This window comes from Solea solea, chromosome 21 (assembly GCF_958295425.1).
Source record: "Solea solea chromosome 21, fSolSol10.1, whole genome shotgun sequence".
NCBI lineage: Eukaryota > Metazoa > Chordata > Actinopteri > Pleuronectiformes > Soleidae > Solea > Solea solea.
The window spans coordinates 20,486,877-20,558,965 of NC_081154.1; the positions used below are offsets into that span (position 1 = coordinate 20,486,877).

The following is a 72,089-nucleotide window of genomic DNA, read 5'->3' on the forward strand; positions in this document are numbered from 1 at the left end:
TCGCAGTCTCGCGAGACTACATGGCCGTGTGTGACGTGTCCTCGTGTCTGTGATCTGATTGGTTGTCCGTCGTCAGTTTAAAAAGTAGCCCGCAGACCGAGAAGGGTCCAGCTGCAGACCCGCAGACCGAGAAGAGTCCAGCTGCAGACCCGCAGACCGAGAAGGGTCCAGCTGCAGACCCGCAGACCGAGAAGGGTCCAGCTGCAGACCCGCAGGCCGAGAAGGGTCCAGCTGCAGACCCGCAGACCGAGAAGGGTCCAGCTGCAGACCCGCAGACCACTCGACGACACACACACACACACCCCCACTCCACGACACACCCCCTCACACTACACGACACTCTGATTGGGTCGCAGAAGAGACTGCGTCTGAAACTTGATGACGTTTACTAACGTGATGACGTTACTTTTATTGAAACTTTATTTACACACGCGTATTTCACAGACACTTGTTACCCCGGTGTGTGACAGGAATAGAGAAGAATAAACACTCGTGTTGACTTTTATGAACACAGAAATGTACTTTCTGTGAAATTTGTGAATAATTAATGTCACTTTGTAAACTATGAAATGTTATAGCCAAACTGCTAAAATATATAAATGCCGATTGGAAACAGGCACGCAGTTCTTTCAACATTTAATTATCACGTTTACACAATATAGTATTACATTTATATGATATAATTATCACGTTTATACAACATAGTATCACATTTATATGACATAATTATCACGTTTATACAATATAGTATCACGTTTATATAATTATCACGTTGATACAATATAGTATCACGTTTATATAATTATCACGTTATACAATATAGTATCACGTTTATATAATTATCACGTTATACAATATAGTATCACGTTTATATAATTATCACGTTATACAACATAGTATCACATTTATATGACATAATTATCACGTTGATACAATATAGTATCACGTTTATATAATTATCACGTTGATACAATATAGTATCACGTTTATATAATTATCACGTTTATATAATTATCACGTTGATACAATATAGTATCACGTTTATATAATTATCACGTTGATACAATATAGTATCACGTTTATATAATTATCACGTTATACAATATAGTATCACGTTTATATAATTATCACGTTATACAATATAGTATCACGTTTATATAATTATCACTTTGATACAATATAGTATCACGTTTATATAATTATCACTTTGATACAATATGTATCACGTTTATATAATTATCACTTTGATACAATATAGTATCACGTTTATATAATTATCACGTTGATACAATATAGTATCACGTTTATATAATTATCACTTTGATACAATATAGTATCACGTTTATATAATTATCACGTTATACAATATGTATCACGTTTATATAATTATCACGTTTATACAATATAGTATCACGTTTATATAATTATCACGTTGATACAATATAGTATCATGTGTATATAATTATCACTTTGATACAATATAGTATCACGTGTATATAATTATCACTTTGATACAATATAGTATCACGTGTATATAATTATCACTTTGATACAATATGTATCACGTTTATATAATTATCACTTTGATACAATATAGTATCACGTTTATATAATTATCACGTTGATACAATATAGTATCACGTTTATATAATTATCACTTTGATACAATATAGTATCACGTTTATATAATTATCACGTTATACAATATGTATCACGTTTATATAATTATCACGTTTATACAATATAGTATCACGTTTATATAATTATCACGTTGACACAATATAGTATCATGTGTATATAATTATCACTTTGATACAATATAGTATCACGTGTATATAATTATCACTTTGATACAATATAGTATCACGTTTATATAATTATCACGTTATAGATGTGACCTATTTCCAGGAAGATATATGAAACATTGGTATCTGAATCAAACCCAGCCAGTTGGACATCAGTAGGTATTTAGATGAAAGTAAAACAAATGCACTGAAACCCTTGATTCTGCACAGGAAGTTGTTTAACTTTTAAATCCATGTAATGAATACAAGTAATGAATGATATATGGTTTTTATTTGTATGCATAGCAGACAATTAACTATTTACATGTTTCTAAAAGTTGTCAGGGATTACAGGCGCCTAACAACAAAGTCCTCACTCTCTAAGGCTTTCCAGTTTGAGCCTTGATTCCTTAGACATGTGGCTCTGAAGCTGAGTTATCTCTGATGACACAAAATGATATAACAAAATAATGAAGTCATTAATGACACTCACATACATTATGGGATATAAACTGTTGTGGAAACTGGATTAACAGTTTCCTAAATGATCAGTTTACCTGGAGTCAAACTAAATAGATAGATAGATAGATAGATAGATAGATAGATAGATAGATAGATAGATAGATAGATAGATAGATAGATAGATAGATACTTTATTGATCCCGAAGGAAATTGAAGACATTCAGTCTTTGTCTTTGTCCAGGGAGATGGAGAGTACAGCAGCAGGGACATCAATCAATGATTAAGATTTCAGATAGTGTTGGACAGTGAGCGTGTGTTAAAAGGAGACATATGCAGTCATATAAAACATGTAGTCTACAAATCAGTGTCAGTGTCTGATATCTCACCTCTGTATGTAACACAGATGTGTGTTTGAAGCTTATACCCTGATAGGTGTAACACAGATGTGTGTTTGAAGCTTATACCCTGATAGGTGTAACACAGATGTGTGTTTGAAGCTTATACCCTGATAGGTGTAACACAGATGTGTGTTTGAAGCTCATACCCTGATAGGTGTAACACAGATGTGTGTTTGAAGCTCATACCCTGATAGGTGTAACACAGATGTGTGTTTGAAGCTCATACCCTGATAGGTGTAACACAGATGTGTGTTTGAAGCTCATACCCTGATAGGTGTAACACAGATGTGTGTTTGAAGCTCATACCCTGATAGGTGTAACACAGATGTGTGTTTGAAGCTTATACCCTGATAGGTGTAACACAGATGTGTGTTTGAAGCTCATACCCTGATAGGTGTAACACAGATGTGTGTTTGAAGCTCATACCCTGATAGGTGTAACACAGATGTGTGTTTGAAGCTCATACCCTGATAGGTGTAACACAGATGTGTGTTTGAAGCTCATACCCTGATAGGTGTAACACAGATGTGTGTTTGAAGCTCATACCCTGATAGGTGTAACACAGATGTGTGTTTGAAGCTCATACCCTGATAGGTGTAACACAGATGTGTGTTTGAAGCTCATACCCTGATAGGTGTAACACAGATGTGTGTTTGAAGCTCATACCCTGATAGGTGTAACACAGATGTGTGTTTGAAGCTCATACCCTGATAGGTGTAACACAGATGTGTGTTTGAAGCTCATACCCTGATAGGTGTAACACAGATGTGTGTTTGAAGCTTATACCCTGATAGGTGTAACACAGATGTGTGTTTGAAGCTCATACCCTGATAGGTGTAACACAGATGTGTGTTTGAAGCTCATACCCTGATAGGTGTAACACAGATGTGTGTTTGAAGCTCATACCCTGATAGGTGTAACACAGATGTGTGTTTGAAGCTCATACCCTGATAGGTGTAACACAGATGTGTGTTTGAAGCTCATACCCTGATAGGTGTAACACAGATGTGTGTTTGAAGCTCATACCCTGATAGGTGTAACACAGATGTGTGTTTGAAGCTCATACCCTGATAGGTGTAACACAGATGTGTGTTTGAAGCTTATACCCTGATAGGTGTAACACAGATGTGTGTTTGAAGCTCATACCCTGATAGGTGTAACACAGATGTGTGTTTGAAGCTCATACCCTGATAGGTGTAACACAGATGTGTGTTTGAAGCTCATACCCTGATAGGTGTAACACAGATGTGTGTTTGAAGCTCATACCCTGATAGGTGTAACACAGATGTGTGTTTGAAGCTCATACCCTGATAGGTGTAACACAGATGTGTGTTTGAAGCTCATACCCTGATAGGTGTAACACAGATGTGTGTTTGAAGCTCATACCCTGATAGGTGTAACACAGATGTGTGTTTGAAGCTCATACCCTGATAGGTGTAACACAGATGTGTGTTTGAAGCTCATACCCTGATAGGTGTAACACAGATGTGTGTTTGAAGCTCATACCCTGATAGGTGTAACACAGATGTGTGTTTGAAGCTCATACCCTGATAGGTGTAACACAGATGTGTGTTTGAAGCTTATACCCTGATAGGTGTAACACAGATGTGTGTTTGAAGCTCATACCCTGATAGGTGTAACACAGATGTGTGTTTGAAGCTCATACCCTGATAGGTGTAACACAGATGTGTGTTTGAAGCTCATACCCTGATAGGTGTAACACAGATGTGTGTTTGAAGCTCATACCCTGATAGGTGTAACACAGATGTGTGTTTGAAGCTCATACCCTGATAGGTGTAACACAGATGTGTGTTTGAAGCTCATACCCTGATAGGTGTAACACAGATGTGTGTTTGAAGCTCATACCCTGATAGGTGTAACACAGATGTGTGTTTGAAGCTCATACCCTGATAGGTGTAACACAGATGTGTGTTTGAAGCTTATACCCTGATAGGTGTAACACAGATGTGTGTTTGAAGCTCATACCCTGATAGGTGTAACACAGATGTGTGTTTGAAGCTCATACCCTGATAGGTGTAACACAGATGTGTGTTTGAAGCTCATACCCTGATAGGTGTAACACAGATGTGTGTTTGAAGCTCATACCCTGATAGGTGTAACACAGATGTGTGTTTGAAGCTCATACCCTGATAGGTGTAACACAGATGTGTGTTTGAAGCTCATACCCTGATAGGTGTAACACAGATGTGTGTTTGAAGCTCATACCCTGATAGGTGTAACACAGATGTGTGTTTGAAGCTTATACCCTGATAGGTGTAACACAGATGTGTGTTTGAAGCTCATACCCTGATAGGTGTAACACAGATGTGTGTTTGAAGCTCATACCCTGATAGGTGTAACACAGATGTGTGTTTGAAGCTCATACCCTGATAGGTGTAACACAGATGTGTGTTTGAAGCTCATACCCTGATAGGTGTAACACAGATGTGTGTTTGAAGCTTATACCCTGATAGGTGTAACACAGATGTGTGTTTGAAGCTCATACCCTGATAGGTGTAACACAGATGTGTGTTTGAAGCTTATACCCTGATAGGTGTAACACAGATGTGTGTTTGAAGCTCATACCCTGATAGGTGTAACACAGATGTGTGTTTGAAGCTCATACCCTGATAGGTGTAACACAGATGTGTGTTTGAAGCTCATACCCTGATAGGTGTAACACAGATGTGTGTTTGAAGCTCATACCCTGATAGGTGTAACACAGATGTGTGTTTGAAGCTCATACCCTGATAGGTGTAACACAGATGTGTGTTTGAAGCTTATACCCTGATAGGTGTAACACAGATGTGTGTTTGAAGCTCATACCCTGATAGGTGTAACACAGATGTGTGTTTGAAGCTCATACCCTGATAGGTGTAACACAGATGTGTGTTTGAAGCTCATACCCTGATAGGTGTAACACAGATGTGTGTTTGAAGCTCATACCCTGATAGGTGTAACACAGATGTGTGTTTGAAGCTCATACCCTGATAGGTGTAACACAGATGTGTGTTTGAAGCTCATACCCTGATAGGTGTAACACAGATGTGTGTTTGAAGCTCATACCCTGATAGGTGTAACACAGATGTGTGTTTGAAGCTCATACCCTGATAGGTGTAACACAGATGTGTGTTTGAAGCTCATACCCTGATAGGTGTAACACAGATGTGTGTTTGAAGCTCATACCCTGATAGGTGTAACACAGATGTGTGTTTGAAGCTTATACCCTGATAGGTGTAACACAGATGTGTGGTTGAAGTGTATACCCTTATAGGTGTAACACAGATGTGTGTTTGAAGCTCATACCCAGATAGGTGTAACACAGATGTGTGTTTGAAGCTCATACCCTGATAGGTGTAACACAGATGTGTGTTTGAAGCTTATACCCTGATAGGTGTAACACAGATGTGTGTTTGAAGCTTATACCCTGATAGGTGTAACACAGATGTGTGTTTGAAGCTTATACCCTGATAGGTGTAACACAGATGTGTGTTTGAAGCTCATACCCTGATAGGTGTAACACAGATGTGTGTTTGAAGCTTATACCCTTGATGGGATGTAGAAAATGCACGTGGACATTTGTATCGCTCATCCACAGAAGACTTTTTGCCAGAAGGAGCTTGATCTGTCCCTCTGCTCTATTCTCTTCTTGAAGATAATCTTATTTGTTATGGAGATTATTGCTAAACAATTGTCTAAAACACCATGTGATTTATTTCTTGCAAGAAAGAGAGAACAGAGAGCAGTCTGTGAGGTTCTCTGAGGAAGTGAAGGTATCAGGAGAGAACCCAGCATGACACAGTGGAACAACGTTAGAACACTTGTACACATTTTCTCATGGTAACAGAAAGAACAGACATTTCCTTTATTGGAAACAGGTTGCCTGTATGTAGCATGTACATGCTACAAACAAATGTCTTCTGCTAAATGTTGAGGACACAAAGTACACACACATTCATGAATGTATGTGTACTTACATTATGTCTATAATCATACAAGAGGGAATATTGACATACGTACACTATAATAATTGTACGCACTGCTGCACTTTGCAACTCACCTTGAACGCGCCTCTCATTCACTGGCAGCGTGTTCTAACGTGCACTAAGCATTCATCAACTGCCACTGAAAGAGGGCGCTGTTGAGCCACTAAACTCCCAAAAATACATTTCCAATACACAGCAAGTGGAATCTCATATTATTATTACATTATTACATGTCATTTAGCAGACGCTTTTATCCAAAGCGACTTACAATAAGTGCATTTAAACATTTGGGTACAAATAATAATATATATATATAATTGGTTACACAGTGGCCATGTCCAAGGCTGACAAGGACCCCCTGGAGGTCGTCTGACCACTCTCGTCTCATGTTTGGTATAAAGCTGAAAGCTTAAAACTACAGAAGAGTGAGCGCCTCACATAATGATGACAGAGCTTCCTGGTACATGGTCTCTGTGTCCTGGTTGTGAATCATGTCGTCTGTCAGTGGATTGATTTACATCTGTGACATCATGTGTTTCCTTCACTGGGCGTGGAGACTCTAATTGTGTTTGCATCAAGTAAATGATGAGATTGAGGAAGACTAATAATGATATTCATTTTATTAATATAACGCTTTTCAAGCGTAAGCACAGATCAAACTAAATAAGAGGAAATATTAGAAATGTATACCAACCATTAAGCAGCAAGGAGCTCATACCTAAAGTGATTGTTCTTCTTCTTCTTCTTATTATAATAGTATTATAGTTGCATGAGCTGCACTGAGAGCCAGACTGACACACTCACTCTCAAGACTCTAAAGTCCATGACGACTTGAATCTGTGGTATTTTAACAATATATTCACCACTTCACGTTGTAAAGCGCTCCCTCACACACGGATCAGGGTGCAGTCATATGTCACTGTGGACGCTGGGTCTCGTTAACATGCTTCAACCATGGAGGTTCTGAATATATATAATACTCTATATCCATTACTATGCAAATCACCACTGACACTAACACGTGTTATAATGAAAACAGCATTTGTTAAGTGGCTCACATGGCACAGCTGTCAGTGAGGTGATAATAACAGTGATCATTATGATCACATTACTACATGAATGACATTCAACATGAAATCATTTATTTTGCATCATAAATATGTTTTTATTGTGAAGTGTACATCATTCCAAACGAAAGCTTTTACTTTGAAAATCTGTGAAATATGATCATGAATATCTTTTACTGTGTTTTTACAATGGAATATTGTGTTAGAAGTTTAAGCTGACATTGTTACCTCGCAGTTGTTTTTTTCTTTCCTCTGTAGTTCCCTGACGTTTCACCATTTCATCTCATTCATTCTTACACTCGGATTTCTGTGACATGGCCTCAGTGAACAAATACACACGCATTTCAAACTATTTAGCAGCTACATGTTACACACACACACACACACACACACACACACACTGCTGCAGACACACCTGTTAGTCCGTAAAAACATTAAGACATGTCACACACACTCTGTTGCTGTCATTAAGGTAATGAGCTTTCTCTCAGTGTGGTGGTTCACACCTCCACTTCCCCTCAGTCCTCACACACTCACACACACTCACTCACACACACACGCACACACACACACACACACACAAATGGAGAAGGAAAACAACAACTAGAAAAACATTCGGACTTTTCTCCTGTGAAGTTAAAATCCAGCTTACGTAGTGTTTTCAATAATAATAATAATAATAATGATAGTAATGTTATTATTATCATGATTATTATCATGCCTTTCAGAACATTACAGGCAGAGTTTAAAGATGAACAACAGTATTCTAGAAGAACGTTACTTTTATATATTACTATAATGTATATTCCAGAATTAAAATTGCTAGCATTGACAAAGCTTTACAAAATCATTCTTTTATTCAAGTCAATGTATTACACATTACATTTTTCTATGTTGATGTCCTATCTACTCCAAATTCAGCCTGCACACAGGGGCTACATTCATTATTCATTCATTCATTCACTCATTCACTCATTCATTCATTCATTCATTCATTCATTCTCAACTGACTTATCGTCCACATGAGGGTCGTGTCGTGGGTTGAGCTGGAGCCAAACAGACAAACAACCAATCACACTCACAGCAACTCCATACTGACACACACAGATAGAAAGAACACAAGCACTTATTACCGTACAACAACTTTGTTTGTGCAAACAATGATCACGTGTTTGCGTCTCAGGGTTAAGACCATGTTAAAACACAGTTAAATATTAGGTGATATATATATATAATATCTGTGCTGGCCACAGTCCTCAGGGCTGAAGCATTTCTAAATAACTGCTGTTAACATTTTATTCATGAAGAACGCTACACTGTAAACACACTCTAAACTCAAATATCAGCCACTGTTTATGGTCTGTATTACCTTTAAAATCACCTTTCATTTCACCTTTATTTCTGAGGCTCTTTAATGTTGAATGTGTGTCAGACTATGAATATGAAACCGTTCTGCTATAACACAAACAATTTATAAAGTGTTAAGAGCCATTTTTTTTACATATCATTTTGTTGATTCCATTTTTTTGAATCAATAATTATAATATTTAGTGTATGTAAGCAATACAATACATTTGATGAAAAGTCATCACAGATACTTTTACACGCTATGAATATATCCAAAATCGAACACCAGATAGAAATAATATCCATACATTGGGAGGGTGTTTGTCCCTGTGCTGAGAACCAACACCAGACAGGTGGCTGACTCATTAGACTGACTTTTAACCAACGTTTGTAAACTGCTTACTCTCTGCACCAAAGTCCAGACAAGAAATCAGCAATTTTACAGCTCACGTGGATACGAGAGCTGCTCATCTACTGCTGCCACTCAGGCGAAAAACAGATATATATATATGTATATGTATGTATATATATATATATATATATACATACATATATATGTCACATTCATGCAGTGCATCTATGTGCTGCACAGTTTCTATCACTCATACACAATCACACGTGCCGTCAGGAGCAGCACGGAGTTAAATGCAGAGCCAGGAATTGAACACACCACAACCTTTGAGATGAAAGACGACTCACTCTACCACTGAGCTACTGTCTTTATACTGACATATACTGACCTATGATGACCTATGATGACTTACAGACTTAGACTTCCTTTCCCTTGGACAAATTTCAGTATAGATTTACCTACTATACACAGGTGTGTGTGTGTGGTCGACATCAACTGACTTCTACTTGAAATCATTTGGGAAAAGCTTGTCCAGTCTCTCACACACACACACACACACACACGCACACACACGCACACGCACACACACACGCACACACATACACACACACACACACACACACACAGGCGCGCACACACACACACACACACACACACACACACAGCAGTGTTTGTGAAGAGGCCAAATTGCAGCTGTGAGGCCAAGTGTCTTCCTCCTCCACGACTCCCTGCAGAGACGCAGCAACAACACACTGTTGAGAGGAAGAGGCAGAGGCCATCAAGTAATGGAGCAGCCACAGGGGAGCTGCCTGTAAAACATCAGTGACATCCACAACAGCCAGACTCCTGCAACAGACCCCTGCAACAGACCCCTGCAACAGACCACTGCAACAGACCCCTGCAACAGACCACTGCAACAGACCCCTGCAACAGACCACTGCAACAGACCAGTGCAACAGACCCCTGCAACAGACCCCTGCAACAGACCAGTGCAACAGACCCCTGCAACAGACCCCTGCAACAGACTACTGCAACAGACTCTTGCTACAGACCCCTGCAACAGACTCTTGCTACAGACCCCTGCAACAGACTCTTGCTACAGACTCCTGCAACAGACTCTTGCTACAGACCCCTGTAGCAAGAGCCTTATTACAACTCTAATCAGTATATATGTACTGTATATATATATATATATATATATATATATATATATATATATATATATATATATATACATACAGTATATGTGTATGTATATATATACATATATGTATATATATGTATATAAACACACAAATATACATATATGTATATGTATATATGTATCTACATATATACACACGTATATATGTGTATATATACGTGTGTATATATGTACACATATATACATACATATACATATACATATATGTATGTATATGTGTACATATATGTGTATACACGCATACGTGTGTGTGTGTGCGTGCGTGCGTGTGTGTGTGTGTGCGTGTGTGTGTATGCGTGTGCGTGCGTGCGTGTGTGTGTGTGTATGTGTGTGTGTGTGTGTGCGTGTGTGTGTGTGTGTGTATGTGTGTGTGTGTGTGTGCGTGTGTGTGTGTATGCGTGTGTGTGTGTGCGTGTGTGTGTGTGTGTGCGTGTGTGTGTGTGCGTGTGTGTGTGTGTGTGTGTGTGTATGCATGTGTATGTGTGTGTGTGTGTGCGTGTGTGTATGCGTGTGTATGTGTGTGTGTGTGTGTGTGTATGCGTGTGTGTGTGTGTGTGTGTGTGCGTGCGTGTGTGTGCGTGTGTGTGTGTGTGTATGCGTGTGTGTGTGTGTGTGCGTGTGTGTGTGTGTGTGTGTGCGTGTGTGTGTGTGTGTGTGTGCGTGCGTGCGTGCGTGTGTGTGTGTGCGTGTGTGTGTGCGTGTGTGTGTGTGTGTGTGCGTGCGTGCGTGCGTGTGTGTGTGTGTGTGCGTGCGTGTGTGTGTGTGTGTGTGTGCGTGTGTGTGTGTGTGAAACCTTCAGATCCTTGGCCAAATCAAAAGACAAATGCAGATGGTGTAGATGCAGTGAGTGTAGAATCATGTGGAGAATCAGTTTTTACTTTTTATATTTGATCATTCATGATTGATGACTAATGATTAGCTTCTCATTACTGGTCACGTTAATATTATCCTCCTCCATCCTTCATCCACAGATTGTCCTGAGAGTCTCATGATGATGGAGTGATGATGATAACTGTCTCTCTCTCTTGTGATGTGATGTGTGATGAACTTATTTCTGTACATGAGACACCGACTGTTCAGCTGACACAGGGTGAAGAGTGGGGGACATGGTGGACACCAGTCCATCACAGATCATCTCATTAAATATGAGATGATATCAGACACATGAAGTCATTGTTATGACCTAAGTGGCAGAAACAGATTTAAAAGCACACCTGACTGGTGTCCTGATAGTGGCCTCACTGTCCAGTGATCCTGCTGATGATGTGTCTGGAAATGTAGATAATAAATAACTTCATTTATTAATAATAACTAACAAAATGTGATGAAACTGGCAATTAAATGAGCTTAAGTAAGCAATTTTATTTAAATAATGAAAATGTGTCACAGTGTCACAGTAACATAGACCTTTACAATATGAGACACTAATACCACACTAATGCTTTTTTCAAAACAATACATCACGTCTGTAACACAGTTAATAATGAAATGAGCCGAAACAGCTGACTATTCATTTGATTCGTCTACAGACTGATGAATCCGGGCTAAAGTCACAGGTCAGGCGTAATCAGAGGACGATAATAATAATAATAATAATAATACTAACTCCAAACAGCACAAATCACATCAAACTGCAGCTCAGCTGTGTTTGTGTTGTAGAGGAGGAGGAGGAGGAGGAGGAGGAGGAGGAGGAGGAGGAGGATGTTGAGACCAGGAGGCAAATGAAGAGCTTTGTGAAAATAAGGCGCCATTTGGCCGTAAGTGTGAAGCCCCACACACACACACCTATTTAACAGAGCGAGACGCCACCGTGGACATTTGTAGCCGAGGACGTCAGAGGGACGAGAACCGAGAGAAGAACAAGGAAGAAGAATTCAAACCTTCACCATCAAATTAATCTGAAGAAGAGGTGAAGATCTGACATGGGAGTTTGATGAAGAAGAGGACGAACGCTGACGAGGAAAATGCTGAGTGTGGAGATGTTTCCCAGTTTGACTCTGGGACCACAGAGGATAGGAGACTGCTTTTATAGAGGTGTGTGTCTGTGTGTGTCTGTGTGTGTGAGAGTGTGTGTGTGTCTGTGTCTGAGAGTGTGTGTGTGTGAGTGTGTCTGTGTGAGAGTGTGTGTGTCTGTGTGTGTGTGTGTGTCTGTGTGTGTGTGTGTGTGTGAGTGTGTGTGTGTGTGTGTGTCTGTGTGTGTCTGTGTCTGTGTGTCTGTGTGTGTGTGTGTGTGTCTGTGTGTGTCTGTGTCTGTGTCTGTGTGTGAGTGTGTCTGTGTGTGTGTGTGAGTGTGTGTGTCTGTGTGTGTCTGTGTGTGTGTGAGTGTGTGTGAGAGTGTGTGTGTGAGTGTGTGTGAGAGTGTGTGTGTGTGTGAGTGAGTGTGTGTGTGAGTGTGTGTGTGTGTGTGTCTGTGTCTGTGTGTGAGTGTGTGTGTGTCTGTGTGTGTCTGTGTGTGTGTGTCTGTGTGTGTCTGTGTCTGTGTGTCTGTGTCTGTGTGTGAGTGTGTCTGTGTCTGTGTGTGTGTGTGAGTGTGTGTGTCTGTGTGTGTCTGTGTGTGTGTGTCTGTGTCTGAGAGTGTGTGTGTGTGTGTCTGTGTGTGTGTGTGTGTGTGTGTGTGAGTGTGTGTGTGTATTGATGCATGTATTGATGATTGGCCTGAGCACTCATGATATACAGCCATACAAGTCCAATACTGTGCATCCCTAGCTTTTATAAGAAAAGAAAGTTACTACATTAAAAGATAGATTTACAATTATTATTTAACCATTTCAACACATATTTTAGCTTCTGTGGTGACAAAATCACGCTGTCGGATGTTTAATTATTCATAAAATGACAGTAAGAAGGTAATTCCTCACACATCTGAAAATAAGGCTAACACGTTACAATAAGGTACACAAAAAATAATTATTATCATTATTATTATCATTATTATTATTATTAATAATAATCCCATTTGTCTTTTATTAAATATCCTCTCAGAGCGTGAGGCTTCTGGCCATATGTCGCTGTTCCCTCCCACATGTGACGCTGCAGCCAAAGCCCTGCCCCCGAGGCTGTTGGCTCCGCCCCCTGTCCTGACCGAACCCACTGCCAAAGCCCAAAAGGACGAGGTGAAGATGGAGCTGGAGAACACGTCGCTATGGAAACAGTTCAGCTCAGTGGGCACAGAGATGATCATCACGAAGAAGGGCAGGTGAGATCAACCTCAACCTTTGACCTCTGGTGTAATGACAACATACGTGTTTTGTGACTTTGGTGCAACAGAGTGAGCTTCAGATAAAGCAGTGAACATGTTCTATAACATGTGTTAACATGTAGATTTTGTTGGATTGGCCTTTCAAAAAGAATGAAATATAGAAAGATGTGATGTGATGAATTTTAGAAGGCGAAGGTCAAACAGGTGAAGAACAGGCGAAGAACGGGTGAAGAGCGGGTGAAGAACAGGCGAAGAACAGGCGAAGAACGGGTGAAGAACAGGCGAAGAACAGGTGAAGAACAGGTGAAGAACGGGTGAAGAACAGGCGAAGAACGGGTGAAGAGCGGGTGAAGAACAGGTGAAGAACGGGCGAAGAACGGGTGAAGAACAGGCGAAGAACGGGTGAAGAGCGGGTGAAGAACAGGTGAAGAACGGGCGAAGAACGGGTGAAGAACAGGCGAAGAACGGGTGAAGAACGGGTGAAGAACAGGCGAAGAACAGGTGAAGAACGGGTGAAGAACAGGCGAAGAACAGGTGAAGAACAGGTGAAGAACGGGTGAAGAACAGGCGAAGAACGGGTGAAGAGCGGGTGAAGAACAGGTGAAGAACGGGCGAAGAACGGGTGAAGAACAGGCGAAGAACGGGTGAAGAGCGGGTGAAGAACAGGTGAAGAACGGGCGAAGAACGGGTGAAGAACAGGCGAAGAACGGGTGAAGAACGGGTGAAGAACAGGCGAAGAACAGGTGAAGAACAGGTGAAGAACGGGTGAAGAACAGGCGAAGAACGGGTGAAGAGCGGGTGAAGAACAGGTGAAGAACGGGCGAAGAACGGGTGAAGAACAGGCGAAGAACGGGTGAAGAACGGGTGAAGAACAGGCGAAGAACAGGTGAAGAACAGGTGAAGAACAGGTGAGAGGTGAAGTGAGATTCTGTCGGCAGTCGTTCAGAAAATGCTGAGTCACCTGAAGGGCGGAACACCTGAGGAGTAGTGACCCGCCTCTTTTTGCTGGTGTTAATGCAGTTAACGATGAACGCGTGAACCCTCAGGAGAAAGTCTTCTCGGCCTGAGACTTTAATGTGTCCTTTCCTTGGACAGACGCATGTTTCCCGGGCTGAGGCTGAAGCTCTCCAGCCTGAATCCATCTCTGCGTTACATCCTCCTGCTGGACATCGTCCCCGTGGACAACTCCCGCTATCGCTTCCAGGGCGGCGGCTGGCAGGCCGTCGGAAAGGCAGAGGCTCGTCTCCCCGACCGCGTGTTCATCCACCCAGACTCCCCCGCCACAGGTGCTCACTGGCAGAGTCGCACCATCTCCTTCCACCACGCGAAGCTCACCAACAACACACTGGACTCACAGGGACACGTAGGTGCACACGCGCACACACACACACACACGCACACACACTGTGTCACCGTGTCTGTGTGTGTGTGTGTGTGTGAAACTTCTTCTTCTTCTGCTTCCAGATCATCCTGCACTCGCTGCATCGCTACCAGCCCAGAATACATGTGATTGAAGCCAGAGACGTGCTGCGGTGGGGAGGAGGCCAGCAGCGCTCCTTTGTTTTCCCTGAGACTCAGTTCATCACAGTCACCGCCTACCAGAACAACAAGGTATTGTTGTTATTTGTTGTTATTTGTTGTTATTTGTTGTTATTGTAAAGGCCGTGACCTCACTGCAGTGGTGCGTGCTACTCTGATGCTTCGACACAATGACACCAAACCAGGCAGCAGCAGCTCCTTTAACACACTTCATGGATTTTCTCTGCAAACGTCAGTTTCCAGTGTTTAATAATGACAGTAAAGTGGTCAGTGCTGCTGACAGTTATTCACTCTAAAACACATGTGTCAAACTGGTGGCCCGGGGGCCACATGTGGCCCTCCAATCGATTACATGTGGTCCGCCCACCACTGTGCGAGGTGATGGAATAGAGACAGAATATAAGACGAAATGTATTTTTATAATAGTAATAAGACATTGGGTTGTAATCATTGCTTTATTAAAAGTATTACACTCAACTTGAAATGACTTATATTTAAACTGTTTTAATCACAATTATCCTCGTCATTATTTGCTAAATGTTCTATTTAATTCTCTGTTTTTGTGCATCATAAATATGTTTTTATTGTGAGTCAATTTATATCAAAACAAACACTTTTACTTTGCAATTCTGTCTTAATATCATAAATCATCATAAATCATATTTATGTTGTGTCCAGATCACAGAGCTGAAGATCAGTGCTAACCCCTTTGCAAAAGGCTTCAGAGAGGACGGCATGAACAGCAAAAAGTACACACACACACACACACACACACACACAGACACACACAGACACACACACACACAGACACACAGACACACACACACACAGACACACACACACAGACACACAGACACACACACACACAGACACATACACACAGACACACAGATACATACACACACACACACACAGACACACACAGACACACAGACACACACACACACACACAGACACACACAGACACACACGCACACACACACAGACACACACAGACACACACACACACAGACACACACGCACACACACACACACACACACACACACACAGACACATACACACAGACACACACACAGACACACACAGACAGACAGACACACACACACACAGATAGACACACAGACACACACAGACACAGACACACACACACACACACACACAGACACACACAGACACACACAGACACAGACACACACACCCACACAGAGACACACACACACACACAGACACACACACCCACACAGAGACACACACACACACACAGACACAGACACACTAAACTGTTATTGTTTGTCTCTGCAGACAAAGGGACGTGAGACAGAAGCGCAAAATGTCCGTCCTGACAGAGACACTGGACATTGGTAAGTGTTATATATCTATATATAGATTATATAGATTATATAGATTATTTGATTGTATTTAGTTTCATTTTCTAAAAAAAGAATTATAAAATAAATACAATATAGTAAAAAAAGCAGCAATACAGGGTCTTTTGATCACTTTTAATCCTTATCTTGTGAAGACAGTGACTTCATTCAGTGTCCTCATCCACACATTTACAAACCTGAATGAATATTTAATAATATCAGTAATTATTATTATTATTATTTCTATTAGAATGACTTTGCTATTGTCTCATAGCTCAAACCTGATCTCTTTCAGTGAACTGTGACCCCTGTGACACGGCCGAGCTCTTGTCCCAGTCCACTGAGGACAGCACAGACCTGCAGGCCCTGGCTCTGTCCTCCCTGCCTGACCCCTCCTGTGGCTACAGGGCCGGGGACGCCTCGTACGCGGACGCGCTGGTGCCGGAGCCGCCGCTGGACCTCGGTCAGGCTTTCATGGCCTCACAGATGTCGGACATCTCTGGCATCTCCATGGTGGACGCAGCAGGGAGGGACATGGCAAACAGTGTCATGGAGAGGTGAGTGTTTGATGCATGAATCACCAGAGACACCACGATACAATAGTATCAGGATATTTGAATACGATACTTTCATAATATTGGGCCACACGGTGGTGTAGTGGTTAGCACTCTCGCCTTGCCTCCGGGTACTCCGGCTTCCTCCCACAGTCCAAAAACATGCAATGTGGGGATAGGTAAATTGGACACTCCAAATTGACCATAGGAGTGAGTGTGAGTGTGAATGGTTGTTTGTCTCTATCTGTGTGTGGCCCTGTGATGGACTGGCGAACTGTCCAGGGTGTACCCCGCCTATCGCCCGATGTAGCTGAGATTGGCACAGCACCCCCCACGACCCTCTGGTTGAGGATAAAGCGGTAGATGATGACTGACTGACTTTCATAATATTGCAAAGATATTGAGTATCTGTGGATACCTGGCCTGTGTCAGCTGACATCAGCACAGCTGGACTCAGCCAGTGCTGATGCTGATCCACAGACATGTGATAAATATAATATGCTATAAAAAAATGATACTTCACCACATGAAAACAGTCTGTTATTTGTGAGGTTGATTTAAAGTTAGTGTGAGACACTGAGACACTGAGACACTGAGACACTGAAGCAGGCGAGAAAAGACACGGCATTTTAGACACTTGTCTCATTGTTAGATAACAGAGGTCAGTGTCCACACCTACGTCCATTTAGAGAAATAGCTTACACAGGGTCTGTTTTCAGCCTCTGTGTCCCTGTGTCTCTGTGTCCCTGTGTAACTTTCATGATTGTCTGTCCCTGTGTCTCTATGTCTCTGTGTCTCTGTGTCCCTGTGTAACTTTCATGATTGTCTGTCCCTGTGTCTCTATGTCTCTGTGTCCCTGTGTAACTTTCATGATTGTCTGTCCCTGTGTCTCTATGTCTCTGTGTCTCTGTGTCCCTGTGTAACTTTCATGATTGTCTGTCCCTGTGTCTCTATGTCTCTGTGTCCCTGTGTAACTTTCATGATTGTCTGTCCCTGTGTCTCTATGTAACTTTCATGATTGTCTGTCCCTGTGTCCCTGTGTCTCTGTGTCCCTGTGTAACTTTCATGATTGTCTGTCCCTGTGTCTCTATGTAAATTTCATGATTGTCTGTCTCTGTGTCTCTGTGTCCCTGTGTAACTTTCATGATTGTCTGTCCCTGTGTCTCTGTGTCCCTGTGTAACTTTCATGATTGTCTGTCCCTGTGTCTCTATGTCCCTGTGTAACTTTCATGATTGTCTGTCCCTGTGTCTCTGTGTCCCTGTGTAACTTTCATGATTGTCTGTCCCTGTGTCTCTGTGTCTCTGTGTCCCTGTGTAACTTTCATGATTGTCTGTCCCTGTGTCTCTATGTCTCTGTGTCCCTGTGTAACTTTCATGATTGTCTGTCTCTGTGTCTCTATGTCTCTGTGTCCCTGTGTAACTTTCATGATTGTCTGTCCCTGTGTCTCTGTGTCTCTGTGTCCCTGTGTAACTTTCATGATTGTCTGTCCCTGTGTAACTTTCATGATTGTCTGTCCCTGTGTCTCTATGTCTCTGTGTCCCTGTGTAACTTTCATGATTGTCTGTCCCTGTGTCTCTATGTCTCTGTGTCCCTGTGTAACTTTCATGATTGTCTGTCCCTGTGTCTCTATGTAACTTTCATGATTGTCTGTCCCTGTGTCCCTGTGTCTCTGTGTCCCTGTGTAACTTTCATGATTGTCTGTCCCTGTGTCTCTATGTAACTTTCATGATTGTCTGTCTCTGTGTCTCTGTGTCCCTGTGTAACTTTCATGATTGTCTGTCCCTGTGTCTCTGTGTCCCTGTGTAACTTTCATGATTGTCTGTCCCTGTGTCTCTATGTCCCTGTGTAACTTTCATGATTGTCTGTCCCTGTGTCTCTGTGTCTCTGTGTCCCTGTGTAACTTTCATGATTGTCTGTCCCTGTGTCTCTGTGTCCCTGTGTAACTTTCATGATTGTCTGTCCCTGTGTCTCTATGTCTCTGTGTCCCTGTGTAACTTTCATGATTGTCTGTCTCTGTGTCTCTATGTCTCTGTGTCCCTGTGTAACTTTCATGATTGTCTGTCCCTGTGTCTCTGTGTCTCTGTGTCCCTGTGTAACTTTCATGATTGTCTGTCCCTGTGTAACTTTCATGATTGTCTGTCCCTGTGTCTCTGTGTCTCTGTGTCCCTGTGTAACTTTCATGATTGTCTGTCTCTGTGTCTCTGTGTCCCTGTGTCTCTATGTCTCTGTGTCCCTGAGTAACTTTCATGATTGTCTGTCTCTGTGTCTCTGTGTCCCTGTGTAACTTTCATGATTGTCTGTCCCTGTGTCTCTTTGTCTCTGTGTCCCTGTGTCTCTGTGTCCCTGTGTAACTTTCATGATTGTCTGTCCCTGTGTCTCTGTGTCTCTGTGTCCCTGTGTAACTTTCATGATTGTCTGTCCCTGTGTCCCTGTGTCTCTGTGTCCCTGTGTAACTTTCATGATTGTCTGTCCCTGTGTCTCTATGTCTCTGTGTCCCTGTGTCTCTATGTCTCTGTGTCCCTGTGTAACTTTCATGATTGTCTGTCTCTGTGTCTCTCTGTCCCTGTGTCTCTATGTCTCTGTGTCCCTGTGTAACTTTCATGATTGTCTGTCTCTGTGTCTCTGTGTCCCTGTGTGACTTTCATGATTGTCTGTCCCTGTGTCTCTTTGTCTCTGTGTCCCTGTGTCTCTGTGTCCCTGTGTAACTTTCATGATTGTCTGTCCCTGTGTCCCTGTGTCTCTGTGTCCCTGTGTAACTTTCATGATTGTCTGTCCCTGTGTCTCTATGTCTCTGTGTCCCTGTGTCTCTGTGTCTCTGTGTCCCTGTGTAACTTTCATGATTGTCTGTCCCTGTGTCTCTGTGTCCCTGTGTAACTTTCATGATTGTCTGTCCCTGTGTCTCTGTGTCCCTGTGTAACTTTCATGATTGTCTGTCTCTGTGTCTCTATGTCTCTGTGTCCCTGTGTAACTTTCATGATTGTCTGTCTCTGTGTCTCTATGTCCCTGTGTTACTTTCATGATTGTCTGTCCCTGTGTCTCTGTGTCCCTGTGTAACTTTCATGATTGTCTGTCCCTGTGTCTCTGTGTCTCTATGTCCCTGTGTAACTTTCATGATTGTCTGTCTCTGTGTCTCTATGTCCCTGTGTTACTTTCATGATTGTCTGTCTCTATGTCTCTATGTCCCTGTGTAACTTTCATGATTGTCTGTCCCTGTGTCTCTATGTCCCTGTGTCCCTGTGTCCCTTTCATGATTGTCTGTCCTCCACAGATCAAACACTATGGATGGACGCGCATACACCTCTAATTTCCCCGCTGCTCAGGTGGACTCCTCCTCTTTCCCCTTAGCCCCTCCTCCTCAGTCATCCTCCTCCTTCAACCCCACAGACACATCTGATCCTCAGACGTCCATCCCCACTCTTGATTATCCCTCTGTCCTCTCTTCGTCACCCGCCCTCTCCTCCTCCTCCTCCATCACTCCCTCCCTGCAGCAGACGACCTTCACCTTCCCCACTCCACCGCCTTCCAACTCCTCGTCACCACAGCCACTCCTGTCCTCCTCCTCCTCCTCCTCGTCTCCCTCTGCCAACAGCTATCACGCGCTTGCAGACATGATCGCGCCCACAGACGCCTCCTTTCCTCCAGCGAGTGGGAGTTGTGCGGCGTTCATTTATCCAAACATGGTGCCTGTCAATCCTGATCCTGTGACTCCGCCTCTGCACCACCAGCCGCAGGCAGCAGCTCCTCCTCTCTCCTGCTCTCTGACCTCCACCTCCTCCTTCGCTTTCACTCCACACATGCAGAACTTCGCCGGCCCCGTCCACTCCGCCCTGCACCTCCCAAATCTGAGCCTTCAGGCCTCCTCCTTCAATGCTGCCTTCCCTCCCTCCTCCTTCACTCACTCCTCAGCCTCCTTCCCTCACCCTTCTTTCCAGCCCTCCTCCTCCTCCTCCTCCTCCTCCTGCTTGGCCGTGCCCTCATCTTTCCAGCAGCCCATCACCTCTGCTCCAGCTCATCCTCAGAACTTTCCCGCCGCCTCCAACTCCACATACGCTTCAGTTGAAAGAGGCACCGTGCCTCACTTCAACCCCCCTGCCCCCTATCGCCCGGAGATGGTACTGCACCACCCGTCCCTTCTCCCTCAGCTGGATCCATCTCTCCCCTCCTCCACTCCTCCTCCTCCTCCTCCTCCTCCTCCATCACTGTACCCAGCGTTTCCGTCGTACCCTCTGCGACTGTGTCAGGACCCCGGTCACTCGTCGCTCTCCATGCCCTTCAGGCATTTGTACAGACAACACGGCCACGCCCACCCTCAGGGGTCCTACCTGGACATGAGCACAAGACCAGTGTTTTAAGATGTTGTTAACAATGTTTAACAATGTGTGTGTGTGTGTGTGTGTGTGTGAGCTGATACACGTTCACGACGTTCACGACGTTGATCCAAAGCTGTAAATAGTTGTTGAATCAAATATCATTCCAGTGTGAACAATAAAAAAAGGCCTTCTCCAGGTTTGGTTTGAGTCACTTTATTAGGTACACCTGACAATATCTGCTCCTTTTATGGTCAGTGTTCTTCCACTTCCTGCTGCCTTTGTGTCATCATGGTTGTGTTCCTGAAATACTCACACAACGACAATCAGATCCAAACCAGTCACAAAGGAAACGTGCAACTGGGAGTTCTTCTTTAAAGACCTTCATCGTCTCCAGTCGCTTTATACAAACATGTCCATCCAGGGGACGTCCATGTCCATCCAGGGGACATTGTAGTATTCAGTCAAACCTGAAGTGGACTTTAATGAGTTTGAAAATGACAAATCAAATGACTCCAAGTCGAAGTGTCACATAAAAGTCTTTTTGTGAGTTTTAAACCGGCTCATGGTTCAGGTTGTTGCCTTTGATGTTTCATTTTTAAAACATTTATATGCTTTTAAATCAAGACCCACAGTGGGTTTGACCTTCACACTTCAGGGGAATGAAAACTTCTTTTTGGTTTTTCTCTCACTGTCAAATACGTTGTGTCAGTAATAATAAGGTTGAAACCTGCAGGTTGAGTAATCCAGAGGGTAATCCAGAGGGTAATCCAGAGGGTAATCCCAATGATGGTCTGTTCATCCATCCTGACAATCTGTCAACATTTCACTGCAGTCTTGAAACACGTTGTGATATATGCTCCAACATGCACGGAGCAAATCCAAGTGACAGAGTGAGGTCGCTTCATCTTTTAAAATAACAGAGAGCACTTCAACCCTCACTCGTTCACAATGAATGAGTGAAGTGGCCAAGATGAAATACTGATGATGCAACGACTGCATCCAGCGCATGTGCAGATGTTACTGATGTGTTCATAAAAGAACTTTTCTTCATCGATCACATGACAGCAGCATACGTTCACAGAGCGTCTTCACAAATGCTCACTGACATGTTGTTATCTTTAATGACTGGAATTACTGTTTATTTCTTTATTTCTCACAGTACTTGTGACTGTTGTGAAGATTAAAACGTGTGCTCAGGTTACTCGTCACATGTTACTGCGACTCATGTGTTGTGTTGAACTTCCTGTGAAACCGTGACACGCGTGTGGACCGTGACACGCGTGTTCAGCTCCTCCATCATTACTGTGAAGTGAACATGGTTCCACATCAAACGTCTGTCAAATATCACCATGTCCTAACTTAAGTTTAGCAGGTGGAACTTTTGGTGTTGCTGTAACTCTGACTCATTTTAGTGACAACAAAATAATAATAATAATAATAATGTCTCATGTCGCAGTGTGGAGCTCTCTGTGTGTCGTCAGGGGACAGCATGAGAGACACACGGAGACCTTTCTCAGGAAGCAGTATCCAGGTTATTTGTACTGCTGAAGCAAAAAGGTTTTTCGCTTCAGCAAATTATTGAAAGAAAAGTGAATATTGATGTTTCTTCCAATAAATGTTACACTCGTCAGAGGGGCGGTGAATTTCTTCCTTCAAAGGGGGGCCTAACAGGAAGAGAGAACCCCTGTGTTCAGGGGCGGAAGGAGTACCAAAAAAATCTACTCAAGTAAAAGTACTGTTACCGTGATGAAATTTTACTTAAGTAAAAGTAAAAGTACTGGTGTAAAAATCTACTCAAGTAAAAGTACTGTTACCGTGATGAAATTTTACTTAAGTAAAAGTAAAAGTACTGGTGTAAAAATCCACTCCAGTAAAAGTACTGTTACCGTGATGAAATTTTACTTAAGTAAAAGTAAAAGTACTGGTGTAAAAATCTACTCAAGTAAAAGTACTGTTACCGTGATGAAATTTTTCTTAAGTAAAAGTACTGGTGTAAAAATCTACTCAAGTAAAAGTACTGTTACCGTGATGAAATTTTTCTTAAGTAAAAGTAAAAGTACTGGTGTAAAAATCTACTCAAGTACAAGTAAAAAGTAGCTAATTTAAAATGTACTCGGAGTAAAAGTTACTTAGTTACTTCTTTTGGGTGAGTGGGGATTTGTTATTAAATCAAACACATACAGTAGATGACAGATAGATCCAGATTACAGTTCCTCTTTCATTATTCAATGAACTTGCTATTTAGTTTGAACAGGAGCTGGTTTTCAGGACTCTGCAGCATCAGGTGAGTCAGAAATAATAATCAGAAACAGTATCGTTTATTCAGGTGTACAGAGATACACATGTATCAAGAACTGCACAAATACATCCACATTTGACAAAATAATCATGACTTGATTTATGCCTGAGCTTTCATTCACATCCCACTGTATCAGAACAGAAAATCAACAGGAAACTGTCTTTAGCTCATCAAGACATCAAAGCAGAACAAGAAAATAAATGTTAACAAAACTCGGTTGAAGTGAAAATCGTGGGCTCTGTGTCTTTACACGGATCCATGATTAATTGCATGTAGCGTTATTTAGCTTCACGTGAGGTGATCTTACCTGTTCATGCTTGTGCAGGTTGGACGCAGAGTTTTTGTAGGTACAAAGTTTACATCGCATGATGAAACTGTTGTTATTCCCGGACTCGAACTCAACCTTCTGACGCTGCAGTTGTCCAGAGCCAGTCAGACAGACACTTACTGGCACGCAGACAGTTACTTTGTAACGGAAGCTATTTCAAATGTAGTGCATTAAATTACTTCCAACAAAAGTAAAATTACTGATTTGACAAATTACTCAAAAAAAAAACAACTAAATTACAGTAACGAGAGTAAATGTAACTCGTTACTTTCCACCCCTGCCTGTGTTCAGGTAACTTGTGTGTGTCATGTTCAGGATGTGTGTGTTTGGGTCAGCTGCTGGCCGTGTGTGATCACCTCTCCCTCACACTCAGTGATGATGATCAGCACAGGTGCAGGGATCAATGAATTCAGTGATATTATTGAATCAATGACTTTGTTGCTTCTAACTCACACAATTCACTTGTGTCACTTGTGTGTCTCGTCGTCTCTCCAGCTGTGGAAGGTTACGCCGTACAGAAGTCGGTACCATGCGGCTCAGTGGAGGACACTCAGGAGAATCGCACCGTGCTGCAGGGAATCCGGAAAGAGCGAGTCCTTATGAGACAGGAACTGAAGAGATACACTTTATTCTCACACAGATTATAATCCTGATGAGGATTATATGGAGAAGATGAGACTGTTAAGTGATGAAAAAAGTAGTTCAATTAAAGAAAGATGAAACCTGCAACAGGTGGAATATTGATTTGAATGACTTCAACTAAGATTAGGACAATAAAGTGTAACATTCTACTTCTCACAAGCTGTAGAAAGCAAGACACACGTTTATCTAACTGAGCCATACATGTAGATAATGAGTGACCCTGCTGAGGAGCAGCAGTACATCCTGTCAATCATTCAAAAAGAGTCATCATTTCAAAATGCATCTTAAATACTGAAAATACTCCTGTGTCTTTAAATCCTGCCTCATAGCCTGAGAAAAAAGGAAAACTGACACTTCACTCTTTATTCATTGACTTTATTAAAGCATCCTTCAGTAATTGCCCTGGTTCTGGTTTCTGTAGCCTCCTCTCTGGTAGCCTGACTTATTCTGCTGGTAGCCACCTTTCTGATCTGTGAACATGAAAAAGAACAACAAAGATTCAATTAGTTTTAAATGTAATGATGAAACAGTCTTCTTCATAACCGTCGTGACTTACCTCCTCCTCTCTGGTAGCCTGACTTATTCTGCTGGTAACCTCCCTTCTGATCTGTAACACAAACACAAACACAAACACAACAAACCGTGACCACTGTGACTTCAACAAGGAGGAAGGAAACATACTAATGAACCCTCTTATGAAAATGCAGACTTAGTGTTGGATTCCACTCATTACTACCTTTCATTTAGGGACAACAAGACTTTAGCTTGTGTTCGCTTTCCTATTTGGCTTAAAGACCATGGTGGGGAATTACAGAGGAGCTGTGAAGTCCAGCAGAGAAGCTGCACATTTTAAATGAGTGCTGGACCTGCTCAACACACACACACACAATCTTGTTTTTTCATATCTCAGTGAGGACATCTGTTTTAAAGTGCATTAAGCTTTTCTTTTTCAGCTATATTTGTCTAGTCTCCATCTCCTCTCCTTCCTTCCTTCCTTCCTTGTGTAACCTGAGCCCACCCTACTGTCCTCATGGTCATTGACACTGTGCAGGTGTGTAGTTAAGCTGCGACGGGGCTTCAGGGAAACTCAGTGAACCGTCACCTCTGTTGAAGTAGCCTCCGTAGATGCCCTGTTTGAGGTCAAACACGCGCTCGTTGTTCTCCACCAGGCTACCCAGTTTCTCGGCCAGCTGCAGGGCCATGTTCTGCAGGGAGGTGGGCTCCGTGCGGTGCATCACCACCGTCTGTGTGGGCTGGTCCAGTGACGCCTGTTAGAAGAACACAAGGATCATTTCAAGTCCTTTTACTGGAAGAGACAAACACTGCAGATTGTGATTAGGATTAAGAAGAGAGCACTGAAACTGTGACACCCACCATCAACTCCTCATTGATGATCATCTTACTGATGATGCTGTGAACTGTGGGGATCTCCAACTCAAACATCTCAGACAGAGTCTGCATGCTGGAGGACACAAGGACACACATTTGTCACTTTGAGGGTATCTCAGGTTTGCAATCACACCAGCAGGTGGAGCCACACTAATTAAAGCTCCTTCTGGTGCAGTGGATACAGAATAAAGTAGTAGTCATACCTGATGGAGTCATACACGCTGCTGTACGTGAACAGGTAAGTCCTCAGTGACTCCTCCTGGATCTTCCTGTAACATGGATTCAAATGAACATGATTATGACCGAGCTGAATGAGACAGACACATATTACTGCATGAGATAAAAGAGCATGAATGTTGGTTCTCACCTGACAAGCATCTCACGCACTCTCTGAGTCTCAGGAAACAGGTCCCACACCTTACAGTTCATCTTCTCATTGATGATGAATGAGTGACAGGTCCTCCAGTCTCCCATCTTCATGGCCTTGCTGGCAGCTACCACATGCTCCCTCATGCTCTCTGGGGGCCCTGGAGGAGAAACAGTGACACAATGTCAACAGTGCTGTGTAGGACTAATGTAACAGGGCTGTTAGACGTCACATACCCAGTAGAGGCTGTCTCTCTCCCACCCTGAGCTGGTGGTGGAACTGCTTGCTGATCATCCTGCGGCGTGCGTCAAACTCATGAGCAGCCATATACGGGATCTCCAGCAACATGGCTGAGACCAGGTACACACACTCCAGCAGCTCCAGGTTGATGTGCATGTGGAAGGGCACCTGTTCAGAGAGGGGGATGACCATCATGTTACACTGGGCAATATGAACCACAGTATGTGTGTGTGTGACATGATCATTACTAAACCAAAGCGCCTCTCGATGAGGTCCAGTATCAGAATTGAAGGCACTCATTTATTCAATAAGATTCAAATCAGAGAAAAGACTCAGTGACTTTCCTGCTTCTTAGAGACTTACCTGTCTTCTCTTTTCAATCTTCTCCTGCTCAGCGTTCCTCTCCTGCATGTTCCTCATGAGCAAACCCTGACCGAGCAGCTCTTTGGCGCGGCCAGAAGACTGGATGTCCAACAGGGCATTGTGGGCGTCTTTTATCATGCCCTGCCTGAAAGCACAGATGCCCAGTTGGACCATGGTTCTGTTGTACAGGATCTAAACAAACAAACAAACAGGTGGTCAGTTACAGTCACAGTGAGGCCTGACTCTCTTCAGTGCTCTTGTGTAGCGTTGCGTCTGCAGACCGACCTGTACGGGCGGGTCAGCGTGCTGAATGTTGTCCTGCAGGTGGCTCATCAGCATCAGGTCTCGGGCCTGGTACCAGCGTGAATGCAGAGCGTGGTGATAGATGTGGCAGAGGATGGCGCAGGTGCGGATACGGTCCGTGCGATCCTTGGCGTAGATGAACTTGCAGAGGCGATCCATGATGATGGCGCTGTCGTCGCTCTCGCTCTCCTCTTGGTCCTGCTCAGACTACACAGCACGTTATATAGAGAAACATGTCACTTCCTGCCCTTCTCTTAATCACCTTATTGTATTTGGACGATCTTTAAAATGTATATCAAAACAAATGTTCTTATTTCTCTATAACATGTGTGATTTTCTCACCTTGGTCTCTCCCTGGAGGCCGAGGCTGCGCCGGTGGGCCTTGTAGTCAAACTTGTAGTAGGTGTGCATGATCCTGCGCAGGTAAACGCGGCAAATCTCCTCTGTGGAGCCCTTGTTCTCCAAATAGTTTAGCAGCCGGTCAATGATGCCACAAACTCTTCCCTCGTCTTTCAGATTGTCAACATATTCTATAAAGTGGGAGCAAATAAATAAATGTCAAAATGCTTATCCAATAATCTATTATTCCCTTTTACCTGGGATGTGAGATACGAGACAAGAGCTTTAGATGTTACATAAATGCTTCAACAAGTGCATTAGACGTGAGCGACGCACGCTGCAGTAACCATGTCAGTTGTGAGGAAAAAAACAAAAAGAAAACGGCCATGAAAAGTGTTACCAAGGCATTTCTACTGTTCACCACTCAGGACTCTGGGCTGTAATCAACCAAATTAATTCTTGGTCGACTGAAGCCCTGAAATTTCGACTCAAATCGACTAGTCGGCTTCGCGACTGAGACGCAAACAGATCGCTGCCGTTGTTGCGGGCGAGTGTGTCTGCAGATATACAACAAATCAACGATTATTAGACTAAATCTTGGAAATATGACAATTCTGATATGATCATGTACTCAAAACAGACGGAGCAACATAAAGAAGACAAGTTAGCTTAGCATTTGGATATGATTGTAGTCGAGCTGTGATATGAAAAGTGTTGCTGGCAAACTTTGCATTCGACTTTATCGTCATCTGTTTTTGTAAAACGCTGCCACACTGTGACGTCTGTGACATGGATGTTAGAGGACGACTGACTGTCGCTCAACATGAAATAAAACCACCAACATACTTTAATCTATCTGCCTCTTGTGGGTTGGGCTAATCATAAAACACTGAAAACAAGGGGGGTGTTCTCTGAAGACATGCTCCATTAGCACTTGGTACATTCCTCCAGATGAAATCAAATGAACAAAGACTGTATGAAATTACCACGGAAGAAAGTGGACTTATCGGAATGTGAGTGGAACCAGTCGACAAGACTGGATCTGTTGAATAACTCACCTTGAGAATGGGGATCTGTGTTCTGCATGATCTTGGTAAATTCTTCATCCATTCTTTCCACCAGTGTCAAGACGCAGCCACGCACCCTGAACGGCTGCAAACGCACAACAAATACATATATCAACTGTATTTCTATGCACCAACACTGCTGTATATGTTATGTGTGCACCACTAACAATATTAAAACTCAGGCTGTGGCTGAACAGTTTATGTTCTGTTTGTTTTCTCTGGACTTTATTAATCTCTTTTTATGGAAATTCTTTCTCTGCATTTAACCCATCCAGAATATATCCACATCTAAAATATACAAATGACGCAGCTTCCACAAGTGAAAACTTTGCCTTTCTTTGCCTTACTATGCCAAGTCCTTGGAGATGATCAAGTCAAGTCACATTTTATTTATATAGCACATATACAAACGGCTGAGCCGCAACCAAAGTGCTTCACAGAAAGTGCTTAAGTGCTAAATACAAAAAAGACTTAAAAAAAAGAAAAGGGTTAGAAGACGAAGACTGAGTTAGACAATTTAAAAAGACACTAGTCAAAGGCAAGGGAAAAAAGGTGGGTCTTGAACTGGGAAATTATTTAAAGACTGGGCCGCCCAGATGTGATGATGCATGTTGTAATTGAGATTGAGCTTTGGCTTGGTGCTCTCACCAACCACAACAAGCTGCACCATAAAAATATCAGCAATGAAATCAAGAACCATAAAAGAAAATACCTGGTCAGAGATGCTTAGGGTCTCACTGTCCTCCGCTATGTTCTCTCCAATGAAGATGTTGCTGTTCTCAAAGAGGATGTCCAGCATCTCGTCAATACACTCCAGACACTTTTTCCACATATCAGCCTAAAGACAAGAGGTTCTTTTGTTAGAAAACATCGAAGCATTCATGACTTTTAATGGAGGAAAAATATAACTATATTTAACGGTTCTTTGTTGAATTAAAATCCTTCAGATTCATCTTTCTCCAGGTTGTAACGTTTAGTAAAGACGTGTTACATACCTTCATGAATGCTGCCAAGTTGGGGTTGTAGTCATACAGGGAGGCAATGATGTTGATCTTAATCTTGACCAGGATTCCTTGACCCAGGTTATGCTCATTACATATGCCTGCCAGTGCATGCAGCAGTTCAATTTGGGCAGCCCTGTTAAATGGACAATAAATGATTGTTTTTATAATTTCCTCATGACTTAAACAGTGATAGTTGAAGCTTCTGAAGTTAGGTCACATAAGGTACTGACAGTCAACTCTCTGTACAAGCCCTCTTTGTGCTGCTGGGAACCGGACTGAGGCCCTCAACTAAGCTTTATCTTCAAACCCTAACACCCGCGCTCTCCCAGAGAAGCTCTGGGTAAAAAAAATGAGTGGAACAGGATCACGAGAAAACAGAAAGCCGAGAGAATATATTGATGCTGGAGATCAACGGACGCAAGAATTGTGAAGCTGCTATCAAATAAGGGTGTTGATTTCAGTAAATATGAACTCCCAATGCTGCAAATTCAACTAATGACCATTTTCAGTTCTTTACAACCTATAAAATGTTTTGAAACTGTTGTTAGGTAATAATTTGGAACAGTGCTTTTCATCGATATATAATAATTGAACATTTTTCATGACCCATTAAAAATGACTTTTATTCTAAACTCATAAACTTATTATATCTTATTTTAAGCACTACAGTTATCAATCAGACCACAGAGGAAAATAGTAATGTCAAGCACGTTCATGAGATTTAGAACTCGGTTATGTCTTTGTAATGTTTAGATGTTTTATCATACGGCAGCATGACATCATTATCATAGCAGCAGATGATGTTGATTGCCGTGCCGTACAGCGCGTGTAATCCAGGGGGTGTGAGTGAATAAGTTTGTTGATGGTAAGCAATAAGCTCTTGGTGGGTAATTTGCAGGTGACATTGTCGTGACTGTGGTCTGACTTTAAGTAACCAGCCACACTGGCGAGGTAGTGTGTCCTTTGTTTTTTTACTAACGATCTCCTCGCGTTGCCGCTTATTCTTGCCTGTGTTCACTCGATGTTCACGTGCTGCTGCTGTTGTGAGTGAGACGCGGGGAAGAGGATGTGACTGTGACTGTTCAGTCTACAGGCTGCAACATGGAGTGAGTCTGTTCATGCAACCAAACCTGATTCATCTATTTTTCTAGCACTTTTTTGTTTTGTTCCCCTAACAAAGTTCAGTCACTTTATCGAACATTTGTTCTATTGATATCAGGGAAGTGTCCATCGCGATACATATTGTTATCGTATTATCACCCAGCCCTAGCACTACGCGATCGCTATTTGGTCAAGGACAAATGTTTTAACCATAGGATCTATACCTGGTTAAGAATGTGGCCACCACATGTTTCCAGTCTCATCTCTAGTTTAAAAGTGCCTTTTCCAAGTGGAAACTAAAGTTTGTAAGCTACTCACTCTGCCACACCAGAGTCCAAAGAGAAAATTCTCATTGTTAGCTCACTGGAACATGGGAGCTGCATAAATGCTCTCTTAGAGCAACATTAAGCAGAAGACATTTTCTTTGGATACCATAAGCAGCTAGGTGTAGGTTTTACTTGGTAAGCCTTTTGTAAAATGGCTAAAATCTGTTTCTTAAAGTGTCCTACAGGCAGCCATGTTTTCAGTGAGGGCAAGCGTCAATCAAGACATGAAAGAAAGTGGTGATTTTCTACACGTATGGACATTATTTTAAGTCACAGAGACTCTAATTTCTTGCATTTTAAAAGGGTAACACGTTATCAATGCCAGTTGTTTAATATATGAAAAAAAGATGACATTTTCAGTAAAATGTTACCTGTCTGTGCCCTTTTTGCCTCTTGCTTGCAGGATCTCATTCAGCTTCTTCACCACCACTGGTACATTGATCTCTGTGCCTTTGGCAAACATCTTGGGCTTTTCCTGATGAATTAAACAAAATTATATACACAGATTATTTCCAATCCAATAACATCCATAAACAATTGTATAGCCTCAGATTTATGTCAAAAGTCATGAGCAGTAAAACATGCTCACGAGCAAATAATATTTCTGCGTATGTGCAGTAATATTGTCTCACTCTGTGGCAGAATCTTGTGTCAGTAACAGAAATCATGACGGCAGAATGTCTAAAAAGTATCACAGTCTCTTTACCTTGACCATGGGGGCGCCTCCCTTCACCTTCTCCCAGCCTCCCTCAACCTCCTCTCCTTCTTCCTCAATTTCCTCCTCTAGCCGCTCCTTCTTCTTGAGCTTCTTCTTCTTGCTGACCTTCTTTTCAGTGGACTTCTCACTCTCCTGGGTCCTGAGGACCGACACAAGAGTGATGATGTAAACAAAGTTTGCGAGATCGTATCCAAAAGGAAGTCATTGAAATTCTCTCACAAGACACGATGCATTACACCCACTTCATCTTTTGAAATGTAATGGATAGTTTGAAAAAGCAAAGTTGGACGATAAACACTGGATCGATTGTTTTTGAGTTTTGAAACTAAGAAATGAGACTTACTTCTTGAGGAAGACCAAAGCCAGGGAGGAACTCTTTCCCTCTCCTTCATCTGAGCTCTCACTGCCACTATCTACAGTGTCTGAGCCCCAGTCTTCAGCATCCTCATCGTCGTCACTGGAAGACGACTCATCCTGTCAGGGAAAAAAAACATTTGCTCAGGCGTCTCCTCACACTGGAGTTCATGTTTGTCATGGACCAGGTTTGGGGATTCTTGTATCTTGCATCTTCTTACCCCGGATCCCTTGGCAGACTTGAGGAACTTGCTGGCATCTGGAACAGGCTCAGGCTTCTTCTTCAAAAAGGCCTTGGCTGATACACCTTCATCACCTTCCTCTGTCTCACTTTCAGAGGAGGAGCCTTTGAAAGAAAATGATGATGAATAACACACAATATTTGCACTTAGACCATTATTATGCTATAAATTTCAGCTGGAATCTTGATAGCAAACAAAAACTGTTTTTAGGAATTGTAAAGCTATTCCAACTCTCAAGTAGGAACTTGTTCACAAAACTGTAAACAAGGGATAATCAGCAAATTTTGACTTTATCCAATCAACTAGGTGGAGGCTGGTTTTAACGGTTGAATCGATTATTGATTGATAAATTATTGCTAACTATTCTGATAATTGATTATTTTGTTTGAGTGTTGTTGTTTTTTAATAATGAGATTTCTGATATTTCAGCTCCTTAAATGTGAATATTTCCTGTTTTCTTTGTTCCATATAACAGAACTCACTAAAACCCAATCATGTTTGAGAACATCATTTTGAGGTTTGGAAAACACACAACATCAAAGACGTTAAGATGGCTAGTTTTATAAAGTTCTCTGAAACTTACCAGATTCCTCTGGCTCTTTCTCCTCCTCTTCATCTGCAGACTCTTGTGGGTTCTAATAGACACAGAAAAGACAGCAGGATTTTTAATTTAACATTGCAATCACGATTAATCAGCCCTGCCCAGTACGAGACATCAGATGACATGACCGGTCAAAGTGATACTTCACCGATTTGCATTTAGCTTTGTGTTACTAGAATAGGAAAACACCATAGAGTTGAAAAATTGGGATTCCCAACCTCAGTTTTCCCTGAGTCGAGAAATATCTTCTTTCTTTTTTGTTACGTGGCCACCAGTGACACTTGGTCCAAGCCTTGGTCTGAGGATTGAAACTGCAACGCTAATTCCACACTTTTAGACCCTTGTAGGGGGACGGGACCTCATTCCCAGAATGTAAACAGTTATGCTAACAGGACCAAGTGTATACAAAGCTAAATGCAAATCGGTGAAGTATTCCTTTAAGTTTCAATGAAGACTGGTTAAGTCCATACTTGAAAGTGAGTTTTCTGAATTACCTCCTTGTATGCAGCTATTTCCGTTTCATAATCTCTGTTGTACTTGCGGATCTTCTGACGCAGTGTACTGAGGGCTTTTGCGTTGTTCTTGTTCATCTTCTTCTTGCCCTCTTTGTCCTCCCAGAGCTGGAAAGAAAATCATATTAATGGGACACTAAACACAGCAGACTGAACTAACTAGGGATATCACCCACATCTTTTCCTGCAAACCAACATGACAACCAAGTTTAATAACAAAGTTAGCAGGGGTGTAACGGTGTTAGAGACACGCTTCAGTGCCTCGGTTTTGACATCAGTTGGGTACATTTTCGGTATGGAAACATGGGTCTGTCTGTATCTTTATCAATCTTTATTATAGAGCTGAAACAATTAATCGGTTAATCGATTACTAATTTAAGCGACGACTATATTGATAATCGATTAATCGGTTTTTCATGATTAAAACAAGATTTCTGATTGTTTTAGCTTCTTAAATGTGAGCATTTTCTTTATTTCTTTGCTCTGGATAACAATGAACGACATACATTCCTACTAATCCCTAGGGGAAGCATTACCATATCCAAAGAAAATCATTTGGCTTTCTACACTGCTGCTGCAATTCACTGGGAAACCAACGTTTTCCCAACAGCAAAGCTGAAGGAGCTCCTCAAGCCGCGGCTTCTCACTTGCAGTCTCCATCTGTGCCGACGTTACCCCAAGATTCCACTAAACGCTCCTGCTGTCCGGCCTTGTTGCATATTGCACAGTAACAGCAGAACGGAGCCGTCATGCGACGCAACATGCATGTATTGCCGCTACAGTAGGGTGGTTGCCGCTAACATAATTCAAAAATATACACGCGTGTACCAAAAATGTATTTCATACATGCCGAGGTACCGCTACACCCCTAACATTTAGTAAAGTAGTCTTGATAATTATGGCTTGAGGCACTGACCTGGTTCAGATAGTCCTCCAGGTCAGCCAGAAGCCGGATGTAGAAAGCAGGAACACCTTCTTTGTCCACGATGTTCTTGCTTTTAATGAAGGCTCGACATAACTGCTCAAACTCCTCCAGACATTTAGCCATGTCACGGATCTTCATGGCATTGCGGATGGTTTTAATGAGGTTAGTCAACTCCTCAAATCTGCAAATGAAAAATGAATGCATTCAAATGCAAAATCTGACAACATCTGTAAAGTTTTGTTTTTAAAGGCTTGCTGCATGACACCGACCTCTTGTCTTTGGCACTGCGCACCACTCTCTTAGTGTCCTCCTCATCATCACTAAGAAGCAACGACCTGTGAAGACAATACATGTGTGTGAGACCTCACTCAAACGTACAGTTAGTCATGTGGATGGGATTTAGATAAAGTTGCACTGACTGCTTGAATGTTGCCCCGGATGCTTTAGGGGTGATCTCGTCGGCAGACGAGGACTCCTCTGACTCACTGTCAGACCCGGTGGCAAAGAAACGGGACATGGTTGAGATAATTTGTCAAGCTGCAAAGACAGAAAATGGGATGTTTTTAAGAAAAAAACAAACACTTATCATATACCATATAAGTACACTTAATCATGCATGCACAAACTATTTTGACTCTTATAACTAACCACATGGATCACAACGTTTTTACTCAGAAGAATAGATTATGCTCATGAACGCAAAAATATAAGAGACTTCCAGTAAAGTATGTGAATTTCTACTTCCCATATTAATTACAATTGGTTTATAGCGTTTGACACCACTGGTAATTGCATTAAGATCATATGTCACATAATATCATGTGATATAATACATCTGTGTTGCATACGCTGTGAAATGACTGCAATATTATAAACAGTGATGAACTACAGTTGACTTATATCATGTCAGCTGTATCCCTCTCCCCTCCTGCATTTGTTCCGAGTGTAATGCACCGACATCAAAATTGCAGTTTAAGGGAAAAACACATTACCTCGCACAATTAAATATGACGTCATACAAGACCCTGCAACGTAATAATACATTAGGTAGTGACTCATTTTGATACGTGACAATCAATATATAAGAATGGATTAATAGAAACGCCACGTTTAATTGTATTAATCGCTTTACCAATCACTGGTGATTCCATGTCAACACAAAACAATGTAGCTGGCAGAAGCTAAAGTACAACAAATACACGTCTGAAAGAAAATAGTTCTTAACACACGAGACAAGTGTGCAACTCATAAACACACTGGAAAATGTTAGCTTCATTGTATCGTGCATGCTATGCTGCTACGATAGCAGTACTTGTTTCACTGTGTGAACGTGAACACGCTTTAATAATTTCACATGTGTTATTTAAAAACATGAGTCACTTTAACCGGTTAGCTTTCTTTCGCCGGTAATATCAGCATCCTCGGTCTCAGCGTGCTAACATATACGACACCCGCCACTAGCTCACACTGTTAGCACGCTCTGACAGATGGGTTAGCTCCTGAACTCTTATTGGCAATTTAAAGCACTTTGTTTCAACAGTACCGTTTAGAATCTACGTAACATTGGTGCATGTTACAGTCTGCTGACTGCTGGCAACTAACCACCGACCGAATTCATATCAGAAAACAGGCAGGACACGTTGCTGCTAAGCTAACTCAGAGTCCACCAGGCCTCTTCACGTGCGTAACAGGCAAAAACACTAATTTACAAGAAATAATGTTCACATAATTCAGTAAAACATCGACGCAGACTCACCTATGACCGTGTGAAAGTTACCCTGGCGTGTGTCTGTCTGCTCGGAGTCGCTATAAAATCCAGTTTTGCTGCTCAACGGCCACAAAATAAAAGGCGTGCGACAGCCTCGCCGGATACTTGCGTCAGGAAAGGAAGTGCGTAGTAGATCTACAAGGTATAGGGATGGTTAACACACAGCACAGGTCACTATGTGACAAAGGAGACACACGGGCTCCACCAAGCGGCTGATTGCCAACATGTACAACATGACAGGAGTCGGAGTTCTCACTGAATGTTTATTTCAAATACCTCACATACTGTACACACGCTATAAAGATCGCAACAACATTTGTTTTTCATTAAGAATAACTCCATATAGAGGAAGCACGTAGTTCCACGAGGCTCCGGCGATATTTCTTCAATTATCCGATTATTTTACACAATTTCGTTCCAAAAGTGTCATTTTAACGTGAGGAGACCCTGTAATCTGTAATGTGCCTGGACAATTATTTCTTTAAAATAGCCGCCCACATGTAGGGCTGGGCGGTAGGGACTAGAAGTCATATCTCGATATTTTTTAGCTGAATGGCGATACTCGATATATATCTCGATATTTTTCCTGTGATTAACATTATACCATATTAGATAAAAAACCCTTTAAAAAATAACCAAACAGTCCGTTATAAGTTGAAGCTACATGGCAAATGTCAGAGGTCACTGAAATAAAAATGTTCCTTGAAAAAAATAAACAAATCTCTTTCCTGCATGACAATAATATACAGTAATTAATTCAAAAATACAATACTGTTACAATTTTAACAGGAATAAAGATAATAATAATATAATAATAATAATAATAAGATTATAATAATAAGATACTTATTATTAGTGTTTGTGCAAAACTGCGGAAATCTGCAGAAAAAGTGTTGGTGTTGAACCCTCTCACTGCGAAAAGCCCGGGTGTTAAAACACCCACATCACCCACGGGTGCGATGCCCCGGTGTGTGTGTGTGTGGCCCGTGTATTGTCATTTTAACGCAAAATGAACTATATTGATACAAGCGATATTGTCCCGTGTTATATCTTGTTTAGAAATATATCGATATATATTCAAATATGGAAATATGGCCCAGCCCTAACAACATGCCCAGAACGAAGCACAAGGTGAAGCTCATGGAGCTCATGGAGCCTGGCGAGGAGGCTACTGCTGTGGAAACAGCAGCAGCACTGACACAGATATTTTCCGAGCAATGGATCAAAAAATGTCTGAAAACATCACCAAAGCCATAGACGCTAAAATAAACACGGTGCTTGAGGCTATAAGAGACCAAACAACCCAAATTCAGGCGCTAGGCACCCGAGTGGAAGAGGTGAAAGGCCGAGTTCCAACCAATCCAATTCAACTTTATTTATAAAGCACTTTAAAAAACAACAAGAGCTGAAACAAAGTGCTGTACAACAGAGATAAATAAGATAAATAAAATATAAGAAATGACATCATAGGCCTCGACAACAAGCCATAAAACATACAATAAAACACTGTAGAAAGTATTAATAAAAATATACAATAAAACTCTAAAATACTGTTGAAAGTATTAATAAAAACAAATGAAAAAGTCATACAATAGAACTACAAAAAGATCAAAACCAATGTCTCATACTTGGTTGAAAGCCAAAGAGTAAAAATGGGTTTTAAGATGTGTTTTAAAAGTGGACAGTGAAGGGGCGTGTCTAACAGACTGTATTTATGGGGTCACATATTTTCCTTCATCCAATCAGCTTGAATCAAACAAAAGATTTCAGTTTCAGAACAGGTAAAAACTCAATATGTGACATATGACAAACTTTGGGGGGTCAAACACAAATATGGCTTGTGGGGACAGTTTACTTACAACACACAAATCGAGCCACTTGGGGGTTTAATGACTGACAAATCTCAAACCACTATGTGCAAAATAAGGCTTGTTCAAACAAGGACAAAGCAGCCGCTGAGCTGTTGCCTGGATTCAAAATCCAGTGAAGACTTCCAGAAACAGGCTGTCCTTTCAAGCAGAGGAGTCTGTGTCCTCCGGTGAGATGGAGAAAGTGAGGGCAGGAGGAGGGGAAACCTGACTTTTGTATCGTTTGTGACACATGGGGTCACATGTTACAAAGTGACCACTGAGGTGGGCTTGACACTGAAAGACAAGGGATCTTGATAGACTGAGTTTTATGAACTTCTTTGTCTTTGAGCAAAGGGCCATGTGGTCTCCATCTTGACTTTTACATTTCCATAACCAACACATACTCTCCATGAGACTCTGTTAGGAACGGTGAATACACTGCTTGGACCCGAATGCACGAGACAGGAGGCACGATGAATGATTTCAAGAGTCTTCATTTTCCTCTTGAAAAAGCAGGCAAAAACAAAATCGCTTCTTCACAGAAGGAGAAACGAAACTTGACGAAAACAAAATCACTTCTTTACAGAAGGAGAAAAAACAAGACTTGACTTGGCACTTGAGCTATGGCGACGCAAACTTGGACTCTGACGTGTTCCCTCGTAAGCATAAACAACGCAATGGCAAAAGACAAAGGAACTGGGGACACTATATAGGGGAGAGGGAATCACGGGTAGGTGCGAGTGATTACTTAAGGATCACCAGGTGAAATGCATGAGGGAATTAGGGGAGCTGTGTCAAAACAACTGAGGAAACTACGAGACAGGAAGACATGACATTTACCAAAATAAAAGGGGAAGTGAAAATCAAACCCAAACCAAAAGTGACATAACCTAATTTTTGCCACCTCTCCATACATTGCTGTCATGTTGGGATAGATCCAGGGTCTGCAACCTGCGGCTCGAGGGCCACATGTGGCTCTTTGGCCCTTCTGCAGTGGCTCCGTGTAGCTTTGAATAAAGAATTTGCACTGTATTAATTTGTAAGTGTGTGCACTATTCAGTCAGTGACGGGGCTGAGGGAGCGGCTCCGTCACAACACTTTTATGTCAATGTATTTCATACAGTGAGTCCATATTGTACATTTGTACACAGACTTTGTCTTCAGTGAGGTTTTTCACCTCTGGTAGCGCTACCTAGTGGACAGGTAGCAGAACTACTTTGTGTCATGTGTGACTGTGTCCATGTTGTGTCCAAGTAAAGTTTGACATTGTGTCCATGTTTGTTCTTGGATAACATCACCAAAGTTCAATGAGACACCTGTCAGTGAAGGGGGAGGAGTCTGGACAGGTATCAAAGGCTGAACTGGGTCTAGTGTCACACTGATTTATTTAGACTTTGACTCTGAAGGTATGAGGACGTGACTTTGTGTCCTCAGATCAGACACAGAAAGACGGCAGGACAGACGAGAGACAACCGGCAGTGTCTGGTGTCCACGTGAAGGTGGACAGTGTGTGTGTGAGTGGACCTGAGCTCAGTTCAGCAGGTGAGACTCTTACCTGACAAATGTGACACTGTCTGGACTGTGATTGGCTGCTGCTCATATAGATCCATGTTATTCAGGTCATTTCTATGAGTGACAGTGTGTTTGTGTGTCCTCAGTAAAATCACTGCTGAATCTTTATCATCTGACTTTTTGTTTTCAACATTCCTGCATGAAGAGTCTGAACTGGTCTGACAGCTTCCATCAACAGATCAACAAAGTACGTGTGTGTACTTGTGCGTACTTGTGTGTACGTGTGCGTACTTGTGCGTACTTGTGTGTACGTGTGTGTACTTGTGCGTACTTGTGTGTACGTGTGCGTACTTGTGCGTACTTGTGTGTACGTGTGTGTACTTGTGCGTACTTGTGTGTACGTGTGCGTACTTGTGCGTACTTGTGTGTACGTGTGTGTACTTGTGCGTACTTGTGTGTACGTGTGCGTACTTGTGTGTACTTGTGCGTTCTTGCATACTCCCGTACTTCATCAACCCTAACGTCATCAGCCTCAATCCAAGTTACATTACATGTCATTTAGCAGACGCTTTTATCCAAAGTGACTTACAATAAGTGCATTTAAACATTTGGGTACAAACAAGAGTTAGAAGTAAGTAAGAGCTTCAAGTAAACCAAACTATAAAGTGCTCGTCATAAGTGCGTTGCATAAGTGCAAGTGTTTTTTTTTTTTTCTGTTCTGTTCCAATTCTCAAGTAAGGAAACAGCGAGTACGGTTCTCAAACCCGGAAGTGTTCTCGCTCCACCCATTTTACCAAGTATGCATTGGGTGGTGACCATGGATGTATTATAACAACTGGATAGAGCACCGCCCCCTCTGCCTTGAAGACAATTTTGTCATAGTGGCCACCTCTGTGAACTGCAACAAAGAATACTCACGGGCCCAGAAAGCAATTTTCCCATTGAGCACAATAGTAAAAGAGACGCCTATAAAACTGTTCACAGGACACCTCGAGACATGTATAGATCTTTCTATTCTATATTTTTAATTCATGTTTCACATTTGAAAAACCTTCCTAAAGGCCATAAAAAGCCCAGAAAATTGGTATTTCTCAGAGTGACGTCACAGCTGAGTACGGCTACAGCAAAGCACGGTCATGTGGCGCTGCGGGAACGGCTGCTGTCAGGGAAACGTACGATGTGAAAACTTTACGAGAAATGTGAATAAATGAAGGCAATGAGGAGTTTTCTTTTACATTTTTAACGCGCCAAGCAAGTCGAGAATGCGGACGGCTCTTTCACATAGCCGAAAGGCATCATGGGGGTTAACACTAGTGCGCATGCTCATGCTCTACACAACCTGGACATAAACGTGGAAGTCAGTTTTTGGCATATGTGCTGGGTGAGCCAGAGTGGCGGTGCTCTATCCAGTTCTTTTAATACATCCATGGAGGTGACTTAAGCGTACTTGGAAAGCCATGTATCCCAGAATGCATTTCGGCGGAGCATAGCAGCAGATAATATAAATATAAATCTGAAATAAATATTTTTCTGTGTCTGGAACAAAGTTTTATGACGTATTTATAGTTTGGCAGCCATGTTTGTCGGAGGTGATAAGCTCCGCCTCTGCGGACGCTCGGCGCTCACTGTGCCCGGCACAGAGCAGCGTTACCTCGGCCTGTCCTGATGAAATGATCCGCTGGCTCAGACGTCGCTGTCATTACATGCTCGGTGTGATCCATAGATTTGTTGTTGACGTGTTATTTTGTTTTTAATGGAAACGTTTTGACCTGACAGTTTAAAAGTTTGTATATTATTAATGTTTTATTTATTTTAACTTTGAATTTAAAATTATATTAAAGTCGCACGGTCATTGTCAGTCAGTCAGTCAGTCAGTCAGTCATCATCTACCGCTATATCCTCTGCCAGAGGGTCGTGGGGGGTGCTGTGCCAATCTCAGCTACATCGGGCGATAGGCGGGGTCACACCCTGGACAGTTCGCCAGTCCATCGCAGGGCCACACACAGATAGAGACAAACAACCATTCACTCTCACACTCACTCCTATGGTCAATTTAGAGTGTCCAATTTACCTATCCCCACATTGCATGTTTTTGGACTGTGGGAGGAAGCCGGAGAACCCGGAGAGAACCCACGCACACACGGGGAGAACATGCAAACTCCATGCAGAAAGGCCCTTGTTCCAACCGGGGCTCGAACCTGGGTCTTCTCGCTGCAAGGCGAGAGTGCTAACCACTACACCACCGTGTGGCCCCACAGTCATTGTATCTGTATTTAAATATAATATGTACATATATACACACACACACACACACACACACACACTTCAATGCTGTAATATATCTATTTCCACATTGTACTGTATATTTTAATAAAAATAAATTAATAAATGAAGTTAAATATTTTCAATGTGAAAATAATAACAATATATATGCATTTATTTAAAGTATTTCATATGTTCATTCATCAACACTGTAGGAGGCGCTAATGCGGATTAAGCACTTGGCGCCACCCACAATTCAAACAGTAGAACGAGGAAATACGCTGCTGTTCCAACTGAAGAATCATACTTGTGTATTCCAGTACTTGGCAAGTATGTACTCCAGGCGTACTTCTCAAGTATATACTACCCAAGTACGCAAGTACATCCTTTTATTCTTGAGTATTGAGAAACGGCCATTGCCTCGCGTTTACACTGTGTTTTGTAACAACCTTTTTATGTACTATGACACAAGCTGCTGTACTTTCACAAAATTCAGCAAAGTCAGCCAAAAATTTCAAGCACTTGTCCGCCATGACGGTTGGAGAGTAAGCGACGCAGTGCGACGTCAAACATAGAGCAGTGTTACTGTGCCAATCTCAGTTGACATTCAAAGTCAAAATAAATAAAACATTAATAATATACAAACTTTCAAACTGTTTACAAAACGTTTACATTAGAAACAAAATAACGGGTCAACAACAAATCTATCGATCACACGAAGCATCTAATGACAGCGATGTCAGCGGATCATTTCATCAGGACAGGCTGAGGTAACGCTGCTCTGCCCCACGCACTGTTATGAGGGGCCGTCAGGGCTCTCATACGCACATATGAAACGCTCTCATACGCACTTATGAAACGCGCTCATACGCACATATGAAACGCGCTCATACGCACATATGAAACGCTCTCATACGCACATATGAAACGCTCTCATACGCACATATGAAACGCGCTCATACGCACATATGAAACGCTCTCATACGCACATATGAAACGCGCTCATACGCACATATGAAACGCTCTCATACGCACATATGAAACGCGCTCATACGCACATATGAAACGCTCTCATACGCACATATGAAACGCGCTCATGCGCACATATGAAACGCTCTCATGCGCACATATGAAACGCTCTCATACGCACATATGAAACGCTCTCATACGCACTTATGAAACGCGCTCATACGCACATATGAAACGCGCTCATACGCACATATGAAACGCTCTCATACGCACATATGAAACGCGCTCATACGCACATATGAAACGCGCTCATACGCACATATGAAACGCTCTCATACGCACATATGAAACGCGCTCATACGCACATATGAAACGCTCTCATGCGCAAATATGAAACGCGCTCATACGCACATATGAAACGCTCTCATGCGCACATATATGAAACGCGCTCATACGCACATATGAAACGCGCTCATACGCACATATGAAACGCTCTCATACGCACATATGAAACGCGCTCATACGCACATATGAAACGCTCTCATACGCACATATGAAACGCTCTCATACGCACATATGAAACGCGCTCATACGCACATATGAAACGCTCTCATACGCACATATGAAACGCGCTCATACGCACATATGAAACGCTCTCATACGCACATATGAAACGCTCTCATGCGCACATATGAAACGCTCTCATGCGCACTTATGAAACGCTCTCATGCGCACATATGAAACGCTCTCATGCGCACATATGAAACGCTCTCATGCGCACATATATGAAACGCTCTCATACGCACATATGAAACGCTCTCATACGCACATATGAAACGCTCTCATGCGCACATATGAAACGCTCTCATGCGCACATATATGAAACGCTCTCATGCGCACATATGAAACGCTCTCATACGCACTTATGAAACACGCTCATACGCACATATGAAACGCTCTCATACGCACATATGAAACGCTCTCATACGCACATATGAAACGCGCTCATACGCACATATGAAACGCTCTCATACGCACATATGAAACGCTCTCATACGCACATATGAAACGCGCTCATACGCACATATGAAACGCTCTCATACGCACATATGAAACGCGCTCATGCGCACATATGAAACGCTCTCATGCGCACATATGAAACGCTCTCATACGCACATATGAAACGCTCTCATACGCACTTATGAAACGCGCTCATACGCACATATGAAACGCGCTCATACGCACATATGAAACGCTCTCATACGCACATATGAAACGCGCTCATACGCACATATGAAACGCGCTCATACGCACATATGAAACGCTCTCATACGCACATATGAAACGCGCTCATACGCACATATGAAACGCTCTCATGCGCAAATATGAAACGCGCTCATACGCACATATGAAACGCTCTCATGCGCACATATATGAAACGCGCTCATACGCACATATGAAACGCGCTCATACGCACATATGAAACGCTCTCATACGCACATATGAAACGCGCTCATACGCACATATGAAACGCTCTCATACGCACATATGAAACGCTCTCATACGCACATATGAAACGCGCTCATACGCACATATGAAACGCTCTCATACGCACATATGAAACGCGCTCATACGCACATATGAAACGCTCTCATACGCACATATGAAACGCTCTCATGCGCACATATGAAACGCTCTCATGCGCACTTATGAAACGCTCTCATGCGCACATATGAAACGCTCTCATGCGCACATATGAAACGCTCTCATGCGCACATATATGAAACGCTCTCATACGCACATATGAAACGCTCTCATACGCACATATGAAACGCTCTCATGCGCACATATGAAACGCTCTCATGCGCACATATATGAAACGCTCTCATGCGCACATATGAAACGCTCTCATACGCACTTATGAAACACGCTCATACGCACATATGAAACACGCTCATACGCACATATGAAACGCTCTCATGCGCACATATGAAACGCTCTCATGCGCACATATGAAACGCTCTCATGCGCACATATGAAACGCTCTCATACGCACATATGAAACGCTCTCATGCGCACATATGAAACGCTCTCATGCGCACATGTATGAAACGCTCTCATACGCACATATGAAACGCTCTCATACGCACATATGAAACGCGCTCATGCGCACTTAAGAAACGCTCTCATACGCACTTATGAAACACGCTCATACGCACATATGAAACACGCTCATACGCACATATGAAACGCTCTCATGCGCACATATGAAACGCTCTCATGCGCACATATGAAACGCTCTCATGCGCACATATGAAACGCTCTCATACGCACATATGAAACGCTCTCATACGCACTTATGAAACGCGCTCATACGCACATATGAAACGCGCTCATACGCACATATGAAACGCTCTCATACGCACATATGAAACGCGCTCATACGCACATATGAAACGCTCTCATACGCACATATGAAACGCGCTCATACGCACATATGAAACGCTCTCATACGCACATATGAAACGCGCTCATACGCACATATGAAACGCTCTCATGCGCACATATGAAACGCTCTCATACGCACATATGAAACGCTCTCATACGCACTTATGAAACGCGCTCATACGCACATATGAAACGCGCTCATACGCACATATGAAACGCTCTCATACGCACATATGAAACGCGCTCATACGCACATATGAAACGCTCTCATACGCACATATGAAACGCGCTCATACGCACATATGAAACGCTCTCATACGCACATATGAAACGCGCTCATACGCACATATGAAACGCTCTCATGCGCAAATATGAAACGCGCTCATACGCACATATGAAACGCTCTCATACGCACATATGAAACGCTCTCATACGCACATATGAAACGCGCTCATACGCACATATGAAACGCTCTCATACGCACATATGAAACGCGCTCATACGCACATATGAAACGCTCTCATACGCACATATGAAACGCGCTCATACGCACATATGAAACGCTCTCATACGCACATATGAAACGCGCTCATGCGCACATATGAAACGCTCTCATGCGCACATATGAAACGCTCTCATACGCACATATGAAACGCTCTCATACGCACTTATGAAACGCGCTCATACGCACATATGAAACGCGCTCATACGCACATATGAAACGCTCTCATACGCACATATGAAACGCGCTCATACGCACATATGAAACGCGCTCATACGCACATATGAAACGCTCTCATACGCACATATGAAACGCGCTCATACGCACATATGAAACGCTCTCATGCGCAAATATGAAACGCGCTCATACGCACATATGAAACGCTCTCATGCGCACATATATGAAACGCGCTCATACGCACATATGAAACGCGCTCATACGCACATATGAAACGCTCTCATACGCACATATGAAACGCGCTCATACGCACATATGAAACGCTCTCATACGCACATATGAAACGCTCTCATACGCACATATGAAACGCGCTCATACGCACATATGAAACGCTCTCATACGCACATATGAAACGCGCTCATACGCACATATGAAACGCTCTCATACGCACATATGAAACGCTCTCATGCGCACATATGAAACGCTCTCATGCGCACTTATGAAACGCTCTCATGCGCACATATGAAACGCTCTCATGCGCACATATGAAACGCTCTCATGCGCACATATATGAAACGCTCTCATACGCACATATGAAACGCTCTCATACGCACATATGAAACGCTCTCATGCGCACATATGAAACGCTCTCATGCGCACATATATGAAACGCTCTCATGCGCACATATGAAACGCTCTCATACGCACTTATGAAACACGCTCATACGCACATATGAAACGCTCTCATACGCACATATGAAACGCTCTCATACGCACATATGAAACGCGCTCATACGCACATATGAAACGCTCTCATACGCACATATGAAACGCTCTCATACGCACATATGAAACGCGCTCATACGCACATATGAAACGCTCTCATACGCACATATGAAACGCGCTCATGCGCACATATGAAACGCTCTCATGCGCACATATGAAACGCTCTCATACGCACATATGAAACGCTCTCATACGCACTTATGAAACGCGCTCATACGCACATATGAAACGCGCTCATACGCACATATGAAACGCTCTCATACGCACATATGAAACGCGCTCATACGCACATATGAAACGCGCTCATACGCACATATGAAACGCTCTCATACGCACATATGAAACGCGCTCATACGCACATATGAAACGCTCTCATGCGCAAATATGAAACGCGCTCATACGCACATATGAAACGCTCTCATGCGCACATATATGAAACGCGCTCATACGCACATATGAAACGCGCTCATACGCACATATGAAACGCTCTCATACGCACATATGAAACGCGCTCATACGCACATATGAAACGCTCTCATACGCACATATGAAACGCTCTCATACGCACATATGAAACGCGCTCATACGCACATATGAAACGCTCTCATACGCACATATGAAACGCGCTCATACGCACATATGAAACGCTCTCATACGCACATATGAAACGCTCTCATGCGCACATATGAAACGCTCTCATGCGCACTTATGAAACGCTCTCATGCGCACATATGAAACGCTCTCATGCGCACATATGAAACGCTCTCATGCGCACATATATGAAACGCTCTCATACGCACATATGAAACGCTCTCATACGCACATATGAAACGCTCTCATGCGCACATATGAAACGCTCTCATGCGCACATATATGAAACGCTCTCATGCGCACATATGAAACGCTCTCATACGCACTTATGAAACACGCTCATACGCACATATGAAACACGCTCATACGCACATATGAAACGCTCTCATGCGCACATATGAAACGCTCTCATGCGCACATATGAAACGCTCTCATGCGCACATATGAAACGCTCTCATACGCACATATGAAACGCTCTCATGCGCACATATGAAACGCTCTCATGCGCACATGTATGAAACGCTCTCATACGCACATATGAAACGCTCTCATACGCACATATGAAACGCGCTCATGCGCACTTAAGAAACGCTCTCATACGCACTTATGAAACACGCTCATACGCACATATGAAACACGCTCATACGCACATATGAAACGCTCTCATGCGCACATATGAAACGCTCTCATGCGCACATATGAAACGCTCTCATGCGCACATATGAAACGCTCTCATACGCACATATGAAACGCTCTCATACGCACTTATGAAACGCGCTCATACGCACATATGAAACGCGCTCATACGCACATATGAAACGCTCTCATACGCACATATGAAACGCGCTCATACGCACATATGAAACGCTCTCATACGCACATATGAAACGCGCTCATACGCACATATGAAACGCTCTCATACGCACATATGAAACGCGCTCATACGCACATATGAAACGCTCTCATGCGCACATATGAAACGCTCTCATACGCACATATGAAACGCTCTCATACGCACTTATGAAACGCGCTCATACGCACATATGAAACGCGCTCATACGCACATATGAAACGCTCTCATACGCACATATGAAACGCGCTCATACGCACATATGAAACGCTCTCATACGCACATATGAAACGCGCTCATACGCACATATGAAACGCTCTCATACGCACATATGAAACGCGCTCATACGCACATATGAAACGCTCTCATGCGCAAATATGAAACGCGCTCATACGCACATATGAAACGCTCTCATGCGCACATATATGAAACGCGCTCATACGCACATATGAAACGCGCTCATACGCACATATGAAACGCTCTCATACGCACATATGAAACGCTCTCATACGCACATATGAAACGCTCTCATACGCACATATGAAACGCGCTCATACGCACATATGAAACGCTCTCATACGCACATATGAAACGCGCTCATACGCACATATGAAACGCTCTCATACGCACATATGAAACGCTCTCATGCGCACATATGAAACGCTCTCATGCGCACTTATGAAACGCTCTCATGCGCACATATGAAACGCTCTCATGCGCACATATGAAACGCTCTCATGCGCACATATGAAACGCTCTCATGCGCACATATGAAACGCGCTCATACGCACATATGAAAAGCTCTCATACGCACATATGAAACGCTCTCATACGCACATATGAAACGCTCTCATACGCACATATGAAACGCTCTCATGCGCACATATGAAACGCTCTCATGCGCACATATGAAACGCACTCATGCGCACATATGAAACGCTCTCATGCGCACATATGAAACGCTCTCATGCGCACATATGAAACGCTCTCATGCGCACATATGAAACGCTCTCATGCGCACATATGAAACGCGCTCATGCGCACATATGAAACGCTCTCATGCGCACATATGAAACGCTCTCATGCGCACATATGAAACGCTCTCATGCGCACATATGAAACGCGCTCATGCGCACATATGAAACGCTCTCATGCGCACATATGAAACGCTCTCATGCGCACATATATGAAACGCTCTCATGCGCACATATATGAAACGCTCTCATACGCACATATGAAACGCTCTCATGCGCACATATGAAACGCTCTCATGCGCACATATATGAAACGCTCTCATACGCACATATGAAACGCTCTCATGCGCACATATGAAACGCTCTCATGCGCACATATATGAAACGCTCTCATACGCACATATGAAACGCTCTCATGCGCACATATGAAACGCTCTCATGCGCACATATATGAAACGCTCTCATACGCACATATGAAACGCTCTCATGCGCACATATGAAACGCGCTCATGCGCACATATGAAACGCTCTCATGCGCACTTATGAAACGCTCTCATACGCACATATGAAACGCGCTCATACGCACATATGAAACGCTCTCATGCGCACATATGAAACGCTCTCATGCGCACATATGAAACGCTCTCATACGCACATATGAAACGCTCTCATGCGCACATATGAAACGCTCTCATGCGCACATATGAAACGCTCTCATGCCCACATATATGAAACGCTCTCATACGCACATATGAAACGCTCTCATGCGCACATATGAAACGCTCTCATGCGCACATATATGAAACGCTCTCATACGCACATATGAAACGCTCTCATACGCACTTATGAAACGCGCTCATACGCACATATGAAACGCGCTCATACGCACATATGAAACGCTCTCATACGCACATATGAAACGCGCTCATACGCACATATGAAACGCGCTCATACGCACATATGAAACGCTCTCATGCGCACATATATGAAACGCGCTCATACGCACATATGAAACGCGCTCATACGCACATATGAAACGCTCTCATGCGCACTTATGAAACGCTCTCATGCGCACATATGAAACGCTCTCATGCGCACATATGAAACGCTCTCATGCGCACATATATGAAACGCTCTCATGCGCACATATATGAAACGCTCTCATGCGCACATATGAAACGCTCTCATACGCACTTATGAAACACGCTCATACGCACATATGAAACACGCTCATACGCACATATGAAACGCTCTCATGCGCACATATGAAACGCTCTCATGCGCACATATATGAAACGCTCTCATACGCACATATGAAACGCTCTCATACGCACATATGAAACGCTCTCATGCGCACATATGAAACGCTCTCATGCGCACATATATGAAACGCTCTCATGCGCACATATGAAACGCTCTCATACGCACTTATGAAACACGCTCATACGCACATATGAAACACGCTCATACGCACATATGAAACGCTCTCATGCGCACATATGAAACGCTCTCATGCGCACATATGAAACGCTCTCATGCGCACATATGAAACGCTCTCATACGCACATATGAAACGCTCTCATGCGCACATATGAAACGCTCTCATGCGCACATGTATGAAACGCTCTCATACGCACATATGAAACGCTCTCATACGCACATATGAAACGCGCTCATGCGCACTTAAGAAACGCTCTCATACGCACTTATGAAACACGCTCATACGCACATATGAAACACGCTCATACGCACATATGAAACGCTCTCATGCGCACATATGAAACGCTCTCATGCGCACATATGAAACGCTCTCATGCGCACATATGAAACGCTCTCATACGCACATATGAAACGCTCTCATACGCACTTATGAAACGCGCTCATACGCACATATGAAACGCGCTCATACGCACATATGAAACGCTCTCATACGCACATATGAAACGCGCTCATACGCACATATGAAACGCTCTCATACGCACATATGAAACGCGCTCATACGCACATATGAAACGCTCTCATACGCACATATGAAACGCGCTCATACGCACATATGAAACGCTCTCATGCGCACATATGAAACGCTCTCATACGCACATATGAAACGCTCTCATACGCACTTATGAAACGCGCTCATACGCACATATGAAACGCGCTCATACGCACATATGAAACGCTCTCATACGCACATATGAAACGCGCTCATACGCACATATGAAACGCTCTCATACGCACATATGAAACGCGCTCATACGCACATATGAAACGCTCTCATACGCACATATGAAACGCGCTCATACGCACATATGAAACGCTCTCATGCGCAAATATGAAACGCGCTCATACGCACATATGAAACGCTCTCATGCGCACATATATGAAACGCGCTCATACGCACATATGAAACGCGCTCATACGCACATATGAAACGCTCTCATACGCACATATGAAACGCTCTCATACGCACATATGAAACGCTCTCATACGCACATATGAAACGCGCTCATACGCACATATGAAACGCTCTCATACGCACATATGAAACGCGCTCATACGCACATATGAAACGCTCTCATACGCACATATGAAACGCTCTCATGCGCACATATGAAACGCTCTCATGCGCACTTATGAAACGCTCTCATGCGCACATATGAAACGCTCTCATGCGCACATATGAAACGCTCTCATGCGCACATATGAAACGCTCTCATGCGCACATATGAAACGCGCTCATACGCACATATGAAAAGCTCTCATACGCACATATGAAACGCTCTCATACGCACATATGAAACGCTCTCATACGCACATATGAAACGCTCTCATGCGCACATATGAAACGCTCTCATGCGCACATATGAAACGCACTCATGCGCACATATGAAACGCTCTCATGCGCACATATGAAACGCTCTCATGCGCACATATGAAACGCTCTCATGCGCACATATGAAACGCTCTCATGCGCACATATGAAACGCGCTCATGCGCACATATGAAACGCTCTCATGCGCACATATGAAACGCTCTCATGCGCACATATGAAACGCTCTCATGCGCACATATGAAACGCGCTCATGCGCACATATGAAACGCTCTCATGCGCACATATGAAACGCTCTCATGCGCACATATATGAAACGCTCTCATGCGCACATATATGAAACGCTCTCATACGCACATATGAAACGCTCTCATGCGCACATATGAAACGCTCTCATGCGCACATATATGAAACGCTCTCATACGCACATATGAAACGCTCTCATGCGCACATATGAAACGCTCTCATGCGCACATATATGAAACGCTCTCATACGCACATATGAAACGCTCTCATGCGCACATATGAAACGCTCTCATGCGCACATATATGAAACGCTCTCATACGCACATATGAAACGCTCTCATGCGCACATATGAAACGCGCTCATGCGCACATATGAAACGCTCTCATGCGCACTTATGAAACGCTCTCATACGCACATATGAAACGCGCTCATACGCACATATGAAACGCTCTCATGCGCACATATGAAACGCTCTCATGCGCACATATGAAACGCTCTCATACGCACATATGAAACGCTCTCATGCGCACATATGAAACGCTCTCATGCGCACATATGAAACGCTCTCATGCCCACATATATGAAACGCTCTCATACGCACATATGAAACGCTCTCATGCGCACATATGAAACGCTCTCATGCGCACATATATGAAACGCTCTCATACGCACATATGAAACGCTCTCATACGCACATATGAAACACGCTCATGCGCACATATGAAACGCTCTCATGCGCACTTATGAAACGCTCTCATACGCACATATGAAACACGCTCATACGCACATATGAAACGCTCTCATGCGCACATATGAAACGCTCTCATGCGCACATATGAAACGCTCTCATGCGCACATATGAAACGCGCTCATGCGCACATATGAAACGCTCTCATGCGCACATATGAAACGCTCTCATGCGCACATGTATGAAACGCTCTCATGCGCACATATATGAAACGCTCTCATACGCACATATGAAACGCTCTCATGCGCACATATGAAACGCTCTCATGCGCACATATGAAACGCTCTCATGCGCACATATATGAAACGCTCTCATACGCACATATGAAACGCTCTCATGCGCACATATGAAACGCTCTCATGCGCACATATGAAACGCTCTCATACGCACATATGAAACGCGCTCATGCGCACATATGAAACGCTCTCATGCGCACTTATGAAACGCTCTCATACGCACATATGAAACGCGCTCATACGCACATATGAAACGCTCTCATGCGCACATATGAAACGCTCTCATGCGCACATATGAAATGCTCTCATGCGCACATATGAAACGCGTTCATACGCACATATGAAACGCTCTCATGCGCACATATGAAACGCTCTCATGCGCACATATGAAACGCTCTCATACGCACATATGAAACGCTCTCATACGCACATATGAAACGCTCTCATGCGCACATATGAAACGCTCTCATGCGCACATATGAAACGCTCTCATACGCACATATGAAACGCGCTCATACGCACATATGAAACGCTCTCATGCGCACATATATGAAACGCTCTCATACGCACATATGAAACGCTCTCATACGCACATATGAAACGCTCTCATGCGCACATATGAAACGCTCTCATGCGCACATATATGAAACGCTCTCATGCGCACATATGAAACGCTCTCATACGCACTTATGAAACACGCTCATACGCACATATGAAACACGCTCATACGCACATATGAAACGCTCTCATGCGCACATATGAAACGCTCTCATGCGCACATATGAAACGCTCTCATGCGCACATATGAAACGCTCTCATACGCACATATGAAACGCTCTCATGCGCACATATGAAACGCTCTCATGCGCACATGTATGAAACGCTCTCATACGCACATATGAAACGCTCTCATACGCACATATGAAACGCGCTCATGCGCACTTAAGAAACGCTCTCATACGCACTTATGAAACGCTCTCATGCGCACATATGAAACGCTCTCATGCGCACATATATGAAACGCTCTCATACGCACATATGAAACGCTCTCATGCGCACATATGAAACGCTCTCATGCGCACATATGAAACGCTCTCATGCGCACATATGAAACGCTCTCATACGCACATATGAAACGCGCTCATACGCACATATGAAACGCTCTCATACGCACATATGAAACGCTCTCATACGCACATATGAAACGCGCTCATGCGCACATATGAAACGCTCTCATACGCACATATGAAACGCGCTCATGCGCACATATGAAACGCTCTCATGCGCACTTATGAAACGCTCTCATACGCACATATGAAACGCTCTCATACGCACATTTGAAACGCTCTCATATGCACATATGAAACGCTCTCATGCGCACATATGAAACGCTCTCATACGCACATATGAAGCGCTCTCATGCGCACATATGAAACGCTCTCATGCGCACATATGAAACGCGCTCATACGCACATATGAAACGCTCTAATACACACATATGAAACGCTCTCATACGCACATATGAAACGCGCTCATGCGCACATATGAAACGCGCTCATGCGCACATATGAAACGCTCTCATACGCACATATGAAACGCTCTCATACGCACATATGAAACGCGCTCATACGCACATATGAAACGCTCTCATACGCACATATGAAATGTTATGCTCTCATTATGCCTCATTATACACTGTACGCAGCGAGCCCCCGCTGAGGCGGAGCTGATCACCTCCGATACCGTCGCTGCCAAACTATAAATACGTCATATCTTAATACACAAACCACATTTTTTAATTCTCAATGACTAATTTCACGCCTCAAATGATGTTAAAACTGCGTTCGGGGACATCACGCGCGGATACAATACTTTCTGGTGAGCACGAGATACTTTCTGGTGAACACGAGATACTTTCTGGTGCGCACAAGATACTTTCTGGTGCGCACGAGATACTTCCTCGTGAGCATGAGATACTTTCTGGTGCGCACGAGATACTTTCTCGTGAGCACCAGATACTTTCTCGTGAGCACCAACGTTTAGTTTTTTTTTTTCAGTGTCCCTTTAGGGGCTCCGTAGAGAAGCGACCTGATCGAGCATTATTTTAGAATTCCCACCTGTTTTTAAGTGAAGTTAGTACAACAGTAACATAGGTGGTTGGTGGTTGATGGTCTATGAAACCTGGTTTACTGATCAGCTTTGGTGACTCAAGGATCACCAGCCCAGAGCCCACTCAATAACTGGGTGACTGACAGTCCATTATTAGCATAAACCAATGGGCTGTGTCCATTGGTCATGTCGGCCAATTCTGCGGTTAAAAGTCTTCAGCGAGTCTTCTTGCTGACCGTCCCACATTAGGTCAATGTTAGCAGAACTTGTAATGAGTGAGTTTTATTCTCCCAGCAGGTGGCACTCTGCTATGAATCAGATCAAGGAGAGTGAAGAGGAAGCTCCGCCCTCTAAAACCACTCTGTGTGAGAAACATGAAGGTCAGAGGTGAGATGAGGAACTCATGGACCATGTGACTCCATGTCACAGTGTTTTATTTACATACCATGTCCTGTGTTTGTAGGAGGATCCATCAACAGAGACCAGACTCTGCTGGACCTGGACCCAGCTGTGTGTCCATGAAGAGTGAGCGGTCTATGGATCGTCTTATTAAGTTCAAGGATGGACAAAAACATGGTGAACTGATGTAAGAATTTCACACATTACACGTTACAAAGTAACACACACTTACATGATCCTCCACCACAGGGAGCCTACTTTATCACCTTGGGCTGGGTCGTCGTAGCTCGGATGTGCGAAACTGCTGTGACGTTGTTTTATACGCGACTCAAACACACAAACAATGAAGGAGATCGAGGCAAACACAATGACTTCTTCAAGTCCTTGACGGACCACAGTGTTCGTCTGCTCGCTGTAACACTCTTTTAGTATCGGCTCAGCTCACTTGGAACCACGTCAGAGCAGGAACTGAAACAAACACCAGGTACCAGGGTCTATCACTGATGGATAAGAAAAAAAAACAGTCAAGTTCAGTTGAGTTGAGCTGTTGGGCTAGAACTGTATAATGAAAAAGCCTTTAAAGTGGTATTCACACCTAATAGTCTCCGCCAGACTCGGTACGATTGGGGGTTGCAACGTTCAGCCGGTCCCATTTTGCTTTCACACTTTAGTGTAGAGCGTTATATGCATTATTTGAACCTACAACACAGATACGCTGCAACGATGGACTCACACATTTCTCCCGGCTATTGTTCTACATGCGCGTTTGTTTTGGTTGTGTTTACCCACAATGCCCTGTGTTGTAGTTCACTTCCTGCATTTTGTTCACTTGAAGCGAACCTTGACCGTTTTAGGCTTCTTTGGTGCGGACCAGAGTTCGCTTGTTTGGTGCGGACCAGAGTTCGCTTCTTTGGTGCGGACCAGAGTTCGCTTCTTTGGTGCAGACCAGAGTTTGGTTGCACGTTCACACCTCCACAAACAAGCTGGACTTTCCGAGCAAACGAGCTAGGATTCAAATTAAAATAAATGGTGTGAATACGACTTAATACACACTACAGACTGTCCTTTAGGGACTTTTGTCTTCAAGTTGTCAAACTTGGCTGAAGAAGAATCGTAGGTGCAGCACATTGAAAACCTTGTAGAAACAAATGATTGTTTAGTAAATGGCACTGAATCTTTTGTCGTCAGAGTTGATCAGCAGAGGACAGATGTTCTCAGTGGGCAGTCTGTCCAGCAGCATGGAGCAGACCTGGACTCCATATTTAAGGTGTGTGAATGTACAAACATGACACTACTGTATAGAAGCAGAGTCCTGGTCCTGACAGTCTGGATGCTGCTCTGTGGACCTGCAGGACTTCACTCTGTCAATGATCATCTGACGTTAAACTTCACATGTTCTGTTCCAGCTGCTGGAGGAGAACATCATCTGCTTTGTGAAGAACGAGCTGATGAAGATCCAGAAGTTTCAGGATACAGATCACAGAGAAGTCTTAGAGAGTCAGAGGGAGGATGAGGAGCAGAGGAGCAGCAGAGAGGCCTTTCTGAAGATCACAGAGGTCTTCTTGAGGAGGATGAAGCAGGAGAAGCTAGCTGACTGTCTACAGAGCAGTAAGAGGACTTTTAATGTGAAAGGAAGAACATCTTATTTTCTCAATGATCCACTCACTGATTTATTTTCTTGTGTTCTTTCAGAAACCAAAGCTTCAGCTTGTCGACGTAAACTCAAATCAAACCTGAAGAAGAAGTTCCAGTGTTTGTTTGAGGGTGTGGCTAAAGCAGGAAACCCCACCCTTCTGAATGAGATCTTTACAGAGCTCTACATCACAGTGGGAGGGACTGGAGAGGTCAATGAAGAACAGAGGTCAGACAGATTGAAAGAGCTTCCTGGAAACCAGACAGACCAGAAACAACCATCAGACAAGAAGACATCTTGAAAGCCTCAGCTGGAAGAGATGGACCAATCAGAAGAGTGATGACAAAGGGCGTGGCTGGCATTGGGAAAACTGTGTTAACACAGAAGTTCACTCTGGACTGGGCTGAAGACAAAAGCAACCAGGACGTACAGTTCATCTTTCCCTTCACCTTCAGAGAGCTGAATGTGATGAAAGAAAAGAAGTTCAGTTTGGTGGAACTCATCCATCACTTCTTCACTGAAACCAAAGAAGCAGGAATCTGCAGGTTTGAAGACTTTAGGGTGGTCTTCATCTTTGATGGTCTGGACGAGTGTCGACTTCCTCTGGACTTCCACAACACTGAGATCCTGACTGACGTCACAGCGTCCACCTCGGTGGACGTGCTGCTGACAAACCTCATCAGGGGGAAACTGCTTCCCTCTGCTCGCCTCTGGATAACCACACGACCTGCAGCAGCCAATCAGATCCCTCCTGACTGTGTGGACATGGTGACAGAGGTCAGGGGGTTCATGGACCCACAGAAGGAGGACTACTTCAGGAAGAGGTTCAGAGATGAGGAGCAGACCAGCAGGATCATCTCCCACATCCAGACATCACGAAGCCTCCACATCATGTGCCACATCCCAGTCTTCTGCTGGATCACTGCAACAGTTCTGGAGAACATGTTGAAAACCAGAGATGGAAGTAAACTGCCCAAGACCCTGACTGAGATGTACATCCACTTCCTGGTGGTTCAGTCCAAAGTGAAGAAGGTCAAATATGATGGAGGAGCTGAGACAGATCCACACTGGAGTCCAGAGAACATGAAGATGATTGATTCTCTGGGGATACTGGCTTGTGAGCAGCTGCAGAAAGGAAACCTGATCTTCTATGAATCAGACCTGACAGAGTGTGGCATCGATATCACAGCAGCTTCAGTTTACTCAGGAGTCTTCACTCAGATCTTTAAAGAGGAGCGAGGCCTGTACCAGGACAAGGTCTTCTGCTTTGTCCATCTGAGTGTTCAGGAGTTTCTGGCTGCTCTTCATGTTCATCTGACCTTCATCACCTCTGGAACAAATCTGTTGTCAGAAGAACCAACAACGAGCCTGTGGTCCAGAGTGTTTAGAAACAAACTGAATCATCTGCACCTGAGTGGTGTTGACAAGGCCTTACTGAGTCCAAATGGACACCTGGACTTGTTCCTCCGCTTCCTCCTGGGTCTTTCACTGTAGACCAATCAGAAGCTCTTAAGAGGACTACTGACACAAACAGGAAGTGGTTCACAGACCAATCAGAAAACAGTTGAGTACATCAAGAAGAAAATCAGTGAGAATCTGTCAGCAGAGAGAAGCATCAACCTGTTCCACTGTCTGAATGAACTGAACCATCGTTCTCTTGTGGAGGAGATCCAAGTGTCCCTCACATCAGGACGCCTGTCCACAGAGACACTGTCTCCTGCTCAGTGGTCAGCTCTGGTCTTCATCTTACTGTCATCAGGAAAAGATCTGGAAGAGTTTGACCTGAAGAAATACTCAGCTTCAGAGGAGGCTCTTCTGAAGCTGCTGCCAGTGGTCAAAGCCTCCAACACAGCTCTGTACGTGGATCAGTATATAAATATTAATAAGACATATTCTAAAGAGCACAAGACAAACATGTTTAACCTTTTGTTCATCACTGTTTTCTACCTCAGACTGAGTGGCTGTAAACTATCAGGGAGAAGCTGTGAAGCTCTGTCCTCAGTCCTCAGCTCTGTGTCCTCTAGTCTGAGACACGTGGACCTGAGTAACAATGAGCTGCAGGATTCAGGAGTGAAGCTGCTGTGTGATGGACTGACGAGTCCTCACTGTTCTCTGGAGACTCTCAGGTCAGAACTCTGACTCAGACTCTTTGCTTCTTTAGGTTCTTGTTGATGAAGATGTTTTTTCATCATATCTTCTTAACTCCAGTCTGTCAGGTTGTCTGGTCACAAAGGAAGGATGTTCTTCTCTGACCTCAGCTCTGAACTCCAACCCCTCCCATCTGAGAGAACTGGATCTAAGCTACAATCATCCAGGAGACTCAGGAGAGGAGCTGCTGTCTGCTGGACTAAAGAGTCCACACTGGAGACTGGACTCTCTCAGGTATTCTCCTCCTCCTCTTCCTCTTCTGCTTCATGTTCAGCAGCAGTATTAAAACTTGTCAGCAGGTTCAGGTTGAAGATTTTCAGCTGAATCAAAACAGTTGTTTTAGAGCATTTATTAGTTTCTGCAGTAAAAACAACATCCAGTTCAAAATGATTCACATGATTAAATCAAGTTGTTCCTGATAGAAAATGTTGCTCCACTCCTTTCAGGCTCTCATGCACTTGACTGTAATTTTACATTTAATATTACATTCATACAGTTTAGATAAATATACAATTAATGAAATGTGGAGGTAAATAACTGTGTGATGATAGTTCTGGTCTGTGTTGGTGATAAAATATGAACTTTCTTAAAGAACCAACAAATGCTAATATTGAAGTTGTTGTGAGTGAACACTGAAGTCCACCAGCTGGAGCTTCCATAGCGACACAACTGTCTTAGAACCACAGATATTGGCTGAAGGGTTCCCTGGATCAGGTCTCTAGTCTCATGAGTCCAGAACCTTTGACCATGACTTTCAAAATAAAACCACAAGAGTAATAAAAGTATTACATAAGAAAAGGCAAAGGAATGACTGAACATGTATAATCAGGGTGTAGTTCATAATTGTGTCCACCAGAGTGCGTCATTAAGACAACAGTTTGGACTCATGTTGGACAGAAACTCATTCAGACTGTTTCTTCCTCCAGGATGGACCATGCTGGAGAGCAGAGGTTAAAACCTGGTGTCAGGAAGTGTAAGTATGGATTTAGAGGAAATAACAACATATCAGCTGATCATCAATAAACTGCAGCTGTGTCTCGTTGTCTTCATCAGATTCATGTGAACTGGAACTGGACACAAACACAATGAACAGAAAACTCAAACTGTCTGATGACAACAGGAAAGTGACCTATGTGACACAAGATCAGTCGTATCCTGATCATCCAGACAGATTTGAGTTCTGTCCTCAGCTGCTGTGTAGACCTGGTCTGACTGGTCGCTGTTACTGGGAGGTCGAGTGGAGAGGAATAGTTTATATATCACTGAGTTACAGAGGAATCAAGAGGAAAGGCCACAGTTCTGACTGTTGGTTTGGACATAATGATCAGTCCTGGAGTCTGATCTGCTCTGATGATCATGGTAACTCTGTCCTTCACTGTGGGACAGAAACATGCATCAGGTCGTCCTCTGTCTGTTACAAAGTATCAGTGTATGTGGACTGTCCTGCTGGGACTCTGTCCTTCTACAGTGTCTCCTCGGACTCACTGATCCATCTCCACACCTTCAGGACCACATTCACTGAACCGGTTTATCCTGGGTTCCTGGTCTTTCGTGGTTCCTCAGTGTCTCTGTGTTCTCTGTAGGACATGAAGAGACAGCGTCCTCAGTGGTGGACGAGGTCTCACGGTTTAGAATCTGATGTTGGGCTGTATCTATCTATTGTTGCGTGTTCCTGGATGCTTGCTTGGTTGTTTTCAGAGATGTAATCTTTTATGAGTGGTAAGACAATGACGTCATCAACATCTGATTACTTTACCTAGTATTACTATACCTGATTACCTTGTGTGGTGTCTTGTTGAATATAGTGGAGAATTTGTCCACTTTGTCTTGTTTCAGTAGAACCTGATCTCCAACATCCGAGTGTTTTGCTCTGTTCTTGTTGTCAGTGTTGAGCTTTGATTTACCTTTCCTTTCAGCATCTACGTCTCTCGCATCCCTTTGTGGTGTTGTCATGTCAGGGAGCTTTCCTCGTAGTTTCCTTTTGAAGAGCAGCTCCGCTGGACTCCTTCCAGTTGTGGAGTGGTCAATAGATCGATAGATTGTGACGTACTTCCGGAGTTCTTTCTTCCAATCCAATCCCTCAGAATGTGCAATGCGTATTCCTTTAATCAGTGAAGCATTTTGACTCTCCACTTCACCATTGGCTTGTATCCACTTGGGTGTCGTTTTCACTTGTTCTATTCCGTTGTCGTCACAGTATGTCTGAAACTGTGTGGATATAAATTGTGGGCCAAAATCAGATCTGATGGTGATCGGGAGACCATAACGACTGAAAATGTTCTCCAGACTGTCTATCATCTTGTCTGTGGTGGTTGATTGCAAGATCTCATATTCATAATACCTGCTGTAGTAATCTACAACAACCAGTATCAAATGTCCTGTTGGTAGTGGACCCAGTAGGCCGTGGCAACATCTTGCCACGGCCCATCTGGTAACACTGTCGGCCGTAGTGATTCAGGCACATTAGGTCGGGAGACTACCTGGCATCCGTGACAGGACTTCACATGTCTCTTTGCTGCCCAATCCATCCCTGGCCACCATACTTTACTCCGAAGGTGCTGTTTTGTGCCGACTATGCCCAAATGTCCCTCATGGGCCAAAACCAGAGCCCTGGCTCTCAGTGTGTGTGGTAAAACCATGGGTGTCCCTCTCAACACTAACTGTCCAATCACACACAGCTCATACGCTATAGGCGCATATGTCTGGCACCTGTCAAAACAGCCGCTCTGTACAGCGTTTCTCCACAGTTCATCCTTCTCAGTTCATCATCAGCTACTGAAGCCTCCTCGACTTCTCTCGTAGTCACTGCTCTTGGAGGGGCCCTCGTAGCGACCAACCTCACGTATTCCTCTGCTCCATGTTCATGTGTCTGTTCTATGGCAATTTTTCCCAGCAGTCGTGATAGGGGATCTGCAATATTGTCTTTTCCTGGAATGTGAACCACCTTAAAATCATATGGTTTTAATGTGGGACTGTAGATTGCTTCCAGCGCTTTGTGATCAGTCACCATGTCAAACTTTTTTCCATATATTTAGGGATGAAGTCTCTCGCAGGCCCAGACTAGTGCAAGTGCCTCACGCTCGGTCTGTGAAAACCTCCTTTACAGTCTGTGAGACTTCTGCTCACATAGTAAATTGGTACCATTTGCCGTTGTTGTTCTTGCACCAGAACCGCCCCTATGCCAACTGGTCCAGCATCCGCTATGACTTTGGTGGGAGCATCTTTATCAGAAAAATATGCCAGAGGGACCATGGTGTGTCTTTTTTTAGTGAGTCTGCGCAGTGATTCTGATATGCTGGCAAACTGGGGTATGAAACTGCTACCCCAAAAAGCTGCATACCTCTGATGCACTTTCAGGTTCCCGTGCCTCCGCTACAGCTCTTCTCTTTCAGTCGTGGGGCCGATGCCCTTCTGTGACAGTAAGATACCCATGAAGATCAGTTTATCCATGTTGAATTGACATTTATCTGCATTTAATGTCAACGACAGAACTGCATGCAACTGTCAATCATGGGTTTCCTGGTCAGGGGCATGGACGATGTGCAGACTTTTCTGCTTAGTGTTCAGTTTTCCAATCCCTTGAAACAGCCTTTGGATGTTGCCTCTGAATTTCAGCTTTGATGTCAGTCACAGTAGCTATGTTCGCCCCCACTCTCAGTACACCTCGCTTGATAGCAGTTTCCTTGCTGAGTAATGGCACTCCATGCCCATGTATTACTGTGAACTCAGCCTCTGTGTTTTGTTTTCCTATGCCTTTTTGGCACTTGAACACACCTTTTACTGGTATAGGCTCTTTGGATGTGTATGGGTACAGGGGTTTACCAGTTGCCTTGGAAGACACACATTTTACTTTTTTACACTTTAACATTTCCAATGTACCTTCATCCACTATGTTACTAGATGCACCTGAGTCAATTAACATGAGCAGATCCACTCTGAAGCAACTTTTTCTTCTGGTCAGATAAACCACGATTTAACTGATGTTTGACTGAGTTTTTATTGTCTTCTTTTTACACTTTAGACACCTCCAAACACCGTGATAAACTGAAATAACATACATATTACATTTTAACATAAATATGGTTTCCCTTCAATGTATTCTTTTTGCCAACATAAATTTTTATCACAGTCCGTAAATGTCTTGTGGCCCTCATTAAACTTCAATTACACATATAAACTAAATATAAAATGCACAAAAAATAACACATTCTCATACCGTGTGGTCGCTTCTGACCGGAAAATCAGGAGCTGCTAAGGCTTTATGCTTGCTCCATTAGCACTGTAGCTCCAAAAGTCAGACTGAACGCACATTTTCCCAGCTACTCCTTGCGATAATCACATGACTGCATCTCTTTCTTTAGCGATTACTCGGCAGCGGTGGTCAGGAAGCGCAAGGCATTTGATGCCGTGAAAGACCGATAAAGGAAGATGGGTATCGTTTATGCATTGATTTACCCTGCCACGCTGAAGTTGACGGTCAACAGAAAGAGGTTTGACACTCCGGAGGCTGCTGCTGCGTTTGTGGACTCTCTCGGTTAAGATGTTTGGCTCTGCGCCATTCTCTTTCCCCGTACTATGTTCTGATTATTGGACTGATATAACGGTTTTTAAGTATTCATGTGGTCGTGTCGATGTAATCCACCCTTAGTGAGGATTAGCTACTGTATTTTTTTTTGATGAAGTAATTAAATTAATTATAATGTTATATCTGAAGTGTTTATTGTAGTAAACAAGCTTTAGTACTGAACAAGTACTTAACATGAAAACATTAGAAATGATTTGTTTCTATTTAAACTGTTATCAGGCACCATTATATTATTTTTCAGTTACAGCAGTTTCTGCCGGTTTACGGTCAAGTCCACCAGGTGGCTTCTGGGATAAACTTGTTACTTTTTTTCTTTCCTGATCTAACTGTTAAAGGAGAAGCTCGTCGTGTACGTTAGCTCCGTATATGAGAGTGGAAATATTATCAGTGGACTCTCCATGTCGGTGTCTGACACTCATTTGATTTCACTTTAGCGCAGCTGGTGTGTGTGTGTGTGTGTGTGTGTGACGAGAGAGAGAGAGGGAGAGAGAGGGGAGGAAGAGAGAGAAAGAGAGAGTGAAAGTGAGGGAGAGAGAGAGTGAGAGAGAGAGAGAGCGAGTGAGTGAGGAAGAGAGAGAAAGAGAGAGTGAAAGTGAGGGAGAGAGGAAGAGGGAGAGAGAGAGTGAGGAAGAGAGAAAGAGAGAGAGTAAGATTTTGATTTTTGAATCAACTTTATTTTTCCGTTCTCTTTTCAAAAATCATCTAAATGTAATATATATGCACATTACACTCTTAAATAGATAAATAAATAAATAAAAATAAATAAAAACTTCACATGAGCACATCTCCCAACTGCAGTGTGTGGTTTTCCACAGAACACAACGCCTGATTAAAACACCAAACCTGCTGAAAAGAGTCCAGATCTCCTGCTGCTTTGAAATCAATGAGGAGTCTGGACTTGATCATATTGGTACACACAGTGACAGGTTCAACAATAAAACCATCCTCCACCTTTCTCCTTCAGCTAAAATACACCGCCATCTTGGCCTGGCCTAAAACAAAGTTTAAAGCCTGGCATTTGTCCTTGTATTGGCGTGTGTATTTAAAACCCAGAATAAAAAGCTGCTTGGTAAAAACCTCTCCACATTTGGTAAAAACAGTTTGTAAAAACAGAAACAAGGGGAAAAGACGAAGACACTCATAAAAACAGTGAAACACAGTCTCTCTTTGGTCGCAGTAGGGGCACTTGTCCTCTACTGCCGGGTTTATAATGGACACAAATGAGTTCACTGCAACGACCCCATGGAGGACTCTCCAGTGAAGGTCTGCATGTCTGCATGAGAGTGGAGGTTTGTAGAAGGACCTCCACTCCGGTCTGGCTGCAGGAGCCAGTTGCAGATATCTCCCCAATGGGGTGTGTGACGGTCACGGAGCAACCGCACAGAGAAGCCCTCCCGGCTGATTGAACACACACACACACACACATTCTTATAAAAGGACGTTAGCAGCCGTGCTCGTTCATGCAGCGGTTGCCACGGGCGAGTGCGGGGCAGCGGCGGTGCGCATCTGCAGAAGAGGAGACGCACAGGATTACAGTGGTGGACAGTTAAGGTGCTCAAGCAGGGGCGCAAACTTGAGCATAAAATAAACATGTAGCATGGAACATGGATAACCGGTTGCGCCGGAGGTGTTGTTGTGGTCCGCAGTCTGGCTGCGTCTGTCCGGCAGCGAAAAGGAGCCGTCCAGAAACGTGAACATTTATTTGGTTCCGGGCCTTATTGGCCTAGTCCACAGTAATCATGACCATGGGGATGACAGAGGTGGGTCCTGATCAAACCCTGTCTGTGGTGTGTCCTTTTCATGGGCAAGAGAGTGGACTGTTCTGTATTTATTTTGTAAATCTGTCTCTTTTTTTGACATCTAAGAACATTTGTTTCAGAGTCTGTCTTGTTATTTGTGTATTAATTGTTATATGTTCCCCCATAATTGTAAATGGTGCTGGCCACCTGCTATATGTTTGTGCGTCCAGTCTATGTCAGGGAGTCTTGACGATGTTGCGTGTTAGCACTGTGACTCTCGGAGTATTGGTTGATGAGCGGATTTGGAATTTTGTTATAATTTTTGCCGACCTTTGACTTTGTGCCGAATTTTGATTTATTTTTGTTCCTTTTTAATTTTATTGATTTATTAGAATTTTGCCCAGGGACACTTAATGCTTGATTTTTTCTCTCCCTCAAGCCTGAATAAACCGTTATGTCCATATTTTCACTCTGCTTCTAATTTTTCCTGGCCAAACCCACTCCCACTCGATAGCGTACCCTCGGCTACCATCACAACTGGTGGCAGTGGTGGGATGGCCAGTAGAGGACAGTAGTGAGTAATTTTTTCTTTTTGAGCTGGTGGATTTTTCGTCATTGCCCTCTCCGGGGGATCTCCGATTTGCCCTCTGCTGTGGATGGTATGGCGCCAAAGAAATGTGCCCCCACCGAGAGGAGACCTGTTCCCCTGGAGATCGGTGCCGTTGGAGGCGAAATCGAGGATGGTCCTGAACCAGAATTAACTCAGGTCACCGAAGATGCGTCCCTGCAGGAGCTAAGGGATATGTTTCGTTCCCTTATGGCACAGCAGCAGGCACGAGATGCTCATCTGGAGATAGAAGCAGCACGTCAGGAGACTCGGTGGAAGTCGATCCAACATCAGTTCGGCCTCCTGCAGCGGGAGATGTATAACAGAACCACACCAGACCCGGGGGTAGCTGGCGAGGCTGCTGGTTATGGCGTGGATTAGGGAACGCAACCTGGCATCGGCTGCGGATGCTGCTGCTCTGGCAGATGTCTTTGTGGCAGCCCAACGGAAAGCCCAGGGCTGGACATATGCTCAGTGGAGAGGGGGTAGAGACTCAAATAGATCCCACCGACAGACTCCACCTTTGAGGAAAACCAGCAGTGAGGTAACATCAGTGGTTGATAGGGGTGCTCCGTTCAAACAGAACCATGCACTGAAAATGTATGGCCCCAAAGTACCAGTGTGTTACCAGTGTGGACAGGAAGGTCATATAAAACCAAAATGCCCCAATAACCCAGCCAACCAATCTAAGATATGCACAGTACCTAGGTCTAGTTCCCCTAAGAAGCCTGTAGCTCTCCCTTCTCATGCTGTAGTCTTGAATGGGCAGGAGGTTAGGGCACTGGTAGATACAGGCAGCATGCAGTCCTTAGTGTCGTCTGCCTTGGTCCCAATACAGCTCAGGAACTACTCTGTGATGACCCAATTGAAGTGTGTTCATAGGGAGAAAAGGGTGTATCCAACTACAAGTGTGTATATACAGGTTTTGGGACAGACTTACTTACTGGAGGTTGGGGTGGTGGATAATTTGCCATATCAGTTAATTTTGGGCCAAGATTTTCCCCTTTTGCTGGATTGAGTGACTGTGGGAGAGGAGTGTAATATGACAGTGACAAGAAGAATGGTGTGCTGTATAAAGGCGGAGGGGCAGAGGCAAGGATGGTAGTTCCTCAGAAGGTTAGAGGGGTAGTCCTTGACCTAGGCCATTCGATCCCATGGGCAGGCCATTTAGGCAGACAGAAGACCATCTCCCGAATCAACCACTATTTTTACTGGCCAAATATGGCCAAAGACATTGCAGAGTTTTGTCAAACGTGTCCGGAATGCCAGAAAACAGCCAGCAGATGTCCCCCAAAGGTCTCCTAAAGCCACTTCCTGTAGTAGGGACCCCTTTTGAGCAGTTAGGGATGGATGTGGTAGGGCCTCTTGAGCGCAGTAAAACTGGGAACCGGTTTATGTTGGTCATCACAGATTATGCCACTAGGTACCCTGATGTCTTTGCTCTGAAAGCAGTGAAGGCTAGAACTGTAGCCACATGTCTTGTGCAGCTGTTTTCAAGGGTGGGGTTTCCTAGAGCTATAATCACTGATCAGGGGTCCAACTTTATGTCCAAGCTCCTTAAACAGGCCTACAAGCTGTTAGGGGTAAAGGGCATACGGACTACCCCGTATCATCCACAGACCGATGGACTGACTGAGCGGTTCAACCAGACTCTCAAGCAAATGTTACGCAAGTTTGTGAGTGAAACTGGTGCAGACTGGGACAACTGGCTCCCCTATCTTCTCTTTGCGTACCGGGAGGTACTGCAAGCTTCTACTGGATTTTCACCCTTTGAACTGCTGTACAGCCGTGAAGTGCGCGGACCCCTGGCACTATTAAAGGAGACCTGGATGCCAGATGAGGACTTACCGCAGCCACAGAATATCCTCTCCTATGTTCTGCAGATGAGAGAGAGGCTGAAGAGTATGTCGGAACTGGCGCAACAGAACCTCGAACAGGCACAGCAGCGTCAAAAGTCCTATTATGACCAGAGAGCCCGTTCTCTGAGTTTTGCTGAAGGTGACAAGGTGCTGGTGATGCTGCCAAATGATTCCAGTAAATTGTTGGCAAAATGGCAAGTCCCTTTTGAGGTTATGCGTAAACTGGGATCTACAACTTGAGGCACTCAAGAAGGGTCTTGCACATCAACCTCCTGAAGGAGTGGCGGGAACGTACAGGTGCTGAGGTGCTCATGATCCGACGTGTGCCAGAGGAGGATGAGGTGGAGGAGCAGTACCTACCTTTACCAACAGAGGGCACCCTTGACCTCAGCCATCTTTCCCCTGCTCAGCAAATGGACATTAATCATCTCTGTGATCCAGCCTTGTTCCAGGCGCAGCCAGGGCACACCAAGCTGGTAAACCATCACATCACCCTGTGTGAAGGTGCGGCACCCCGACGCATGAGCTACCGCATCCCAGAGTGGCTTCTTGATGGGTTGAGGAAGGAGGTCAACCAGATGCTGACCATGGACATCGTTGAACGGTCTAAGAGTGAATGGTGCAGCCCTGTCGTGTTGGTGCCCAAGAAAGATGGGTCCCTCCGGTTCTGCGTTGACTTACGATACCTCAATTCTGTCTCTAAATTTGACTCTTATCCAACCCCCCGAATCGATGACCTCATTGACTCTCTGGGACCTGCGAAGTGGGTAACCACCTTGGACCTTGCAAAAGGTTATTGGCAGGTTCCTCTAAGTGATGCTGCCAGGGAGCTGACTGCATTTCGGACACCCTGGGGTCTCTTCCATTTCTGCAAGATGCCGTTAGGGCTGCATGGAGCCCCCGCAACATTTCAGAGGTTAATGGATCAGGTGTTGGCCGGCACCAATGGCCACGCGGCAGCTTACCTTGATGATGTTGTGGTGTACAGCGCGTCTATGTGATGGGCTATGTGATTGGCCGGGGTGTCATCAAGCCACAGGTGCAAAAACTCGAGGCTATCCAGAGATGCCCCTTGCCTCAGACTAAGACTCAGGTACGGTCGTTCCTGGGCATGGCTGGATGGTACAGAAGATTTGTGCCCAACTTTTCAGTTAGGGCAGTTGCACTTACCGATCTGACACGTAAGAACTCTCCGGTCCAGGTGCAGTGGTCCGAAGAGGCCAGGAAGGCTTTTGAAGACATTCAGAATGCACTGTGTAATGAGCCTCTACTATACTGTCCTAATTTTGGAGAGCCATTTGTGCTACAGACGGACGCCTCTGACACAGGTGTAGGTGCAGTGCTTCTCCAGGGTGAATCAGACCAGAGGCATCCGGTGGCGTACATCACCCGCAAACTGTTTCCGAGGAAGACGCGATACTCAACGGTCGAGAAGGAGTGTCTGGCAGTGAAATGGGCACTTGATACCTTCCGATACTACCTCCTGGGCCGCGAGTTCCTCCTGGAGACAGATCATCGGCCTCGTTAGCAGCCGCACTCTTTCATGCAGCGGTTTCCGCGGGCGAGTGCGGGGAAGTGGCGGTGCGCATCTGCAGAAGAGGAGACGCACAGGATTATTCAGGATGCGGTGGACAGTTAAGGTGCTCAAGCAGGGGCGCAAACTTGAGCATAAAATAAACATGTAGCATGGAACATGGAATTTTGTTATAATTTTTGCCGACCTTTGACTTTGTGCCGAATTTTGATTTATTTTTGTTCCTTTTTAATTTTATTGATTTATTAGAATTTTGCCCATGGACACTTTTCCATTAAAATCTCAGAGCAGTCTTTAAAATCCGATGCCAGGAAAACGGCAGGAAAAGGACCGTCATCCGTCACTGTTTGATTAAAAGAGGAGTTTAAAAGCAGGCGGTCGATCGCTCTCAACTACACCTCTGTAGAAGGTCGTGAGGATGCTGGGTGGGAGAGAGGTTTGTTTCAGCTTCCTCAGGAAGTATAGTCTCTGCTGGGCCCGTTTTGTGATATAAGAGGTGTTCTTATTCCAGCTTAGGTCCTGCGAGATCTGCACTCCTAGGAACTTGATGTTCTCCACTCTCTCCACTGTACGGCCGCTGATGCTGAGGGGGGCGTGCTCTGGTTGTGACTTCCAGAAGTCGATGATCATCTCCTTCGTTTTGTCCACGTTGAGCAGCAGATTGTTTTCCCTGCACCAGTCCTCCAGGTGTTGAACTTCGTCCCTGTACATAGCTTCCTCACTTCAGTGGACGAGTCCCACCACGGTGGTGTCGTCCGCAAACTTGATGATCTGGTTCCCGTCGTGTCTGGGTGCACAGTCATGTGTCAGCAGTGTGAACAGCAGTGGGCTGAGCACACAGCCTTGGGGGGATCCAGTGCTCAGTGTGATGGAACTGGAGAGGTTTTTTCCAACACGGACCGTCTGTGGTCTCTCAGTCAGAAAGTCCAGGATCCAGAGACACGTGGCGGTGTTAAGGCCAAGTAGAAGAAGTTTCTCCATTAGTCTCTGGGGGACAATCGTGTTAAAGGCTGATCTGAAGTCAATGTACAGGACTCTGGCGTACGTGTCCTACGTGTCTATGGTCCAGATGAGTGATGACGGAGTGCAAGGTGGTGGATATTGCGTCCTCTGTGGAGCGGTTTGGACGATAGGCAAACTGGTATGGATCAAGTGTTGCAGGGAGGCTGGCTGTGATGTGTGATTTGACGAGCCGTTCGAAGCATTTCATCACAGTAGATGTCAGTGCGACGGGACGGTAGTCGTTTAGACAGGATACAACTGGTTTCTTCGCAACAGGTACAATGGTGGATGTTTTGAAGCACCTGGGGACGATGGCCTGGCTGAGGGAGATGTTGAAAATGTCGGTCAGTACCTTCAGCTCTTCAGCGCAGTCTCTGAGCACACGTCCCGGGATGTTATCTGGGCCTGCCGCTTTCCGTGGGTTGACCCTCATGAGGGTTTTCCGTTTGTCTGCTGCACTGATGATAAGCGCTGGCCCCGCAGCAGTTGGAGAAGGGCCGTGCCTCCCTCTGGTTGTAGGGTGTGGTGCTTCGAAACGTGCAAAGAAGTTGTTGAGCCTGTCTGGTAGAGAAGCGTCGTCGTCGTCGTCGTCGACCGCCTGCTTGGACTTGTAATCCGTCAGCGCTTGGACCCCCTGCCACATCCGTCTGGTGTTCCCTGTGTCACAGAGGTGACCCTGGATTCCTTCAGCGTAGGTACGCTTCGCTGCCTTGATCCCTTTGGAGAGTGCAGACCTAGCTGAACGGAGAGCAGTCTTGTCCCCCGTCCTGAAGGCTGCATCACGGGCTGTCAGTAGCGAGCGCACCTCTGAAGTCATCCATGGTTTGTGGTTGCCACGTGCAGTGAAAGTCTTCAGTACAGTAACATCCTCTGTGCACTTAGCGAAGTAGCTGGTTACCGCTTCAGCATACTCATGAATGTCAATCTGAACTCCCTGGGAGGCTCCTGTCTTGAATACCCCCCAGTCCGTACATGCAAAGCAGTCCTTAAGTGCCGAAAATGCGCCCTCTGGCCAAGTCCTAGTTTGTATTTTTAC

At 43.9% G+C, this 72,089-nt stretch overlaps 4 protein-coding genes across 6 annotated transcripts in view; 2 read left to right on the forward strand and 2 right to left on the reverse strand.

Moving 5' to 3' along the window:
- bbs1 (Bardet-Biedl syndrome 1) overlaps positions 1-303 on the reverse strand; it is a 3,628-nt gene extending 3,325 nt beyond the window's left edge. The window contains exon 1 of the mRNA XM_058621710.1: positions 1-303. This exon is cut by the window's left edge and continues 327 nt beyond it. The gene's annotated coding sequence lies outside the window, so the exon portion shown is untranslated.
- A 12,106-nt stretch (positions 304-12,409) lies between these two features.
- Positions 12,410-21,766, forward strand: tbx6 (T-box transcription factor 6). The gene is made up of 8 exons (XM_058621703.1): positions 12,410-12,634; positions 13,583-13,796; positions 14,895-15,162; positions 15,264-15,410; positions 16,017-16,087; positions 16,642-16,700; positions 17,002-17,263; positions 20,530-21,766. The coding sequence occupies exons 1-8, from the start codon at positions 12,565-12,567 to the stop codon at positions 21,611-21,613; spliced, it is 2,175 nt and encodes a 724-aa protein (XP_058477686.1). The 5' UTR covers positions 12,410-12,564; the 3' UTR covers positions 21,614-21,766.
- Positions 21,767-25,199: 3,433 nt separating this feature from the next.
- eif3c (eukaryotic translation initiation factor 3, subunit C) lies at positions 25,200-36,606 on the reverse strand. The gene is made up of 23 exons (XM_058621692.1): positions 36,448-36,606; positions 35,111-35,228; positions 34,961-35,026; positions 34,683-34,872; positions 33,749-33,874; positions 33,237-33,288; positions 32,633-32,757; positions 32,401-32,531; positions 32,046-32,196; positions 31,711-31,814; positions 29,904-30,045; positions 29,621-29,746; positions 28,900-28,993; positions 27,845-28,032; positions 27,485-27,709; positions 27,200-27,391; positions 26,833-27,004; positions 26,597-26,756; positions 26,433-26,498; positions 26,215-26,302; positions 25,943-26,108; positions 25,397-25,447; positions 25,200-25,310 (listed from the first exon to the last, which is right to left on the reverse strand). The coding sequence occupies exons 2-23, from the start codon at positions 35,206-35,208 to the stop codon at positions 25,231-25,233; spliced, it is 2,793 nt and encodes a 930-aa protein (XP_058477675.1). The 5' UTR covers positions 35,209-35,228; positions 36,448-36,606; the 3' UTR covers positions 25,200-25,230.
- Positions 36,607-39,386: 2,780 nt separating this feature from the next.
- Positions 39,387-59,152, forward strand: LOC131448924 (protein NLRC3-like). 3 transcript variants are annotated; one of them, XM_058621744.1, is made up of 5 exons: positions 39,387-39,851; positions 39,968-40,068; positions 57,135-57,213; positions 57,353-57,554; positions 57,639-59,152. In XM_058621744.1, the coding sequence occupies exon 5, from the start codon at positions 57,919-57,921 to the stop codon at positions 59,071-59,073; it is 1,155 nt and encodes a 384-aa protein (XP_058477727.1). In that variant the 5' UTR covers positions 39,387-39,851; positions 39,968-40,068; positions 57,135-57,213; positions 57,353-57,554; positions 57,639-57,918; the 3' UTR covers positions 59,074-59,152. The 3 variants fall into 3 exon arrangements, with proteins under 3 accessions (XP_058477727.1, XP_058477726.1, XP_058477728.1); XM_058621743.1 differs by having other exon boundaries at positions 39,387-40,068; XM_058621745.1 differs by lacking the exons at positions 39,387-39,851; positions 39,968-40,068 and adding an exon at positions 56,079-56,133.
- Positions 59,153-72,089: the final 12,937 nt, after the last annotated feature.

Coding starts and splice junctions, on each gene's coding strand:
- tbx6 (XM_058621703.1), top strand. CDS start 12,565: ATGCTGAGTGTGGAGATGTTTCCCAGTTTGACTCTGGGACCACAGAGG. Junction 13,797..14,894: donor ATCATCACGAAGAAGGGCAG/GTGAGATCAACC, acceptor TTCCTTGGACAG/ACGCATGTTTCCCGGGCTGA. Junction 17,264..20,529: donor GCAAACAGTGTCATGGAGAG/GTGAGTGTTTGA, acceptor TGTCCTCCACAG/ATCAAACACTATGGATGGAC.
- LOC131448924 (XM_058621743.1), top strand. CDS start 57,919: ATGACAAAGGGCGTGGCTGGCATTGGGAAAACTGTGTTAACACAGAAG.
- eif3c (XM_058621692.1), bottom strand. CDS start 35,208: ATGTCCCGTTTCTTTGCCACCGGGTCTGACAGTGAGTCAGAGGAGTCC. Junction 32,532..32,632: donor AGTCTGCCAAGGGATCCGGG/GTAAGAAGATGC, acceptor TTTCCCTGACAG/GATGAGTCGTCTTCCAGTGA. Junction 28,994..29,620: donor CCCTAAGCATCTCTGACCAG/GTATTTTCTTTT, acceptor GTGCGTTTGCAG/CCGTTCAGGGTGCGTGGCTG.